This window comes from Limanda limanda, chromosome 19 (genome assembly GCF_963576545.1).
Source record: "Limanda limanda chromosome 19, fLimLim1.1, whole genome shotgun sequence".
Classification (NCBI taxonomy): Eukaryota; Metazoa; Chordata; class Actinopteri; order Pleuronectiformes; family Pleuronectidae; genus Limanda; species Limanda limanda.
The window spans coordinates 15332509-15395460 of NC_083654.1; the positions used below are offsets into that span (position 1 = coordinate 15332509).

The following is a 62952-nucleotide window of genomic DNA, read 5'->3' on the forward strand; positions in this document are numbered from 1 at the left end:
TGACGATTGAGGGATTTTATTCAGGAACTAATGCACATTTCAGTTTATTGATCCCATGGTAAAGGAAACAGTACAGTACTTTTAAGACAAAGGGATTTATACATAGAAAAACAAAACAAGCAAATTCAAGAAACAATCAGGAAGCTAAACAAACAGTATTGAGGATACAGTTGATGTTAAATAGAATTGATGTGAAGTCATTAATAATAAAATAGCACAATCTCTTTAGCTCGCCATAATAAATCATAAGACTTTATAGAGAGCAGTTTATGTACGTCCTGTTGACAGATTGTTCTGGATGACGTGCTATAGTCAATATCTCCAAAATGATTATTAATGTTTGAATGCTTTTATTTCAAACAGAGAAAAAAATGATGCATAAAAAGTGACAAAACCTGTGAACTACTAAACTTCTGCAGTCGCCTCAGTTGTCGTTATGTCCAGGGGAGTTTTAAGAAGCTTTTGGAGCCACTGTGAAAAAGGAACCTGAGGGGGCCCAAATCAAACCCCCCAACCCAGGGTCCCCAACTAGACCTAAACTCAAGGAAGATGTGTGTGTGTGTGTGTGTGCTCTTGTACAGCTATCTTAGTGGGGACCAGTTTGAGTCTACAACCAACGAGGTGAGGACATTTTCGTAAAGTGAGGACATTTTGTGCGGCCATCATTTTGTGACCCGCCCTTTAATGGGCTGTCAGAGGCCAGAGGGATGCAAAGGTGAAAACAAGGAGAGATAGAGGGATGACAAAGGGTGGACGGGTGCCCCAACTGAAGTGTTGTTTTGTTCATCATAAAGATAAATTTGTGTTTGAGTTTTTGTTCCACTGTCTCTCTGGACTCGTCAATCAACAGGTATCGGGAGGGGGGGTTACCCACCGGTCTAATCAGACTGGTCCACGCTGGCTGCAGAAAGGGGCCTGCTGGCGAGGGTGAGAGTGGCCACACTGTGAGCCATCGCCAGCACCGCACCTGAACATTTATTCATTGGGTTCCTCTCCCCTTCTCCCCCGCCACCACTGGTCTGCCCGGCCTCCCCCTCTGTCCCTCCCCTCCTCCTCGTCCTCCACACTCTCTTGAAGCTGTCCGTCACAAAGCAGTAAACCACTGGATCCAGGCAGCTGTTGAGGCTGCTCAGGGTCACCGTGATGTGATAGGCCAGCACATGCCCTGCCCCCTGGCCCAGCCCCTTCCCACCATCTCTGACCCAGAAGTAAACCAGCACCTGGCGGACGTGGAAGGGCGTGAAGCACACGGTGAAGACCACGAGGACCGCGGCCAGAAGCCTGACGGCACGGGCCCTCCTCACCCTGCTCTGCTGCGGCATCAGGCCGTGGCTGGAGGTGAGGAAACAGGCGACGCGCAGGGTGAAGACCACCACAGCGAGAAGGGGGAGGGCGAACTCCAGGACGGTGAGGTAGAAGAGGGCGGGGAGGAGCACGCAGGAGGAGCTGAACCCAACCGCTGTGGTCTGGAGAGAGGAGGAGAGAGGACCACATATGAAGTTTAAGAGAGTTTCTTCTGCTTTTCTTGTCGGCCGACTGTGTATATACATGTATTTGAAAAATTAAAACTGTTTTCAGACATGACCTTAGTAGAACGTCCACAGAAAGTCCAGTACATGTCTGAAAGCAGCCCCAGTGTGTTGTGTTGGTCATCACCTGGAAGGAGTAGGTGACCACCACTGCAATGAACCACACTGCGGCGCTGACACACTTGGCCGCCCCTGGGGTTCTCCATCGATGGAGGGTGCCTGACGCGTGGACCACAGCGAGGTATCGATCTATACAGATACTGAGAAAAAATAAAGGACGTGCAGTCACAGAGAAAGAAGAAGGTGGAGATGGTTTCAAAGCTGCGTAGCGACGTGACCCACCCACCTGGTCAGAAACAGGATGCTGCAGTACATGTTGACGAAGTAGCTGAAGGTGTGGACGTAGGAGCAAGCCAAGCAGCCCCCCATGCTGTGATACAGGGCAATGCGAGCGGGCAGTGACAGCGCCACCAGCAGGTCAGCTACTGCCAAGTTCATAGTGTAAACCACAGAGGCTGAGGAGTGGGTGGAGGCCCCACAGAAGACGTAGAGAGCCAAGGAGTTGAGCGTAACACCGACCACCAGCATGAGGCAGTTACACACCTGCAGCAGAGGGATGAACTCTCAGTGCTTCAACACTAAAGTCATGTGAGTATGTGAAGGTATGGTGCCTTGCTCAAGAGCAGTTTGAGGTCATTCAACGCATTTCTTTCGCCTTTCTATATGTTGATATTCACTCAAATAAAGGTTCATCCAAAACCAATCCCAATCAATGAATCCAAAAAGGTTCTTGCAGAATAAATGTGGTGTTGTTGTATCTCACCATAAGAGAGACCCACACGGCGTAGAAGTCTTGGTACAGCTGCACATTCAGGTGCCCTAACCTGTGCAAGTGTGGCGCCCCCCAGCGCTGCTTCCAGGCGCTGCAGTTAGTCAGCTCTGGAGTCAGGAGGAGCTCGGGGGAGCTGATGTTGTCAGGAAGACTCTCCATTGGTTAAAGAGGATGAATGTCAAGGTTCTGAGAAGCGAAGAAGATAAATATGCATCATCAATGATATTTTTCGTTTAGTGCAAAACTATTTGAAGTTAGACATGAAAATTAAAGTAAAGTACTACATATACACAGTATATGAGAGTATTATTCTATATGGCTGTGGTGGAAACATACAGACATGTCAAGTAGCTTTTGTACTGGGAGCTTACATTTTGCATAACTGCTTCTGTTGGTCACACTCACTGCAGAAATTTGAACTCATAATATTTGCTGGAGTCAGCCGTTGATATTCAATTATAAACTGCTAAACTGCTAAAATCCAAAGTGATGGGGAAAGCTCTGTTGGGTTTAAAACAACCCAAGGCTCTGAGCTAAGGGAGAAGAAACACACACACACACACACACAATCACATTAAAAACTCCTCTGGATGAAAGTGCTTAACACCCAGAGAAGTTACTCTGGAGACTCGTCCTATAAACAAAGTTTTGTCGCACTGCAGCGACGACTGAATCCATCTTCATATGCTCTTAAAGGATGTGACAGTTTCCACAAAGTTAAGTGCACGACCTTGTGTGTTACTTTAAACAGAGAGTTTGTTATTAATACGAACCATGTCAGTGTTTGCCCTTTTTAACACGTAGCTGTTACATTTTGTGTTGAAAACAAGACGTACATACATTCATACATTCGTCTTGTATGAAACACAAGTCTTGTATGAAACACAAGAATTTGATGTATGGTTAACGTCCAGCTTAGATAAATAGAGCCTTTAAAATCCTAAAACTTTTCTGACCTGGAGTCTTATGTGTAATCTTTTTTCTCACTGAAAGCCAGAGTAATATCACCTGAATCATTGTAAAGAATGACTTGTCAGAATTCCTGGTTATAGCCACAGATCTCTGTTCTTTCCTTATAAATACCAAAGACAGATGACTTCCTATTTGAACGTCCTGCTGAGGAAGATGTTTTCCACATAAAACTTGACCAAGGGCCTGAATTAAAGAAAGATAATTACCTGCACTCTGCAAACTTACCAAGTATGGTTTTATTCTAGTGTTTTAATCATATACAAAATAGATAAAGGGCAGTTTATAGATGTTGTTCTGTCTTTTTGTGAAGATTATTCTTTCCCACCTTAGAGCTGGTTTTCAGGAATTAATTAATTACATTATTTAATGTCCAGGCTGTTGGCAATTTATGGCAGAAGCTAACAGGGATTCAATAAAATAAACAAACCTGCAAAGAATTTGAGTATATAATGTTCCTCTGTAAAATTGCCTGGATTTATTTACATTGGGATCATAATAACCATCAAACTAAAGTTTCCTTCCAGATCAACTTTTTCTCAGTACATAACAACACAGTGGGCAAAAGAGTGAAATTCTCTCAATTTTAAAAGAACGAAAAGTCCTGTTTTCCTGTATCTTCGCATAGAAATATGTATGGTTATTATATACGAGATACGATTTATGATATTATGATCTAAGCTTGTCTGAAAACATTTACCGACAACACAAAGCTGAAACGGGGAACTAAACATGTTGAAAATGTCTCTGTAACATACCTGGGTGAAGACGGGTGGAAGGTGAAAAAGTCCACACTGGATGTCTTAAAGTTGTGATGTTTATGTCCAGATATTAAAGTTTGAATCTGAGGTGTTTCCCTTTTGTTTCTTCTTCTCTTCCCGTGTCTTCGTTCTGTTGTCGGTCAGTAGACGGACAGGACAGCGAGGACAGAGTTAGGATGTGAACCAATCATGGAAAAGACCATTTCTCCAGCAGTAAAGCAGCTGAACCTCCTCCTCTTTATCCTCATGTCACATGTTGTGTAGAATTTTTTCAGTTTTTCCTATTTTTCATCTCTCCTCTGCTTTTATTTTTCAACCTTGATTGTCTCTTCCTCATCCCTAGTTACTGCTGAGTTGTTTGATATATGAAATAGTGCACATTAAAAATGGTGGAAAGGGATCAGAAACAAAACAGGGTAGGGACTAGAACACTTGAGTGTCTCAAAAAAAGACAGAAAATAACCAAATTAACAAGCTTATGAGGGTTTGACTAACCACTGGAGGCAGCGACTAATTGGATTGGGAGTGAGTAGCTGTTACTGGAAAGCAAAATATAGAAAACAAATGCTGAGACACAGAAACAAGGGACCATTTTATTTGAGGGTTTGTTTAAGAAAGTTTGTTTTAAAGCTGCCTCTGGGGTGGTCCAACACTGACTGGGACTGAGGGGACATTTTATCTACGTTTCTGTTTAAATACCTAACTCAGTGAGTGAAGAAGAGTGTTTTTCTCTTCTGCCGAGCCTGAGATAAAGAGAAAGAAGAAGAGCGGGTAGAAAAAGAGATAGAGAGGAAAATACAGACATTTATTTGAACACAGATATTAGGTGGAGAGAAGTAGCACCTCATAAACCTCAGTAACGTAAACAGCCTGAGAGTGGTCGCCACTCTGCAGCGTGTGTGTGTGTGTGTGTGTGTGTGTGTGTGTGTGTGTGTGTGTGTGTGTGTGTGTGTGTGTGTGTGTGTGTGTGTGTGTGTGTGTGTGTGTGTGTGTGTGTGTGTGTGTGTGTGTGTGTGTGTGTGTGTGTGTGTGTGTGTTTGTGTGTGTGTGTGCGTGTGTGTGTTTTTCTGACATAAGCCACATTTGAGGACAGAATTCAGACTAATGACCTTTTAACTGGGGACCAAATGTGATCTTTGGGTCAGTGACTGTAATGTTAGGTTAGACAAGTAGTATGATATCAATGTAAGTGAATGTAACCCTAACCCTGAAGCCATGGAGACACAACTCAGTGTGTGTGTGTGTGTCTATGTGTTTGTGTCTGTGTACAGTACCTGCACATGTTACTATGTCAAACAATTCAAGTAATAGGCTTGTGGACTTCTGATTTATTCCCCCCTCTGTTTGCGATACCGGCGCTAAAGTGCCTGGTGAATGTTTGATGGACTGTTTCTCATGCTTGTTCAAATATTTGAAACAACTGTCAGACCTTTCCTGGACCGGCTTGTTGAAAGTGCTGCAGACCGAGAGGAAGGATGTCCCACTTGATACTTTAGTGGGGTTTAGAGGGGCAAGTGCAGACATATAGACGTGTGTGGGTCGTCTATTTTTAGAAACTGGCTGTCATTGGATTCGGGGAATTTAAAGGGCAGTCCAACAATTGTAGGCAGTTCATCCTGTGAAGCACAACAGGTGCTTACACAGCCTGTTGAATCAGTTTTATTGTAGAAGCTTTTTAGTGTCTGAGGAGATATAGCTTCAGTAACAGTATCTTGGCATAGACATTAAACATTGAGCCTGTGACGCAAGATTTGGGGGAAGTTATCAAGTAGCTTCAAGAGACGGGATTTAGAGTGGGGATATTTGTGCCTCCGCTTCATCAGTTTTTTTTAATTTATGTATTTGTGTCTCCATAACTTAACTGAATACATCTTCCCTATATAAATAGAATTAAACTAACTACCCCTGGGTGGTGTGTATGTCTTCCTTGGGTCCTCAGAGGCCCAAGAGATATGGGAGTTTGAGGGTTTGTAGGTTTTGTGCAGGATCTTCTGTGCACACAACTACACTCTTCTGACTGTACCTGGAATCTGCTCCTAGTGTGTGAGGTCACAGTCACAAGTGCTCCTCTTACCAAGGGGACCATGTGAGTCTCTACCTTCCACATCTGGGCCAATTGTTCTCTTCGGTCCTTCCTTCTTCCTCATATTGCTTTTCAAACACCTGATGTGTTTCTCTAAAGGCTGTGATGAAACTACTGTTGCAGCCTGCTGCACTTATTCATATATATGTTTGCATACATACACATGTAGGCTACACAACTATGTATTTACATGTGTAGATAGATAGATAGATAGATAGATAGAGTACTTTATTCATCCCCGAAGGGAAATTAAGTCGTCATAGCAGCCGGTATATTTTAATACAATAAAATACAATACAATACAATAAAATAAAAAATATTGAGGTAGAAATAATAAAAAATAGAAACACAAGATAAATAGGTAGATAAGGTGCAGTGGCAAGATGATGGTAATAGTACTGATGATATGATGGTAATGTTATTGTTAGACAGTATATATAGTATATAATATAACATAATATATATTTATATATGATAGTAATTATACCAATATAATAGCAGTATATAGTAATAATGGCAGCAACAGTATATATAATAATAATAATAGTAGTAATATAATAATAATAATAATAATAATTATTATAACATGTACACATGTATAAATATGTGTATATAGACTTATATATCCAAAGAATATACAGAGAGTAAGATATAATATATGATATATAGTAGAGGTATAGATATAAGTATTTGACTATACAATAGATAATATACTATGAGTGTAAGAATATATAGACAGAGTGTGCAAAAGACAATATTATTGTATAGAATGATATATAATATCAATATGGTTTATATTAACACATATCACATACATTTTTATCAATTTGAAATTAATGTAGGCTAAATTAATGTAGGCTATATTTAATATATTTCTGTATCTATCTATCTATCTATCTATCTATCTATCTATCTATCTATCTATCTATCTATCTATCTATCTATCTATCTATCTATCTATCTATCTATCTGAACAAGTATTTTTATTTAACTGTATTCTACCTCCAAGTTTAAATGCTAATGTTTAATACTAAAACTAATAAGTAGTAATTCAGGTTTCAATTCATCAACGTATTTATGAACGTATTAATTCTTCTCTCTCTCAACTTGTTGAATGCGGCTCACGTTTCCAGCATTATGTTGCTAAGGCAACCGGGGTGTGTCACGGTTTTAAAGTCGACGTGAAAACGAGACCGAGCGATTCTGTTCCTTAGCAACAGTCAAATAACGGAGCGGGGCTTTCACTTCACACCTGCGGGAACGGAACCGTGTGACCGACCCGAACTGAACTGACTCCGACGGTTCTTGTGCTATTTTCTATTGAGCCGGAACTTCTGTGAATCTTCTGCAGCGGAACTGATTATTTAGTTCTCCACGGAGACGGTAGCGTTGGGAACGGAAACCCAGACTGTAAACATCAGGAGTTAGCATAGCAACAGTGGTGGTGGATCGAACCACGAACACAGAACCATGTTTAAAAACACGTTCCAGAGCGGGTTCCTCTCCATCTTGTACAGCATCGGCAGCAAACCTCTGCAGATCTGGGACAAAAAGGTGAGTGACACCCCGGAGCCGACCAACGACTTCCGTAGCATTACGTGCTAATGCTAACTAGCTGTTCGTGCTCTTAAGATTGATCATGTATGTTTACAGCTCAGCATCATCTGTGGTGTAATACACGTCATGGATCAAGTGTCCCTGTGTTATTGTCACGTTAATGTTACGTGAGTGATGTTATTCTGCTCCAGTAAAGGACGAAACTTACATATATTTCATATTTTAGAATAAATAGTGAATCATGCTTTTTGTTTCAATTAAAACACTTGACAGGTTCAAAATGGATTCACATTAACTTCATCATCCTGTCAACATCTAATACAGGATTTTAGCGACTGGTATAATATGATCAGCTGATTTTCACATTAAAACACAACAATTAATCATAAAAATATAGTTGTTATAGGCAATGACTGAGCAAGATCTATTGAGGTGAAAACAGTTTAGTATTTTATTGATAAGAATCCAGTTGAACGATGGTGTGAGGGCTCTTTAACCAGAGAGAAACGCATGATGTCTGCTTATAAAAATCATTAAATAACAATTATTTCTCTGTTCTCAGGTGAGGAATGGGCACATCAAACGAATCACTGACAATGATATTCACTCCCTGGTGTTGGAAGTTGAAGGGACAAACGTCAGGTGAGTTTGAGTTAAACCAGGGGTGGGCAAACTTTTTGACTGCGGGCCACATTGGGTTCTAAAATTTGACAGAGGGGCCGGGCCAGGAACAGATGGATGGAGTGTTTTTGTGAACTAATATAAATGACATGGAAAAATCATTACATGAAAGGATTTGGCCTTTACCAAGTAGCAAAGCACTTATTTGCAAGGCCATTTAACAAAAACCCGCCTTCAGAGAAAGGCTTGCTAGCCTTTGCTATTTCGACTGCCCCCCAAAAAACATGCCTTGGTAGATGACTCTTTAATCGCAGTTTGTCTGTGAAATTTTTTTTGCTGAGTCTGTAAATTAGTCGCCAATCTCTGAGCTGCAGCCACCCAATCTTGTATTTTGTTGTCGACTCTGTGTTAAACACTCGGCACTCATTGTCCACTTTTCGTTTCGTTGATCCTCTCATTTTACAGAAGGGCTCACAGTGCAAAGGGAAAAAGTGGGAGATCATGTGCCTTTTCAAGCCCTATACACCACACTGCCGGGCAAATTTGATTTAGCTGACTCTTTTATCCAAAGCGACTTACAATAAGTGCATTCAACCCCGAGGGTTCAAATCCAGAACAACCAGAATCAAGAAAGTACGATTTCTTCCTGAATAAAGCAAAACTACAAAGTGCTATAAGTACGTGCCATTTAAAGGGACTCTTACCTTTGTTGCATTTTTACACTTTTTTTGGATAAGGTTAAATTGGTATTAATAAGGTAATGACACTCTAAAATGCAAGACAGACCCACCAGGAGTAAAAACAAACAATTATTTCACTCTCATAATATTAAGTGAAAACTTTAACCAATAAAATTCTTCGGACCGAAGGACCTTATTGGCCGACAGACCTGTCTGTTTGCTGCATGGACATGCAGGTTTTCCGTCTGCTTCTTGTGGCGCATTCGGGCCCGCGTCATCAATGTATATAACTTACCGGTGCTTCTGAATCCGAATCCATTGCTTTGGTAAACAAAACCTCACGTGCGTGCGCGGAGGCAGTAGGTTGAAAGTCTGCTTGTAAATAAAGTTTCTTCAAAAAGACACCGCGGATGGGAACGAGGGGGTGGGGCATTGGAGGAAGGCGGGATGATTTGAATGTGCTGTAATTCTCAAATGCAACAAAGGTAAGAGTCCCTTTACGTGCTACTAAATTGATGGTTTAAAAAAAAAAAAAATTTATTTATTTATTTATTTTTTATTTGGACAAGTTCGGCGGGCCGGATTAAAAAGCCCAACGGGCCGTATATGGCCCGCGGGCCGTACTTTGCCCATGTCTGAGTTAAACTCATCCCTCAGGTCAGCTTGTGTTTACTGGATTGATCTTCCCCTGTCTCACCCTCTTACCTCTCTGACCCCTACAGCACCACCTACATCACATGTCCCGCAGACCCAAAGAAGACACTGGGCATCAAGCTTCCTTTTCTGGTCATGATCATAAAGAACCTCAAAAAGTATTTCACTTTTGAGGTCCAGGTGGGGAAATCACACAAAGTATTCCTGAAACCCAGGAATGATTTATATTCTGAGTTTTGTTCCTCGTAGTGTTGGGATTCGTGGTCACTCATTCTTTCTCCCCCATCTTTGCAACTCTCAGGTGTTGGATGACAAAAATGTCCGACGACGTTTTCGGGCGAGTAACTACCAGAGCACAACACGAGTGAAGCCCTTCATCTGCACCATGCCCATGAGGCTGGATGACGGGTGGAATCAGATTCAGTTCAACCTGTCGGACTTCACCAGGAGGGCGTATGGAACGAATTATATCGAGACGCTGCGTGTACAGGTCAGTGCAGAGACGGAGGAGGACGAGCGAGCTGTCTTCAGATGCTACTTCCATTGATGAGCCTTTTCTGTTGCTAATGTCTAATGTGTTTTTCTCTCAGATCCACGCAAACTGTCGCATTAGGAGGGTGTATTTCTCCGACAGACTGTACTCTGAGGACGAGCTCCCGGCAGAGTTTAAACTTTATCTGCCTGTCCAGAATCCGAAGGCCAAGGTGAGACATGCCCCTCCACACGCAGTCAAATATCTCTACATGTGGTACAATGATCATATTTGATATTTGTCTAACACTCGTCTGTTATTGTGTGTCCTGCAGCAATAGACCTTCTCCACCTGCATTGCTCCGTGTTTGATGAAATTTGTAATATAGTATATTTGGAGCTTGAGTTCTGAGTGATGTCTTTTGTTCTCTGCTCAATAAAGTTTTTTAAATTAATTGTTGTCAATTCATCCTTCTCCTAGTTTCTTGTGCAGTTCTCGCACTTTTAAGCCCCATGAAGATGAACATTTTCTAACACATCAATTGTATTGTTTCCATCTCCATCATCAGCAGAGAGCCAAGGAACTTGAGATAAAACATAATTTATCATAATGGAAAACAATTTTGGTCTAATGATACTGCCCTGAGGAGTATCATGTCCCACCAAAAACTTCCTGATGAAGCTGTCCCAACTCTTACTTGAATAAACCTATCAAATAAAAACTATAATCAGTTATAAATGTCCCACCTGTTATTCCTGCCATGTTAAATTTAGTCATAAATCCCTCCTTCCAAAGCATTTCATAAGAATTTTCTATGTCCAAAAACACTGCCATTGCAGACTATTCATTAACCAAGCATATGACCGGTCATGGTCCATGGTCCCTCATCCCCTCCTAAATACACTCTGATGGTCAGATTCCTCTGCTTTCCATAATGCTAATTTTCCCGTAATCATTTATTCTTCCATAATATGTACCATGTATGATGTCATTCCTATTGGCCTATAATTAATTGGATTGTTTTTAGTTCACTCTTCTTCTTCTTCTTGCTCCAGACAAAGTAAAAGTCCTGGAAGACAGATTATCCTTTGATCTGCTACCTATAATCTGACCTTTTACCTTTGATGATGCAAATACAGTTTTGCAACTGATTATTTAGTTCTCCACGGAGGCGGTAGCGTTGGGAACGGAAACCCAGACTGGTAAACATCAGCAGTAAGCATAGCAACAGTGGTGGTGGATCGAACCACGAACACAGAACCATGTTTAAAAACACGTTCCAGAGCGGGTTCCTCTCCATCTTGTACAGCATCGGCAGCAAACCTCTGCAGTTCTGGGACAAAAAGGTGAGTGACACCCCGGAGCCGACCACCGACTTCCGTAGCATCCCGTGCTAATGCTAACTAGTTGTTCGTGCTTTAAAGATTGATCATGTTTGTGTTATTGTCACGTTAATGTTACGTGAGTGAAGTTATTCTGCTCCAGTAAAGGAAGAAACTTATATATATTTCATATTTTAGAATAAATAGTGAATCATGCTTTTTGTTTCAATTAAAACACTTGACAGGTTCAAAATGGATTCACATTAACTTCATTAAATTCATCCTGTCAACATCTAATACTGGATTTTAGCGACTGGTATAATATGATCAGCTGATTTTCACATTAAAACACAACAATTAATCATAAAAATATAGTTGTTATAGGCAATGACTGAGCAAGATCTATTGAGGTGAAAACAGTTTAGTATTTTATTGATAAGAATCCAGTTGAAAGATGGTGTGAGGGCTCTTTAACCAGAGAGAAACGCATGATGTCTGCTTATAAAAATCATTAAATATCAATTATTTCTCTGTTCTCAGGTGAGCAATGGGCACATCAAACGAATCACTGACAATGATATTGACTCCCTGGTGTTGGAAGTTAAAGGGACAAACGTCAGGTGAGTTTGTGTGTTTGAGTTAAACTCATCCCTCAGCTCAGGTCAGCTTGTGTTTACTCGATTGATCTTCCCCTGTCTCACCCTGTGACCTCTCTGACCCCTACAGCACCACCTACATCACATGTCCCGCAGACCCAAAGAAGACACTTGGCATCAAGCTTCCTTTTCTGGTAATTTTCATGAAGAACCTCAAAAAGTATTTCACTTTTGAGGTCCAGGTGGGGAAATCACACGTGTATTCCTGAAGCCCAGGAATGATTTATATTCTGAGTTTTGTTCCTCGTAGTGTTGGGATTCGTGGTCACTCATTCTTTCTCCCCCATCTTTGCAACTCTCAGGTGTTGGATGACAAAAATGTCCGACGACGTTATCGGGCGAGTAACTACCAGAGCACAACACGAGTGAAGCGGTTCATCTGCACCATGCCCTTGACGCTGGCTGACGGGTGGAATCAGATTCAGTTCAACCTGTCGGACTTCACCAGGAGGGCGTATGGAACGAATTATATCGAGACGCTGCGTGTACAGGTCAGTGCAGAGACGGAGGAGGACGAGCGAGCTGTCTTCAGAAGCTACTTCCAATGATGAGCCTGTTCTTTTGCTAATGTCTATTGTGTTCTTCTCTCAGATCCACGCAAACTGTCGCATTAGGAGGGTGTTTTTCTCTGACAGACTGTACTCTAAGGACGAGCTCTCGGCAGAGTTTAAATTTTATCCGCCTGTCCAGAATCCGGAGGCCAAGGTGAGACATGCCCCTCCACACGCAGTCAAATATCTCTATATGTGGTACAATGATCATATTTGATATTTGTCTAACACTCGTCTGTTATTGTGTGTCCTGCAGCAATAGACCTTCTCCACCTGCATTGCTCCGTGTTTGAAATTTGTAATATAGTAATTTTGGAGCTTGAGTTCTCAGTGATGTCTTTTGTTCTCTGCTCAATAAAGTTTTTCTAAATTAATTGTTGTCAATTCATCCTTCTCCTAGTTTCTGGTGCAGTTCTCGCACTTTTAAGCCCCATGAATGAACATCTTCTAACAGATCAATTGTATTGTTTCCATCTCCATCATCAGCAGAGAGCCAAGGAACTTGAGATAAAACATAATTTATCATAATGGAAAACAATTTTGGTCTAATGACACTGCCCTGAGGAATATCATGTCCCACCAATAACTTCCTGATGAAGCTGTCCCAACTCTTACTTGAATAAACCTATCAAATAAAAAGTGTAATCAGTTACAAATGTCCCACCTGTTATTCCTGCCATGTTAAATTTAGTCATAAATCCCTCCTTCCAAACCATTTCATAAGAATTTTCTATGTCCAAAAACACTGCCATTGCAGACTATTCATTAACCAAGCGTCATGGTCCATGGTCCCTCATCCCCTCCTAAATACACTCTGATGGTCAGATTCCTCTGCTTTCCATAATGCTAATTTTCCCGTAATCATTTATTCTTCCATAATATGTACCATGTATGATGTCATTCCTATTGGCCTATAATTAATTGGATTGTTTTTAGTTCACTCTTCTTCTTCTTCTTGCTCCACACAAAGTAAAAGTCCTGGAAGACAGATTATCCTTTGATCTATAACCTATAATCTGACCTTTTAACTTTGATGATGCAAATACAGTTTTGCACCTTGACTTTTTTATTTTTGCTTTTTACTGAACTGAACGGGAACTTCTTATAATTTTTGGGCATGGAACGGATTAAGTCGCTCAGAATAGCGATAGCGCAAGGAATGGAAGTTTGATCTATAATCAACATTTAGCAATAGTAGTTTTCCAAACACAAACACAGAAGATGTTTAAAAACACATATCAGAGCGGATTCCTCTCCATCCTTTACAGCCTCGGCAGCAAACCTCTGAGTCTCTGGGAGAAACAGGTGACCGAGCCCTGAGCCGACCACTGGCTTACTTAGCATGACGTGCTAATGCTAACAAGCCATTTGTGTTTGAGTCTTAATTTTTGATGTTTGATTAGCATTTTCTGTGGTGTAAAATGTAATGAAGTCCACTGATTCATTCAGGCAGCTGACTGAGGTTGAAGTTGTAAAGTTTAACGCAATTGTCAGATGTATGTGAGTCAAGCTATCTGCCTCAGCAACAGACAAAAATAAAAAGTATTTGGTTTAAACTATATAACTTCAAACTTCTGTTTGAGAACAGAACTTTAACAAAATGTTACAGCCGTTGACATATGAGCGTTGACAAACTGTGTAACTGTGACACTAAATATCCTCAAAATGTCCTGTGCACATCTGTGCTGCTGTTTCTTGTTATACACATATAGGGCTCTTTTACAAAAGAGAAACAGGTGAGTTATCTATATAAAACCATAAAATGTTATATATTTCTATGTTCATAGGTGAAAAATGGCCACATTGAGAGAATGACTGACGACGATATTCACTCCTTAGTGTTGGAAGTTCAAGGGGTAAACGTCAGGTGAGTTTGTGTGTGTATAACTCATCCCTCAGCTCAGGTCAACTTGTGTTGAAAAACTCATCCTCCTCCTCTTGTCTAACCCTGTGACCTCTCTGACCCCTAAAGCACCACATTCATCACGTGTCCCGCGGACCCAAAGAGCACACTGGGCATCAACCTTCCTTTTCTGGTCATGATCATAAAGAACCTCAAAAAGTATTTCACTTTTGAGATCCAGGTGGGGAAATCACACGTGTATGTTCAGTGTGCGATTTATGTGAAAGGAAGCTATCGGCAGAAATTGAATCCTAATAATGTTTTCACTGGTGTGTGATCTTCTATATTGTACAATTTTTTTTTCTTGACTCTAAAATGGGCCCTTTGTATTTACATACTTTATACACTGCTCAAAAAAATTAAAGGAACACTTTGAAAACACATCAGATCTCATTGTGAAAAAAAAATTATGTTGGATATTTATACTGATATGGACAGTTTAATGTCTTAGGAACAAAAGGATGCCACATCTTTGATGGAAATAAAAGTTTTCAGCCTACAGAGGGCTCAATTGTATAGACGCCCCGAAAATCATAGTGAAAAAGTGATGTGGCAGGCTTGTCCATTTTGCCAAAAATTCAATTTCTGCAACTCAAAATGCTTCTCAATATCATGTGTAGCCCCCACGTGCTTGTATACATGCTTGACAACGTCGCGGCATGCTCCTAATGAGACAACGGATGGTGTCTTATGGGATGTCCTCCCAGATCTGTCTAAGGGCATCAGTGAGCTCCTGTAAAGTCTGAGGAGCAACCTGGCGGCGTCTGATGGACCGAAACATAATGTCCCAGAGGTGTTCTATCGGGTTTAGGTCAGGTGATCGTGAGAGCCATTCAATTACATCAATTTCTTCATCCTCCAGGTACTGCCTGCATACCCTTGCCACATGAGGCCGGGCATTAACGTGCATCAGGAGGACCCCAGGACCTACTGCACCAGCATATGGTCTGACCATGGGTTCAAGGGTTTCATCCCGATACCTAATGGCAGTAAGACTGCCGTTCTCTAGCCTGTAGAGGTCTGTGCGTCCCTCCATGGATATGCCTCCCCAGACCATCACTGACCCACCACCAAACCGGTCATGCTGAACGATGTTGCAGGCAATATCATGTGTAGCCCCCACGTGCTTGTATACATGCTTGACAACGTCGCGGCATGCTCCTAATGAGACAACGGATGGTGTCTTATGGGATGTCCTCCCAGATCTGTCTAAGGGCATCAGTGAGCTCCTGTAAAGTCTGAGGAGCAACCTGGCGGCGTCTGATGGACCGAAACATAATGTCCCAGAGGTGTTCTATCGGGTTTAGGTCAGGTGATCGTGAGAGCCATTCAATTACATCAATTTCTTCATCCTCCAGGTACTGCCTGCATACCCTTGCCACATGAGGCCGGGCATTAACGTGCATCAGGAGGAACCCAGGACCTACTGCACCAGCATATGGTCTGACCATGGGTTCAAGGGTTTCATCCCGATACCTAATGGCAGTAAGACTGCCGTTCTCTAGCCTGTAGAGGTCTGTGCGTCCCTCCATGGATATGCCTCCCCAGACCATCACTGACCCACCACCAAACCGGTCATGCTGAACGATGTTGCAGGCAGCATAGCGTTCTCCTTGGCTTCTCAAGACCCTTTCACGTCTATCACAGGTGCTCAGGGTGAACTTGCTCTCATCTGTGAAAAGCACAGGGCGCCAGTGGCGGACATGCCAATTCTGGTGTTCTATAGCAAATGCCAATCGAGCTCCACGGTGCTGGGCAGTGAGCACAGGGCACACTACAGGACGTTGCCACCCTCATGAAGTCTGTTTCTGACTGTTTGGGCAGAGACATTCACACCAGCGGCCTGCTGGAGGTCATTTTGTAGAGCTCGGGCAGTGCTCAACCTGTTCCTCCTTGCACAAAGCAGCAGAAATCGGTCCTGCTGATGGCTTGAGGACCTTCTACGGCCCTGTCCAGCTCTCCTAGAGTAACTGCCTGTCTCCTGGAATCTCCTCCATGTTCTGGAGATTATGCTGGGAGACTCATCAAATCTCCTTGCAACGGCACGCATGGATGTGCCATCCTGGAGGAGTTGGACAATCTGTGCAACTTCTGTAGGGTTAAGAAATCGCCTCATGCTCCCAGTAGAGATAATGACTCTAGCTAAAGCCAACACTAATGGAAAACCAGTCGAAGTGATTAAGAGGGAGAAACTTGAAATGGCCTCCACATGCAAAACCACTCCTATTTTGGGGGTCGTCTCATTGTTGCCCCTCTAGTGCACCTGTTGTTAATTCCATCAACACCAATGCAGCTGAAACTGATTAACAACCCCCTCTGCTACTTAACTGACCAGATAATTATCAAAAAAGTGCAATTGAATTCATGCCATACCCTGATAAAAAAGTGTTCCTTTAATTTTTTTGAGCAGTGTATTTACATCGGGAGAGGGTGAGGTGAGGGGTATTCAGCTGCAATATGCAACTTCACCACTAGATGTCCCTTTATTCTACACACTGAACCTTATGATGTTTTACCCTGGGTTTGGTTCTTTATGGTGTCAGGAGTCCTGCCTCATTCATGCTTTCTTCCCCATATTTGCAACTCTCAGGTGTTGGATGATCAGAATATCCGGCGGCGTTTTCGGGCGAGTAACTATCGGACCAAAACACATGTGGGGGCGTTTATCTGCACTATTCCGTTGAACCTTGATGACGGGTGGAATCAGATTCAGTTCAACCTTTCGGACTTCACCTCGAGGGCGTATGGAACGAATTATGTTGAGACCCAGCGTGTACTGGTCAGTGCAGAGACAGAGGAACGAGCTGTCTTCAGATGCTACTTCAACTGATGAGCCTGTAATATCTTCCTATCACTTATTTATGACTGTATTGTCCTTATGTTGCTAATGTCTAATGTATTTTTCTCTCAGATCCATGCAAACTGTCGCATTAGGAGGGTGTATTTTTCTGACAGATTGTACTCCGAGAAAGAACTCCCGGCAGAGTACAAACTTAATGTCAAAAATAAGAATGTCAAGGTGAGACATGAACCTCCACGCAGACAAATGTCTCTACGGTCGTTACACATGCAGATATTTGTTGTTTGTCTAATACCTGTCTGTTTGTGTGTTTCCTTCTTCCAGCGGTAAACCTTCTCCACCTCTCGTTACCTCTGGTCTTCTTCTACCTGCTCCATTCTCCTCCTTCTGATGAAGTTCAACACTATGAGTTTTGAGTGCTGTCTTGTGTTGCTCTCTGCACAAACAAGTATTTTCTGGACTCACACTGCGTTACAGTTTTCAATGCATTGTTGATAAATGATTATAGCACCTGATATTTTTGGCAATCGAAACAAAGAAAGCAAGGCAGAGTTATAAGTAAAGAATCTAAAATATATACACTTGTACTGCCTCACTGGGTTTGTCTCAGTGTTTGTGCCGTAACTGCCTGGTCCAACCTTACAGTGTCATATCGAACTTAAAAAGTCTAGTTTCGTCCATTTCCAACTTCAACTGATGGTACTGTAAAATCTTTATACTGACTGTTTAATGTTTAAGGTCTCTGCACAATGTTATGTGACTCAAATTGCAGAAATACCCAGAATGTGTAAATTTCTGACTGTGAAATGAGTGCTTTTCCATATTTAAAAAAATGTCAAAATAAATATATCTGACCCTTTGTAATATTGTAATTTAGGAGCTACGAATTTTGGTTGAGCAGGGTGTGCTTCCGGTCACTTTACCTCAGTACCAGCAGGGGGTCCCACACATTTTCAGGAAGTTTGGACCATCGGTTTGTAGGGACACTGGCAGTGACAGAGTGTTTTCAGTGGCATGAGAGTACACATCTTTATCGTTTTTGTTTTTGATCTCTGAGCTGTGTGTGTATGTCACAAAATCCTTACACATATTATCCTAATTACCATCTTATTGTTTAATATTTAGTAGCATGCAACCAACTCACAGCCAGTGTTAGCAAGGCTTGTGAAAAACTCTGCACAGCGGGTTGGTTGGATCATGGTCTTACAAATAAGCCACTGTCTTGACGATATATTTAGATTTGTGGCTATACTCAAATAAAAGACCTATATATACATCTTTCACTTCATCCATGCTATAAATAGAAAGATATATCCAGATAGATAATAAATAATAGATATTGAGACATATATATTTAGTCATTAAGATATCCCTTTTAGTTATTCTTTTTGCCTGAAATCCACCCAGTTATTGTCTTTGAATGTATTGTTTTTTTGTTGATAATTTTAACTGAAATCCAAAGTGAAACAAAGAATATATGTTTTGGGAATTGAAGTAAGTGAATGCCTTTTTATATCAAATTATTTATGTTGTGTTGCAGATTAAGTTTCCGTTGCCATATAATATGCTAATTTGCTAAACTTCCCCGATATGTGATGTCATTGATATTGGCCTATAGTTCATTGCCTGTAGTTTATTGCCTATAGTTCATTCCCTTTAGTTCAATTTCCTATAGTTCATTGGATTTGTATGTCTTAATCTTTTTCTTCTCTGCTCTAAACATAGAAAAAGCTAAAGAAGATGGGTTATCCTTTGATGTAGAACCTATGATCGGACCTTTTACCTTTATGAATGAAGATGCGGTTATACACTTTAATGTTGGTTGCCACCCGCGAATAAACCTGGCATCAATCAGACGCAGATTTAGAACCCCAGAGAAGCGATAGCGCTAGGAACGGAAATTTGATCTATAAATGACAGTTAGCAATAGTAGTTTTCCAAACACATACACAGAAGATGTTTAAAAGCACGTTTCAGAGCGGATTCCTCTCCATCCTTTACAGCATCGGCAGCAAACCTCTGAAGATCTGGGACAAACAGGTGATTGAAAGCCCTGAGCCGACCACTGGCTGCCCTTCTATAACATGCTAACTAGCTGTTCATGTTTGGGTCTTAATTTTTTGACGTGTGATCAGCATTTTCTGTGGTGTAAAATGTAATGAAGTCAGAGTTCAGGCAGCTTACTGAGGTGGAAGTTGTAAAGTTTAAAGCAATTGTCAGATGTATGTGAGTGAAGCTCTTCTGCCTCAGTAACAGACAAAAATAAAAAGTATTTGATTTAAACTTTATAACTTAAACCTGAGTTTGAGAACAAAACATTGAAAAAATGTTTTAGCCAGAAGTCCCCTGTAAATATAGTATGGTACACTGAGGGCCAGAAGGCCCAGGTGTAAAGCCACTTATATTATTATTAATAATAATATTAATACAAATAAAGATTATGAAAATGTAATTTTTTTTTGACAATTTGCAATCAAATGACAAAACTTTAAAGATTTAAAATGCAATGACAATATCTTTATCATATTACTGACTCCACCCACATCAGCATATGAACTGTAGCCCGATAATTAACATAATACAACAAATTGTAAATATTTTAATAGATTATTATTTGAACTATGAAAGTTGTTAGTTCTCTGTGAAACTGTGACACTAAAGATCCTCAAATATGTCCTGTGCACATCTGTCCTGCTGTTTATTGTTGTTATTCAGATAAAATCTGTTGCAAACTAATATTTGTTGAAGGATGGAGATAGGGCTCTTTTATGAGAGAAACAGGTGAGTTCTCTGTATTAAACCATAAAATGTCGTCTATTTGTTCATAGGTGAAAAATGGCCACGTTGAGAGAATCACGGACGAGGACATTAACTCTTCGGTGTTGGAGGTTGAAGGGCTAAACGTCAGGTGAGTTTGTGTGTGTTGAACTCATCCCTCAGCTCAGGCCAACTTGTGAAGCCACACTTATTGTATCTTCCCCTGTCTCACCCTGTGACCTCTTTGACCCCTACAGCACCACATTCATCACGTGTCCCGCAGAACCAAAAAACACACTTGGCATCAAGCTTCCTTTTCTGGTCATGATCATAAAGAGCCTCAAAAAGTATTTCACTTTTGAGGTCCAGGTGCGGAAATCACACGTATATTCTTTAAAGGTTCAAAGTGTACAATTTTTGTGGAAGGGATCTATCGGCAGAAATTGAATCTAAAATAATCCTAATGAGGTTTTCACTGGTGTGTGATCTTCTATATTGAACAAATTGTTGTTTTCTTGACTCTAGAATGGGCCCTTTGTATTTAAATACTTTATATTTACATTGGGAGTGGGTCCTCTCTGTGGAGGACGCCATGTTTTTTACAGTAGCCCAGACTAGCGGTTGAGGTGAGGGGTATTCAGCTGCAACATGCAACTTCACCACTAGATGTCACTAGATTCTACAACCTGAACCTTTAATCCAGGAATTATGTTTTAGCCTGTTTTTTTTTCTTCATGGTGTCAGAATTCTTGACTTATTCATTCTTTCTCCCCAACATTTGCAACTCTCAGGTGTTGGATGATCATAATATCCGGCGGCGGTTTCGGGCGAGTAACTATCGGACCTCAACAAACGTGGCACCGTTCATCTGCACCATGCCCTTGAATCTGGATGATGGGTGGAATCAGATTCAGTTCAACCTTTTGGACTTCACCTCGAGGGCGTATGGAACGAATTATGTCGAGACGCAGCGTGTACAGGTCAGTGCAGAGACAGAGGAACGATCTGTCTTCAGATGCTACTTTTACTGCCTGTAAAATCTTCCAATTATATATTTATGAATATGATGTCTTTCTGTTGCTTATGTCTAATGTATTTTTCTCTCAGATCCACGCAAACTGTCGAATTAGGAGGGTGTATTTCTCTGACAGACTGTACGCTGAGGACGAACTCCCGGCAGAGTTCAAACTTAATGTCAAAAATGCGAGGGCCAAGGTGAGACATGCACCTCCACGCACAATCAAATGTGTCTACGGTCGTTACACATGCAGATATTTGATGTTTGTCTAATACCCGTCTGTTTGTGTGTTTGCTTCTTGCAGCAGTAAACCTTCTCCACCTCTTGTTACCTCTCGTCTTCTACTACCTGCTCCATTTTCCTCCTTCTGATGAAATTCAACACTTTGCAGTGCTATGAATTTCGAGCAACACTAGACGGGTTGCTCTTGGTACATAGAAGTATTTTATGGACTTCTGCTACAGTTTTCAATGCATTGTTGATAAATTATAATAACACCTGCTATTTTTGGGATTAGAAACAAAGACAAATAGACAAGTTCATTCATCAAATATAAACGATCTTTATCCAATAACACAAATAATTTAAAATAAACAGCCGTGGAAATTATTTTCATTCCCAAAACATATAATCTCTGTTTCACTTTGGATTTCAGTTAATGGTATCAAGAAATAAACAATACATTCCAAGACAAGAACTGGGTTAATTTCAGGCAAATAAAATAACACAAAAAGGCAATCTTGCTAGAATGTTGATAACTGCACCTCAAAGGACATTTCCTATGTTAAACTCAGCTCAGCATCCGGTCGCTTTGTATTTCCATTGACAAGAAATCTCATGAAAAACTAAAAGCAAGGCAGAGTTGAAAATGGACCCTCAGGAAATACATTTTCCATATGAGGGTCATGCAAAAAAAACAAATCCTGTATTCCATATTGCTTTTGTAAATTTGATTCTGTTTACCAAATAATGTCAATTTAACTGAGATGGAAAATGTCTAGTAAAGTCAGTCATTTTCCAACGTGTGTTTCACTTTTCATTGTTTCTTTCCTCCCAATTAACAAGAACGCACTGAGCCATGTGATTTGCATTATGTGGAAAAGTCTCCCAGACAGCAGCTTGTTAATACAGAATTTAAAAGACTGAATAAATCTCCTGTGCTTACTGCTGCTCACAGAATATACACAAAATCACATTTTGCTCCGACTTAGAAGATATTAAAGCTGCCATTTGTGCACTGAAATACCAATAATCGCATTTATAGATTTATACAACTCTTTAAAAAAACAAACTCCATCAGAATAACATCTAGTCGAAAATCAAGATTTTAAAAAGGCTCGTATTGCTTAAGGGTTAGAATAAACATGGAGCAGCATTTGAAGTAAGGACAGGAAGCTTTAAGTAGTTTACCAAATACTTCAACACTCCATACATACAAATGCATTGTGATCTGCTACAGAGAAAAAAAATCTTTCCTTTTGAAGTATTTGGCTTCTTCGTTGTTTCTACAATAAACTGTTGGTCAATATATTTTTTTCGATCTGGTTCTAAAGCGACAGGCACTTATAATTTTCAACAAGGAATGTGAAAAGTGTTTTTTCAACGAGGGAAAAACCTGGGAAACATTTTCAGAAAATTAAAAGTCTGATTTTAAAATGTTCACCAAGATCTCACTTAGTATTTAACAGATTAAAATGTTAAATAAAATAACACTACACCTTTATCAACCTTTATGTGGCGATATTCAGATTGGCAACGATGTCAGGCTCTAGTATCTTCAGCTCTAACATTAACTCAAGAAAGAAAATCAACTATATACGTTTACTTTCAAACAAATTGAATTAATAAAAAACAAAAACTCATCTAGGATGGTACAGAACGTACAAATATATTAAAACAACACATTTTCCTCAGACAAACCAATAACATGTATAGAAATCTATTGCTTTGACAGCATGCATCTCTTTAAGTGCAAAAAAGCATCCATTGGTTCAGAACAGTAAAATCAAAACTGCATAAATCACATTTAACAAAAGACAAATAATAAGTTGAAGATGACACAATACAACTGCAGTCGCATCAACAAATAAAATCATACAAAGTATAAAATAAAATATTTGGCACATAAAATCCGATCATGCCAAGGTGTATAACACATGTAGCATGTTACACAAAAACCTTTTATAAACCTTTTTTTTGGTGATGGGTCCTTTCTTCACATTTTCTTGCAAATCTTTTCAATATAAATATCTGTGATAATTGACGACTGCTTTGGATCGAAGAGCGGGATGTTTGTGTGTGTGTGTGTGTGTGTATGTGTGTATATATATACATATTTGCACATATATATACACAGATTTTATGTAAAAACTCTGACTGTAGTCATTGTTAAAAGCCAAGGCAGGACAGGTTCATTCCACTAACCTGCATCGTCGACCACCAATATCTGCCACTTGGGGAAAACGTAGAAAAACACATTTGCTTCTGTTTTGAAAAAATCATAGGTGGGATCAATTCCAATAACAGAAATACAAATGTTTCTTCACTTTAAGTTCAAAGTTTGAACATCCTGATGAGAGCTTGTCGTGATGGTGGGTTTATTAACACTGGAGGCTGACCACCACGTTGTCGCACCAAAGCTTAGCAGAGCATGTGTGCATGGATCCAGTACTATGTGCTGCTGCCGTAATGAATGACGTAGTAGTCATGGACATACATCAGCACAGCGACAGGCTGGCCAATGATGAGGGAGATCCACACGGCCGCGTTTCCATAGATCCCATTTAGGAAGCGACTCACAAACCAAGCCAGAGGAACCTGCAGAGGTCAAAGCTGAGAGGTCAAAATGAGCTCGTGTACAGGTTTGTGTAAAAGTGTGCGGGAGCTTAAGGGATGGAGTGCAGAGGAGAGAAGGTGAACAACATATATGGGACAGTTCAATGTGTCTCACCTGAGCCATCATTCCCATAAAGGCCCAGAGTCTGAACATCTTCAGAGGAACACTCATCAGGTACTGAAGAGGAAAGACAGAACATAACGAGGATTTTTATCATTACAAGTGATTTGCAAATGTATTAAAATGTATGATCAAGGGTATTTATTTTTAACGCTTAAGGAGTAAATAGATGTATTTCTTTCAAGAGGAAGGAACTTTAAGGAAGTCAGTTACATATTAATTTACGTATCACTCATGTTAAATTAAATTAACAACATTTTCCCAGTTGCTACTGATTTAAACAATTCTGCACAACAGACACTTTCATTTTAAGATATTAAGTACAGTATACATGAAAATCTAACTGTTCCAAAAGAAGGAATGTTCTTAATGTTGTTGTGTATTTACCTCGTGGAAGAAGGCTGATACCAGGAAGACTGCGGCTTGAGCCATAAACTTGTTGACCCCCTTCCTCAACATTGGCTTATAGAAGTGTCTGGAACACACAAAGACACATAGACCAGTTCATAAATCAAGCTGATCATTATCGCTTCAATCTTGATGGCCTGCCACCCCTGTGTGTATCCACTGTCTGGCTTTTTACTTCAAAGATAAGGTGCTGCAGAAAATCTATTGACAACTTTAACCCCGGAGGATAAAAGCCAAAACATTGATCAAGGTGTCAGTGTTGAAAAATAAAACTGTGCTCACCTGAGACACCACTTGTGTACTGGGATGTTCCAGTTGGACCAGAAGTATGTGACAGTCTCCGAGTTCCTAAAATGAACAAGAATTGCACAGATTGAGAGGGAGCTACCTTTATTTAATATATGAGTGACACATGGTTTGTGCACAAAAATAAATATACCAAATTACTGACAAACGGAGCATGTGTGCCTCTTTTCATGTCTTGTATCTTAAAATGTATGAAAAGTGTTTGTGTGTGAACAAATACTTCTTCTGTAAGGAGTCTGTACTCACCACCAGTCCCTGTAGAACTCTCTGTCTCCAAACTGCATCAGCTCTGCCACAAAGTTCATAGATGAGTGGAAAAACCAGTAGAAGAATATTAACCATATCAGATGGTTAGGGACCTGGGAGAGGAGGAGGAGAGGGGGAGGAGAGGAGGAAAAGGAAGAGGGAGAAGAGAGTTGGAGGAATCAGGGAAAGATGTGTGGGTGTGTTTCCATTTTGCATTCCTATCAGATATATACATTTACTTTCCATTTTGACAGGTCAAGCGATCAAATAATAAACTGACTTTACGGTGCTCTCTTTTAGTCTTAACCACCATTTTAATCGCTTTACACTACAAATCACTTTTACAAATTCACACAGCGTCTCTCTATAACTCGTATACTCCACACACATGTTCATTAGAAGACGCTCAACCTCCTGAGCCACAGGTGTGAAGGGCTGTATCTTTATTTACCTCAACACATGTCTCTTGTTTTTTAAAGTTACGAAAGTTCATTGATGTTTTTCCCTTTCGACCCTGTGATGATACTCACTGCTAATTTCAGCAGGCGCTCCACCATCCGAGAAAAGTCCATCTCCTGAGAGACACAAGAATATAACGCTTTATCTTTAAGAAATTGCAGTTGCAGTGTTTAGCGTCTTTATGTTTTATTGTAGATACTGAGAAAATTTCAGATTTCAATTTAGGCCAGAGATTGTTACCAGGGCTGCAGTAAAGGCGAATATATTGTCAACATATAAGGGTTAAGGGTGTGTTTATACAGTACTCACCTGGAATGGCTTCATTGAGTTCTGTATAGTGGGAACCATCCACTGAAAGACACACAATTCAATGAATTAAAGTTGTTTAAATCTGAAAAGACTGTGATTCAAGTAGTTTGTATCATTTTTATATGATGATGATATGATTTTCTATCTCCACAATTATATTTCAATTTGTGAAGCATCTTGTTCCTCTGGTTTGGAAAGTTGTTTCAGGATTAAAGTTTGTTATTCTTTATTATTAAATCTTTATTGTGTGTGTGTGTGTGTGTGTGTGTGTGTGTGTGTGTTTGGTGTACATTGTGAATGATTGTCTGTGTTGTGTGTCATATAAATATTGTGCATACCTGCTGTATCAATCCCACCAACAGCTGCATGAAGAAAAGCTGCAAGAAAGAGCGAGTTATGATTGAAACAAAACATGCATGCAAGTTCGTATCGTATCGCTAACTGTGATGGTGATGGTGTGTGTGTGTGTGTGTGTGTGAGTGGATGCGTGTGTTTTTCCTCTCACCATTTCAAAAAGTCTCCTCAACAGGAACCTCTTACGTATTCGTGGTGACCGTGGGAAGTTGAGCTGGTAGCAGAGAGTCGGGGCAAACACAAAGTAGTACATGTCTGTAGACAAACAAAGAAAGAGTTTTAATAATGTTCCCTATTGAAATGTTTCATTATAAACTGTGCACTTCGTGTGAGTGCAGGCGTCATGGCGTCACCTCTGTGGGTGAGGTTGCCTGGGTAGGAGACATGGGTGTGAACGGCTGAACCATTGGACTGAGCCACAGACGGACCTGAGAAACACACAAATACAGACTGTTACAAACTGCACTCTCATGAGCTAATTCTCTATTGACTCTCATTCCGATATTTTTCTACAGTTGTTCCTGAAAAATTAAAAATGGAATTTTGAGGGTAATTCATGCGATGTCTAGACAGGAAGTCGTCATGTCTCAATCAGTATCTGTTTGTTTGAAACTGTGTGTGTTTTGGCCTAAAACCTGAAGTTTACCACTAGGTGGTAGTAACAGTACAAAAAAGTAAAACTCAAAATAAGCATCCTGGTCAGTGTGAATCCTTTCTTTGATTTATTCACAGCATCATGAGCAGTTTCTAGGCCTCAGTCCACATGATTCAACATTTTCTGTGTGTGTGTGTGTGTGTGTGTGTGTGTGTGTGTGTACTTACATGAGTAGGATCGGGTCATTCTTTTGGCTTTGGCTTGTCTGATTTCTCTACACCACCTGTTGGTGTCTTGGTAGGAGTACAGCTTGAGTAACAGCGTTGTGTAAACACCTAGGGACAGGACGCCACCCACTGACATGTACACACACACACAGACAGACACACACAGACACACACACACACACACACACACAGGGCTATTGACTAAGAGCAATAAAATATAGATGAAAGGGCATCACTTTATATCTCTTATCATTTGATTGTCATTTCTGAAGCAACTGACACATATTTTTGACAGAGCATCAAAACATGCACATTATCACTCTTATTGAAGATGCCTTACATGTATATGTCATATAAGAAGTCTCCTGTATTTATTTATATGTACCTGGGGTGATGGAGGTCAAGGAGAGCACTGTGGCTGAAGGGACGATCAACAAAGAACTCAGGTTAATAACGTGAAAGATCAGTCCTGTTGTTTTGGAGATGGTGCCCTGCAGAGATGAATGAAGGAGGTGATAGAGGAGTGAAAATCAAAGTTTATTCCCCTAGACAACACGAGGAATGATACTTCTTTCAAATAAAATCTGTTTTATAATCTAATCTGGATCAGCAGCGTTGTTCTTATCAAGGTTAATAGCAGGTATAAAAAGGCCAGGTGCCGGAACATGGAATTTAAATTGTTGACTTAAGGAAAGTGTTAAGATCCGGTTTCTAACAGGGAGATACACGACTGACGGAGTGAAAAACAAGCCTACACATTCTCTTACAGCTTGTCTGACAGAGTAGACGTAGTTTTGAGCAAATCCCTGAACAAATATTATTAAAATGCCAATGTTTGATCTTTTGGAGACAAACAAAGATGGAGTCCAGGTTTACAGCATTTTAATCATCAGAGTTCAAAAAGAAGAAACATGTTTGTAAATTGGAGAAATAGGTCAACTTTGCCCTGTCCATAATGGTTAGAATTTGATCACAGTATGCAAATAAAGTATGAAAATCCCTGTGGAGACTCACCACAGCCAGACGTCTCTCTGTGTACAGGGTGGCTAGGATGAACACATTTGATGCTGAAACACACAACATAGAATCTTTTTTATTTTGATACTACAGCAACACAAACTGATGACGGTAAGTTAAGAGGAAATAATGTCAGTGGTCAACCTTCTGTGAGCAGGTAAAAGGTCAAATAATCGGTTCTATCGTACACAGGGAACAAAGTTAATCTGATTAACTAGATGTAAGTAAAAGTGATAAGGCCACAGCACTGAACAGGCTCAAAGTCATTCACAACATGTTTACATAATATTAATGTAGTAAAATATAAGGTATGTACCAATGATCAGGCAAGCTGCTGGCCAGCTATAGGGGTCCTTTAAGAAGAGAGACACCACCTGGATAGGGTCGACCAAGATGCCATACCTGGATGAGGAGAGGGTTAGGGTTAGAGAAGTTAACTAATGGATCCCACAAGGCATCATTTTAAAAATAGCACTGTCCGAATAAGTCTTCAAGGGTTTAGATAAATGTATATTATTAAATTGTTATGTTGTGTGTCAGTATGAATTTGGTGGAGTTGGGTAATGGTTCAGCTGTGTACTCACTTTATAATGTTCTCCAAGAAGAGACGTGCATTACTCAGTATCTGGAAGGGACGACACGAGAGCCACAAGAGAATCAATCACAGTCACAACTACAATCATACGAGATCAATTTTAAATATAATACATCCCCCCGCCCCCCTGCCAACCGGTGCAGTTGCAGACTAGAGATCAAAAAACCTTTTTGTGAGGCCAGCGCTACATTTACCTTTGACCTCCCCGATCTAATCAGTTAATCTGTGAGTCTAAGCCAAAATGTGTGTAAAATTTGAAAGGACTCACATGACGAGTTCACATGAGTTGCCTTTAAATTTGTAGCCGTCTATATTAGGTATATAACATGCTTGAGTGTAAGGTTGTCATGTAAGTGGCCATTCACTGAATCTGGCCTTTGTTTACAGTTTAAAAATGCTTAGTGATAAATCTGGCTAATCATTTACTTTGCACACAGCTCAGCTCCTGATTAATCTGCAGATTTAAATGTCTTGAACAGGAATAGGAACAGTCTGGTGCCTTTTAAACATTTAAAACATGGAAGAAAACATCTGGAGAGAGGGACACTTGCAGTACAAATTTACATAATGAGCTGTGTCTGTTTGTTTCTGATATCAAGATCAGATGAGCTTCCTGTCTAAACTTAGCCACACGTTCCTGTTACCATCAAACCTCGATTCCTGTTCCAGCCTGCTGCTGCTCGCTCTACTGAAAAGTTTATTATTATATTATGTTTTATAGTTCAAGGTCCCGGCTCCAGCTTTATCGCAGCCATCAATTATCTGAGCTCACGCCGATCTGCACTCAACATACAGAGGCAACATGCATGTGTATAGTATATACACATTTCTTAGATAATTTTTATGGCAGTAAAGTTTATGAGTGAAAGACACAGTCCAGATAATGACGACAGTGATACATGAGAAGGTTGTTGTTACACACTCGTCTGCCAAGACTCCGCAGCGATGTGATTTTGAATCCAACTATGAATGTCGCCTGAACCACTGAGTGTAACCTTCAGCCTGGACACGAGAGCAGCGTCACGTATAACATTGCAAGGTCTAACTGTGCAACATTCAAAATGGCAAAATTGGGCCTGTTCTTTCATCCCCGTTCACGGGAAGGTCAGAGTTCAAAGTTCAGAGCAGCACACAGGGAGCTGGCAGGACTTCAGTTTCTTGCTCAAAGACACGTCTGCAGGGGGTGAAGGGAACCCAGGCTGTGTGGCTGAAGAAGCATTTCTGTCCAGTGCTAAACTATTAGCTGCAGTTAAGAAAGCTGTATGACATTATTTAAAAGCCAGTACTCTCCATTGTATTTATAAAACTGTTGTTTGTGCAGGTTCCTTTGTGTTAAGAAATATGAACGTAACTTGCACAGAGACAACTGTGACCTGCGTGCTTAGTTTTAGGTCAAATCTCAATCTATGAATTATTTCAGATATTACATTTTCTTTTCTTTCTTGTCATTTTTTACAGCATTACGATTAGGATAACTATAACTTGAGTTCAACATCTCTTAACATATAAATCTCTTTAATTTTATTTTAACAATATTTCCTGTACTAAAAATTCAACATGTATGCACATGCCATACATATCATCTGTGAATATGCAACCGCACTGATATGATTGTGTCAATCAAAAGTTTCACATTTTGTTAAAGGTTTTCATAACAAATCGGTCATTTAGACCCATGATCTAAAAAATATTGCAAAAAGACCAAGAAACAAACAATTCATTTTCACATCGTCTGCTTTAAGTGTCTTGTTTCATGGGCTGAAACTGAATTGCAGCTGGCTGTGTGAAGTTTTTGCTGAGGTCATATCAGCTCAACACTTGGTCCATTTGGCCGAACACCAGGAGGATCAGTGATATGAAGCTGCAGAAGCACCAGTGGTTTGCATCCTGGGATGATTTATTTCTTACCGAGGATCAACACCGACCTTCGTATTCCAAATATCTGCTTATCTAGGTCAAACTGAATCATGTGCAGCTCTTGTAGATATGAAGGGATCATTCTAAGCAGATGAAAATACAATGCTTCTCAATTTCAATGATTATACACTAATGAAAAGATAATGATGGATATTATAAATTCAATTTCTGCCGCGGGATCCCTCAGATCAGGTTTAAATCACTTATAAATTCCCTCGTTAACACGTGGAAAAATCCCAGAGGCACAAAGCCGGAGTTTCTATTTCTTACACTCTAAGGTTATGTATTAATTGTAACCATGAGTAATATCTGTCTCAGGCTGTACAGAAGAAGGTTTTTAAATATCACGAATAATCTCTTATCTCGAGAGACATGCACTTGCTTATCAAGGACAAATTGCACATGCAAGCTTTAGTCGTGTCCACACACTCAGACCCCCACACAGACCCAGAGACACAAGACCCAGCGGTTCCACCTCAAGCTCTTGCGTCTATTCCCAAAACTGTCTGACCCGGGCCCCTAGTGACCACAGAGGGGAAAATGTGGTCATCACAGAGATATAAACTTTCAAAGCTGAGATTAATCCTGTCAGAAAGATGCAAAATGAGGCTTGATTCAAATCAAATCAGCCAAAAATATATTACAACACATGTTCACAAACCTGCATGGGCACTTGCATTTATTGTACGTCCACAAGTTCAAAACATGCAGACAGAATAGTGCTCTATTTATAGTTGGATCCATTTCAATTTCAGTAGGATTGCGGCTAACAGGATATTTGGACCTATTAAAATAACTGGCACACATACATGACATGCACACATGCACGTCTCTCTAAAGTTGTGAGGACACTCATTAACATAATGCATTCCCTGACCCCTAACCTAGTTCTAACCCTCAACCTAAAACCAGTCTTAACCCTCAAACAGCCCATTGAATTTGGGAGGACCAGCTGAAATGTCGTCACAATGATGGTATGAACCAAATTGGCCCTCAAAACGACAGATAGACACAGACACACACAGCCACTGGAACAGGGCAGACAGTCTATATCTCTGAGGAAGGCCTTATTGTCCTTAAGTGACCTCAGCCCCGAACCCGAGTGTTGCAACTTCATCTGAGACAGTGGGTTCTGCATCTGATGCCAGATTGAAGCAGCCAAAATCACTATCTCACTTCTCATGGAGTCTACAGTAAATCCTGAAGCTCACCTATTCCCCTTTGCATCTGAAACAGCGTGGCTGCATATGTAAAGGAGCTATTTTCGGTTTATTTTTTTGTCATTTGGAGTGAGCAGCTTTTTTCTCCTTCTCTGATGCTGCTTGTGAGAGATTCCTCTGAGCTTGTCACAGCAAATATTTGTGAGCATGATCTGTTGTGGAATATAATTCACCCTTGATACACACGCAGGAGACAAAATGTCTACTCCTGAGTGGAGGGAAAGTTCATCTCACAAAGCAAACTGTAACCTGAGATCATGCTGAAGCTCATCAACCCCATTGATCTGAATTGTGGAAATGAAAATTAACTGCCCTGACCACCAAAGTGCTTTTGCAGCATTTCCAAGAGGGAAATTTCCAGGTAAGCCAAACTGACCCCGAAGCTGGAATATAGAGCAATATGTTAAGCAACTATCCCTTTGCATTTCAATATGGGAAATGTCAAACAAGGACAAAACCAAACCAACTGCTGACTTACACATGTGGTTATGTGCTGGTGTGAACTGTGACAACACAATTAAAGCAACTTAAACACACAGAGACACGCCTAAAGTTTTCTGTGTCACAGAAAGTCACTGTAACAGGTTCAACTAATCCCGAGTCCCGGGAGGAAGTGGAGTTATACTGTCACTTTTTTGGCTAAAGCAGCTGCCCAAAGACGTCCTGCAAGTTCAAGTGTTCTGTTGTGCTAAGTGGTGTTATATCCTGTGTGTTTTATTTGTGTCTCTGTCAGCAGGTTGATCAAAAACTACTGACCTGTTTTACATGAAGTTTTATGGAGGGGTGTGGCATGACCCAAAGAGGATCCAGGAATTCTTTCACTGTGCTCTAGCAGAGATTTAGATGTCATTATTATTATTCCTTTCAAGTTCAGACTTGGTTTTGGCTCTTGTGTGAAAGTTGAAGAACCCAGAGAGTTAATTGGGGATTTAAACTTCTCTTGGGGTTTTTTAAGATATATTTTTTGGGGCATTTTACCTCTGATGATATGACAGCAGAAGCATGAATTGGAGAGGACAAGCAGCAGAGGGTCTGAGATGGGACGGGACGGAAAACAGCTGCAGGAGGAGTCAAGCCTCATTATGATTAATTACAGCATAATCTCACGGAAAAAATAGTTTTCCTGATGACTTCTGGGTAGTTCCAGCTCTTTATCAACCTTCCTGCCTTTCGCATAGTGATGATCTCTGGGATTAAATAACTATGCAAACTGGAAACTGTTTAAAATCTGAGGTATATGTGAACAGATGGATGTAAGAATCAATACAGATGTACGAGTCATTTCTAGTCTCTAAACACATAAACAATATTCTGCCTTGTCAGCGTTTACATTGCTGGTGGTGTGCAGTTTTGGAATTCACAGTCCAGAATATTTTCCCGACTAAATGCACATTTTACTCACCAGCATGACCACACACCAGTTGAGGATTCCCCTGTAGTTGCTGTAGCCACTGGCCGAGCTCAAGAGAGACTCCTGCAGGACGTGACAGCTGCAGGAAAACACAGAGCAGAGAGTTTTTACTGAAGACCTCTGTGTTCCTGACCTTTGCATAATCACGACCTCAGGGATTAGATCTCTGTGCAAATTAGCAACTTTCAACCTCAGTTAAGACACACTGGACTGTTTGTTGAAATCACAAATACTTAGAAATAGCACTGTGAAGAAACCAGACGGATTGATTTAAAATTTAAGTGGTTTGATTTTGAGGAGGCTGTATAATTAATATTTTATACAAAACATTGATTCAGCCAGAGAAGGTCAACTTAAATAATACAAATTCAACAGTTTACATAATTTTATACATGACCTCACCTGACCGTCAAAGGGTCAATGAAGAAACCCCAAAGCTGGATAATTAAGCAACTTGTGAAGCAACTTTGTCTATAACATTTTATTTGAAATGAATGAATCACATGCTATTGCACTAGACAATGACAAATTTTGAAAATTTAGGTGAAAGGTATTTTACATTGGTAAAACTGAGGTTAGGCAATAACGTTTACCTAACCATACGTGACAGAGAAGAAACAGAGAGAAGACTAACGATAAAGGAGAGGAGAGCAGGAAGGAAAGAATGTTATAGTAAGAAGGAGGGAGAATTCGAAAAGAAGTAAAAAGACAGAAATAATAGAAAGTCAGAGGGAAGAGCTGACGGGTTCATTGAGCAAGACCTGGCAGCAGAACGTGCAAATATATACTCCCATTATTGCAAAAGCACATGCCACTGTTGCTTGTCAGTAACTGTATAATTCAGGAAGTGATGCTACTCATCCAGAAGGGAAAAGTCCAGTAAAATTACTACAACTGTTCAATTTCAGCTTCTTGGCTGCAAGGAAAATCTTGGGCCAGATCTTGCTCCAAAGTTATGACAACAAAGAATAACATAATAATGTAACAATAAGCAAAGCATAAAAATATCAAGTTTAATGAGGAGTAAGAGAATCAGTGCCTTTATATATATATAACAATATAGGTAAGTTAAGTTACAAAAACAGAAAAATATGGAGGAAAAACTACTATAAATAGATAAAAAAAAATAAGAAAAGATGAAGTAGTATTGGAAATGACAAATAAGAAGCAAATATTGCAAATGATAATGACTCTGATATTGCACATTAATATAATACTGTACATGATAATAGTGGAGGTGATATCGCACATGAAATAATACAACTAACATAGCTAATTATATTAATATAACATAGTACATGATAATGGATATATCAATACACATGAAGTGCTATTGACGTGATGTATGACATGAAGTGATATTACACATTCAGGGATATTGAAGTGATATTAGAAATGAAATGGTATTGAAGTGATATTAGAGATGAATAGTTGATATTGCACATTAGCTAACAGCTCTTCCTTCTCTTTCCACGACATAGTAACCCTAAATCCAAAGCCACCACGGCTGCACTTGTCATCTCTGGACCATTTAATCCCAGAGAAGCTAATTGGGGACAGATCCGTGAAACCTGAGAAATGGAGGATTAACTTGGTGATGTTTTCAAATCACTGTTTACCTGAGTCTCTGGTTGATGTCTTCCACTGCACTCGTCTCTTTCCTCGGACTGTGCTGCCCGGACACGTCTCTGCTGTCCCCCGCATGTCCCTGCACCTCGTCCCTTGGTTCAGATCTAGCCGGATGCTGTGGAGGTTTGTCCCCCGCGTCGTGCACCTGGCTGCCGCCGGCTTGCCTCCCCGTCGCCCCCGCTCCTCCGCCGGCAGCAGCAGCAGCAGCAGCAGCAGCCCCGGAGATGGTGGTCCTCCTCCGGCGGGACACGGGCCCTCTCGCATCGGATCTGTCGCTCATTCCTGCGGCTGCTGTCTCACATCTGCCCGCCTCTCATCGCTGCTCAGCCTGATATGAAGCGTGTGCTGCTCGGGGAGGACCGGTGAGTCAGCGGTGACAGAGCTGGAGGAGCCTCATCCGCTCAAGGTGCACTTTGACAGCAGGGTTGCCAGGTTTGCACAAGTTTCCGGATCAGCTTCACAACACCGGGATTTCCTGCTCATATCTGGTTGTTGGTGCATAAAATGAACATAAAAACACAATAAATACAACACACATAAGAGAAAAACAAACCAAAAACAAACAATATATAAAATAGAAATATATAAAAGACAAAAGATATAAAAAGTAAAGTAAAAATTGAAATGTAAAATGCAAAACAAACAAAATGCAAAACAGGAGACCATTGTAAAATCCGCACCTCAGACACTAACCCCTACTTCACTAAACATATATTTGTTAAATATATATAATACAGTTTTTTCCTATCGTTTTCGGTCATGTACCCATACTATGGTCACTTTTCCCTATCACAGTGGGCTTTAGAGACACACACCTCTGCATATCTGTTAACCTTTGGTGCAAAATGCACTACAACAACCACACCACAAACAATGCTGCCATAACTTAACACATGTTTCCTCTCAGAACACTATGACCTAAAAAACACTAACATCTTGAAGCATTGCCAATTGCATATATAAAATGTTGCTGTGTCCTCCAGTTTGGCATAGATTTCCTGTAGTGTTGCATTGAAAAAAAGAGAAAAAACACAGACAAACACTTCTTTGGACTACAGTAATAAAGTTTGTAATATTACAGTATGACAATCCAAGCCAAGTATCTGCTGACAGTGTTCATATGTCGGTTTACCTCCCACAAAAGATGTCACAATTAAGTGTGGTAAATGTACTGTAATTGTAAATACAGTAAATACTGTAAGTGTTTTATGAGAAACTGAGAATAACAATTTTCAGTTTTTGTAATGCAAATCACATACAGTAAGTACGTAATATATGATCCAGAAACAAATCACAAACACAACAGTTTTTTTCACTGTGCTTTACTTTTTGGAGATTTTGTCACAGTGCAAGTGTTACACAAAACAGAAAATACATTACAAAGTCAAAAAATGTGTTCTAACAAAAAATGCAATGCACAAAACCTGCACATACTGTATATTACAGTAGCCCAACAGTGGCGCAGAATTGGGCTAATCCCTCCTATCCTCCGCATTTGGCCACAAATTTTCATCTACGTCGCAACGTATGGTTTCTCTTGCCATACAACGTGGATAAAATCTTTTGGAATGCCTTATCCAGGCCTGGATATCTTCTGGGGCTATGTCCATACACCCAGCAGCCATTGCCTGTAATAGGGACATCTGGTCCTGAGGGCGGTGGTCATAGACCTTCCATCTCCACGCCGAAAAGAATTCCTCGATGGGGTTGAGGAAAGGAGAGTAAGGCGGAAGGAAAAGTGACATCATCCTAGGATGCGCCGCAAACCACCCTGTGACTTGCCGGGAGTGGTGAAAGGCCACATTGTCCCATACAATTACTTACGTTGGTAGATTCTGCCTGTCTACCTCTCTTGCTGTGAGCCTTTCGTAAAGCTCATCTATGAAGGCAATTAGGCATTCGGTGTTGTATGGGCCTATGCCGGCCTTCTGCAGCTGCAGTCCATCGTTCGAAATTGCTGCGCACATGGTGATGTTCGCACCCCTCTGGCCTGGAACATCTATCGTGGCCCTTTTCCCAATCAGGTTCCTTCCACGGCGACGTGTTATTGCCAGGTTGAAGCCAGCCTCATCCACAAAGATGAACGCATGTTCATTCTCACTGGCTTCAAGTTCCATGGCTCTCTTCAGGAAATTAGAGAATACACAAGATACCATAAGACAAAAATGGCATAGCTTACAGTTTTGTGCAAAATCACAATCAACATGACAGTGTGTCTTGTGTTCAGTCTTACCTGGACGTATTGGTACCGGAGTTCCTTTATCTGCTCAGAGTTCCTCTCGAAGGGGACAGTGTAAAGCTGCTTCATTCGAATTTGGTGCTTTTTCAGCACTCTGGCGATGGTCGTGGTGCCAACATTCGCAATGTTGCCAAATACACCAATGTCTGCGATGATGTTTGCACAAATTTCTCTTAGCCTTATACTATTGTTAGCAATAACCATTTGCACTATTGCATTTTCTTGTGGCAAAGTGAATTTTCTTCCCCTTCCACCTGAGTGGGGCAACCGTTGGGTCCTACAATAGTGAGTCAGACACAAATGCACTGATATGTCAGGAGAGTTTTGGAGACTTCTCACATCACATTACTACTGTTACAAACACATCAGTCAGAATGCTGTAAATACTGTATAGTACCTAGTATTAGTTTGTGTGAAAACCCTCACGATTGATGCCACCGTTGATCTTGGCAAGTTCGGCTGAACCCTCAGACCAGCTTCCCTCATGGACAGACCATGATTGATTACATGGTCGATGACAGTTGCTCTGATTTCATCAGATACAACTGTCCTTGCTGCTGCTGCTCCTCTCCCTCTCCCTCTTCCTCTCCCTCTCCCTCTTCCTCTACCTCTTCCTCTTCCTCTACCTCTTCCTCTTCCTCCTACTCCACCTTCACCTCCACCTCCACCTCCACCTTCACCTTCACCTTCACCTCCACCTCTTCCTCTTCCTCTACCTCTTCCTCTTCCTCCTACTCCACCTTCACCTCCACCTTCACCTTCACCTTCACCTTCACCTCCACCTCCACCTCCACCTCTTCCTCTTCCTCTTCCTCTACCTCTTCCTCTTCCTCCAACTCCACCTTCACCTCCACCTCCACCTTCACCTTCACCTTCACCTTCACCTTCACCTCCACCTCCACCTCCACCTCCACCTCCACCTTCACCTTCACCTCCACCTCCACCTCCACCTCCACCTTCACCTTCACCTTCACCTCCACCTCCACCTTCACCTTCACCTCCACCTCTTCCTCTTCCTCTGCCTCTTCCTCTGCCTCTGCCTCTTGCTCTTGCTCTTGCTGCATCCATTTTCCTATACCAACTACGTAAAGAAGTCCAAAGCAAATGCCAAAGAAGGCCCTTTTTCAACGAGGCACAAATTACATGTAAAACACCTGAGTAGGTCTTTAGCTGAGTAGGTCATTAGCTGAAATGACCACCAGGTGTTTTGCATTGCAAAACTTATCCTCTGTGTTTTGTACAGATCATTGTATGTAGTGTTGCTTTTACGTAAAAAAAGTAATTCCATGCCAATTCACCAAGAACTATGGTGCACAGGGGGAAAAAAATCTAAATTACTGTAAAATAAAATAAATAAACTATAAACTAAATATTTTTTCTTATTCAAACATGTAACTTCATTTGTCTGTCCAAATGCAGCATCTTACCATCTACAGTGATCTAAATTACTGATAAGTTAGGTTTTGAACAGAAAGTTCACTGTTTTGAACAGAGTATCTAAACATTGGTAAAATATGCTGTAGTTCCACAGCGTTTTGCCGGTAGTGAACATTGACTGGGGCAGGTATCCATGAAATTTGGAAGAAGGCGTCATTGCCAGCATTTGTATCTTTGCATAGGGGCAAGTAACCACAGTTTGGTTCACATGGTCTACTGGTATGCTCACTGTGTGAAGTGTTTAGGGAATGTGAACATGGTTTAGGTAAATTGCCTAAAACGATAGGAAAAAACTGTAAATGTATATATTGAGCTCAGGGGCACAAGAAAAGTCACTTTCAGATACTCATTATGGTGTATTTTCTTTACACTGGCAATGACGTCATTGTTGCAGGACTATGACGTTACAACAACAATCTTGCCGGTGGAAAATCCCACAAGTAATTTTAAATCTTTATTTTAACATTTAGTATTAACACTCTTAAAGGGATAGTTCACCCAAAAATGAAAAATCACTCTTTATCTACCCACCACTATGGAGGGGTGTGGTTGAAGTGGTTGAGACCTTCATACTGCTCCTGTGGTGTCATCCAAGGAGCCACCATATTCAAATCTGACTTGAAACGGCATCATTTACACCATGTGTATAGCCTAAATGTCCGTTATTAGCATCTTGAGTATTGGAAGAACTCGCAGTAGTAGGAAGAGGAAAACAGTCTGGTTATAATAATAATAATATTAATAGAAAAAGTGGAAAACTGGACTTTATGAGTTGCATTGTCGCCATTGCAGAGATTCAAACTGGTACAAAGGATCAGCAACAATCTACGGCGAGGGCATGAGACAAAATAATGCTGAGTCATAAGGATAATTTCAGAGACATCAGTGTTTAATTTTTTTTATATATAACACATCTATAAACCATGTCAATTTCCTTCTGGTTTCCATACAAGGATAATGTATATGATAAAGGTCACTAAACACATATTAGAAACATAAACTGGATCGCATGACAGCTCAATAAAGTGAAGCCAAAGTGTTTTTTATTATTGTTTTATCCTCTTTTGAAGCCCTCTGTAACTTTGTTGACATAAGTGCTAATAAATACGTATTATTTTTAATAATAAGCAGCTGTAGACGTGTATGAACAGTTGGCAGCTCGAGTCAGACGAAAGCCAATAGCAGGCGTGCGCTGCGTCACGTGTTATTCTTGACCAATTGCAGCGCGCCGGTCTGATGACACTTCCATCTGCTTCCGGTATCAGACAGCTGGGCTCAGTCTGGTGTGTTTGTGGTGTTTATATCTGTTAAATAACACGTTTCTCATTCTTCGTCCATGACGCGACACGAACTCACTTCTCCGGTCGTCGGTTTTTGAAAAGGGATGAAAAGGCTGGGGAGGAAGAAACAGAACGCAGTGAATGGTAATGGATCTGCCACAAGAGGTGAGTCCAACTCAAGTAAAGCTGCTAAGTAGTTCATTATGTTGAATTCAGACTAGTTACACAAACCAAACTCTCTCGTTATAACCTGCCTGTGTATTTAAAAATCTCCACATTGGTCTGCACCGACAGAAACTGGGTCAGAGTGTAAACCATTTGTTTAAAATGTCAGTGAACTTAATACTATAAGAGTATAAGTGCAGCCTGCTGACACCAGCGAAACCAATCACCTGCTTGCAGGGTTCTAACCTAAAGCTAATCTCTAGTGTTTGTGAGAGGAAACTGTCACCACATATCCACAGGTGGTGCCTGTGTGGGGACAGCCTGTGTGGGGACAGCCTGTGTGGGGACAGCCTCTGTGGGGACAGCCTCTGTGGGAACAGCCTCTGTGGGGACAGCCTGTGTGTGTGAAGAGATGGAAACTATCCATCTTCTCTTTCAGCCAAGAGACAACTGTTGATCACTGATTTCATCTTTAGACACTGGGTTTTTGTTTGGACGTTCAAACTCTTTAACACTTGCTTTTAAATCTCATCCAAACTTCTTTATTAAACAGTTCAACTAGTTAGATTTTTCCAGATCTGGACACTATGCACTTCTGAATAGAGCTGAGAGGACTTGTCCGTTCGACAAACAATGATTAAGAAATAGTGTTAATTAATGCTTTGATGAAATGGCCAAAAATGTTGGTTGCAGCATTTTAACATCCAAATATATGATTCTTTTTTTTAATTACCCATATGATCCTTCCTGAATGTAGGTTGTGGTTTCTGTTTCTGTATATACCCTTTATATTTTAATATATATATAATAACAACCTTGGTTGTATTTTTATTGATTCAATTTATGGTACTATAGTTGCTGATATCATTACATTGCCCCGCCCTAATGCCAAATAATGAATTTATTAACCAAGATAATAATAAGCAAAACATTTGGGCATTAAAATAAGCCTGCAGGCTTACTAATGAGTGCATTTGTCTTAACTTATTTAATTCAGAAAATTCCTAGAGTCACTGTTACTTCTTCTCTTTCATCGTTACCCTTCCTGTGCCTCATCCTCTCTTCTTTTCCCCCCTCTTCTGTCTCCCGTCCCTCTGTCTCTCTTTCTTTCTTTCATCCCTCCATTGTTTTCTTCCCCCTTAATCATCCGTCCTCTTTCTCACCCTATTGGATATCCGTCATCCTCTCATCCTCTCCTCTTTGTCCCTTCTTTACAGAAGCAGATTGTGGGAGGAAACAGAAGTTGGCTGAGATCCATCAGGCTCTACTCAGGTTATAATCATATTTTCCTTTACAGCTTGACCATTAAGCACACGGATTCTTTGTTCTACTCTGTAGGGCATGTGAGAGGTCATTTTATTTTAAACCATTTTAAAGCTAATTTTATTTTCTCATTTAGAACTGCTCTAGTTACACGTTATTGAGCTATTTTAAAGGTAATTGAGGTCATCTGATTTTGATGAAGAAAGACTCTTTAATATATACAAATTTAATACGGTGTTCTAGCGCTGAAATACAACAGCCTTTTGAACACATATTCAGTGTACACAACACATTGGGTGTTACGATTTAACCAGTTAATATAATGTTGTCATCAATCAATAGATTTCCCCCCAAAATGTCCTTAAATCACCAGTTTTTAGAATACAAATAGGTTTTTATGTTTCCATTAGTACCAGAGCAACAGGCCTCATCGTGTTTTTCCAAACTGGAAATGCTTCTCCCTCCGCTCGTCCAACTTGCTGTTCCACAATTAGCTGGCATGCATTTTCTCCGCTGCACAGTGACCTTCATCGCTCCCTGCTAAGCTAATTTCACACATGAAGATTACTCACACGTGCCCAGAGGAATAGTGTGATGGGGATCATGAGGAGAAGGCACGTGAGATGATATGTGAAATGGTGCAGGAAAGCTCACAAAGAGGAGAACAAGATCATGCAGTCACATAACACACATGTCCAACAATCAGCTGAACAATATAAAAACAATAGTTTTGTCTGTCGATTCACATTAAACAAGTGTACACATGATATATTGGAGGTTCAGGACAGATGCTCCAGTGTCAGAACAATTTTGAGGTTAAAAAGCAACTGAATTTGACTAAAGCAAGTCAAGGTTTAAGTCTTTTTGCTTAACGTCCAGACTTTAAGGTTGTGCAATATTTTCCAATCTTGCGTTTTCATTGTGCAGTGATCCAGTCGACATTGAGACCCTGAGGAGAACAGCAGGAAGTAAAGGTGGACTCCTCACTGATGAGCTCAGGAGGAAAGTTTGGCCCAAACTACTGAACATCAACGTCTATGATCTACCACACAAACCTGGTTAGTGGTTGATTGATATAACTATACACTGGTTGTCAGAATACTCCAAGATGCTATTGTTTCTGCAGGTAGTCGCTACAGTTATAATAACAGCGTTTCTTCTGTTGCAGGTCGTGATGTCAGGGAAAATCACAAAGACTACAACCAGGTGCTCCTGGATGTCAGGAGATCCATGAAGCGGTTCCCTAAAGGTGTGTGTCTCTGTGTCCCTGTGTGTGTGCTTTCTCTAAAGATAGCAGCATAGCGCACAGTGCCATTTATCACACTGTACCCCCTGTACTCTCAGCAATATGCAGATATCTGGCAAAGGTTAATAATTAATCAGCCGAGAGCTCCACCAGGGCTTGACTTTTGTGTCTGAAGATAGCCTGTGGTGTCAGTAAGAGAAGCAACAGAGAGAAGTATCTTAAGTAAATGTGAAGGAGTCGATTTAATCAGTTAGTTTTGGATTTTTTGATGAATTGGTTGAGATAAAGAAAAACAGCAGGAAATGAAGGAGAGCTTGATTCAAGATATTTAATCCTTAATTTTGTTGATTTCAAGTTCCTCAACAAATCTGAATATGAAAAATATATTTACAATGGATATTTATACACATGATAGCTATACACATACACATGCCTGTATAAAGCCCTGGATGGGAGCAGCCAGATTGTGATCAATAATGTGTGCTGAACTTTTCACAATGCTGCCAACTGTGATGAACATAAATGTTTTTCAGGTTTTTTGTTAGAATGTGTTGTAATTGCACAAAATACTTAGAAAATACAGGAAAAAGGGTGATGGTCATAAAGAAGATGAATTGAAAAACACTGTTATGAAAAAGTTACGTAGTGTTTTCATGAAGTTGTTCCCTTGTGTGGCTGCCCAGGCTTTATCCGTCTCTGAGAGAACCATGTTTAACTAGATTGTCTGTGGTTGAACCTGCTGATCCTCAGGAATGCCGGCCGCAGAGAGAGCCGTGCTTCAGGAGCAGCTGATCGACATCATACTGAAGGTTTTGAAACGTAACCCTCAGCTCCATTACTACCAGGGCTACCATGACGTGGCCGTCACACTCCTGCTGGTTGTTGGGGAGCGAATGGCCTTTGCCATGTTGGACACACTCTCCAATTATCACCTCAGGTTGTACAATTTCCCAGAATCTCGAATTTTAGATTTTTTATTACATGCCAATTATTTTATTCATGTAACTTCCGTTTCTCTTTTCTGTGTGCAGGGATTTCATGGATCCTACCATGGACAGTACTAAACACATTCTAAACTACCTGATGCCTATACTGGAGCAAGTCGATGCAGAGCTGCATGACTTCATGATCAGGTACACAAAAGACATCATTTAGTAAAATGTACAGCACTTGCATACATCGAATTTCTTAAAATACTAAGCACATTTTTAGTTGTTCTTTTAAGAGATGCACCTTTTTTTCCCTGTCTATTCTGAAACGTATTCGAAGTCACTTTGGATGAACCTGTCTGCTAAAAGGAAGGTGTTGTAATGGAAAAACCACTAGAGGGAAGCAAAGTGCTGATTTTCCTCTGCTTGTTTCACAGAACGCTCATCACTGTGTTGTGTGGCTGAATTGCAAAAAATCAACAAAATAATCTACATTGTTTTGAGTAAAGATGAGATATAAAGGAAACCCAGGACAACATTTAAAAACAAACATGTAAGGGTTTCTATAAGAATATCCTGTCAGACTGTCTTTAAACATCAGTGGCCTCTGTGTTCTTTGCCTATTCTTGTAGATCGGAGGTGGGAACCATCTTTGCGCTGTCCTGGCTCATCACATGGTACGGCCACGTCCTGTCCGAGTTCAAACACACACTCAGACTCTACGACTTCTTCCTGGCATCACACCCTCTGATGCCCATCTACCTGGCTGCCACGGTGAGATGACGAGCTGACCGGAAATGAGCATGAGCCAGGGGCTTTGTTTTGACAGAAATCCTGAAACTCGCACACACAGACACACTCTCTCTCTCTCATATTCACAGAGTGAGGCAGAGAACTGTGAAGTCACTGGACTAGTTAATTAGATACCTCATAATGAACAGATGAGTGAAAGAAGGATACAGAAAGATGGAGGGAGGGATGGAGGGAGGGATAGAAAGAGGAAAAAGGAGGAAGCAGAATGATGAGGAGAGCTGACTGATATTTGATGGAGAAGGAGGAGAAACGGATGACAAAGTTTTTTTTATGTTTCTGTCCTTGTCGCACTCTGGAGTAGAGTCTTCAGTCTGACACTCGTTCATAATTACAGCTTGGTGCAGTCGTATGTGAATCAGACTCTGTAAATAAAGATGGACGGCATGACAGCTCCCCAAAAGGGAAACCCTGTCTCCTTCATGTTAGTGAATAGGATATGGACCAAAATAAATGAAATACACTTTTCTCATCTATCTTTACATACAGTCCGTGTGCACATTTGCTCGTGAAAATAATGTATTTATTGTGTGTACATGTCTTTTTAGTTGTTTCTGCTGTTTATTTTGTGTGTGATGAGGCCCCTTTAATTACATGAAGGGTTTTGAGTATGTTTAGTATTGTGTACATTTTGTTTGTTTGCAAGTGTGTTTGTGTTTGTGTGTGTGTGTGTGTATAGAGGCTGGGCAGAGGGAGAGCTCTGTTTGAAGTGTGTGAAACAACAAAGCAGAATGTAGTTCATGTTTCCTCCAAGGCTGAGTACAGCTCACAGCATGGGGGTTTGTTAACTCTTCATCTGCCTGTTTCACCGCCGTGCACTTGCTCTGCCTCACAAGTGGAACTGAAAACAGCCAAGTACAACATGTAGACTGCAATTCATATTCTACCACAGTCTCGTACCTCAGGGTGAAAACGTTTAACTCCTCATCCTCTCCTCCTCAGATTGTGTTGCACAGAGAGAAGGAGGTGAAGCAGACTGAGTGCGACATGGCCATGGTCCACCACCTCCTGTCACGCATCCCTCAGGACCTCCCATATGAGCTTCTGATCCCGCGGTCGCAGGAACTTTTCAGCCAGTACCCGCCATCATTACTGGCCAAGCGGGCAGCCCTGCAATCTCGCAAGAGGTGAGGAGGCAATTACTGAAATGAAAATGGTTAATATAAATGATAATACTGCCACACAGGGCGTCAAGGGTTAGATTAAAATAACATCTATATTTATTTATCATATTCATCACATCACCTTTAAACACTTTGCAATAATAATTGCCCCTTTACTTTCATTTGTGAACAATAATTTAAACTAAAAGTATGTTGGCCTAAGCCGTTGTAATGTAATGTCCTGAGTAACCAAGAGGGGGTGCTAGAAATACACATCGATCAAGATTTTGTAGCGCTGTTACAGACTCAAACCTCAGTGTGTATGTGTAAAGCAAAAATAGAGACACAACTACTCTCTCTCTCTTCCCATAGTCTCTCATTATCTCTCTCTCCCTGTCAGTGCCCTTCAGTGCTACTTACAGTCATTGTTCAGGGCAGGAAGTGACATCACTGACGAGGGGCTGTAACTGAAAGATACCGATGTCCAATACACAAGAGCTACTGCGTTAGCATTTTCTCAAATCGCCTCTAACTCTCTTCCTCACCTGTCTTGATCCGTCACTTTACCAGACGTTCATCACCTCATTTAATTCCCTCTGTTAGTGCTTCGCCTTAGACATTTTCCATTCTTCCTCTCTTTCATCCTCCCCCCTTCTTGTCTCTCCCTCTCTAGTCGGTCCATCAGCACCTTCCAAGCGTTTCAGCTCTCGACTCTGCACCAGAGGCCAGACTCTGTTCTCCAACGCCTCACCAGGGCCCAGGGCTCCTCCACCTCCAGACAAGGTAAAAATAACTGTAATCCTATTACTGACTCCGAAGAAGGAATCCCCACACACTTCAGCAGATGAGTGTTGAAAAGCGTGATTTCTTCTCAGGTTCTCTATTAAATTGGGGAAAAAGATGAATATTTATTGTGAGATTTTTAGCAAGCAAACATTTCCACCTAATCAAAATCTTTCGATGGATCCGCACGTCTTTGCTTTTCGTTGCTCTACATGGGAGAACAATTCTTCCCAACCAGGCAACAGTAAATATGTCATCCCTCCACAAACGCTGCCTTTGGGCCAATCAATAACAAGTAAACAAATGTTGTAGCACCCCCATCAGACCAATCAAGTGCACATTAAAATATGCCAGAAGAGAACACAGAGATGCATCATTCCCATATAGGTTTTGGGGAAATCTGATTAGCGGCACCTGACACGTTGTCTGTGATGTACGAGTAATCAAAAGTGTGTCGTGGAATTTCCCTCAGGCCAAACGGTGGTAATATTAAAACTGATGCACGCCGTTCTTTGCAGTTTCATCAAAATTCAATTAGCAGCATCTAAGACGAAACACAAAACGGAAAGACAGAGGGTGAATCTATGGCATTTCCTGATTTCACTGTGGCAGACGATGAATTGTGAGTCAACAAACCTGACAGACAAGGTGGCATTTACATCTTCAGACTCTCACAGATACTGTTTGTAGTTTGCATTTCAATCTCATGTGTATATTGTAGTATAGCAGCAGAATAATAGCTTTTTAAAATACTCTCGGCTCTGAGATGCACTCAAAACATCAAAATAAATGTAATTGTCAAAGATAGATTCTTTCACTTTTCAGGATTTAAGTTGCGTATACTCGCATGGAATTTGCCCGTGTGGCTAAATCTGATAATGTTAATTAACTTTCATTGTCCCTTTTTAACTAAGCAGAAGGGAATCACCGAATACACAGTATGCACACACCGCACATGATGCAGAAGACAAAAGCTCTCACGTACTGTTAAGAACAATATTCGATCATGTGTTCACTGTGACAGATAACACAATGTCTTTTTTTTATTTTTTATTCTACCTAATTAAAGAGCTTCTCTGCTCCAGGGACTTTTCAATCTGTATTTGATCTTTTTAGTTTTAAGTAATTTAGTTTAATAAAACGGCTCTGAAATGAATCCAACTTTCATTAAGATTATAATATTCAGTTTGTGTGTTTTAGAACTGTGTTGATTTAACTGTCATTTATTTCTTTATACTTATTTGTGAATCCAATATTTGATCTAATATCATTCATATAAGTCGGTGGGCAAAATAACAGAAACACTTCTCAGTACGAAACTGCAGCCTCAAACCTCTTCAACAAACGCTGATCTTTACAAACTCAATGAAGCCATAATTTATTGCAGGACCTAATAAGCTGGTTGCTGAGTATAACTCGAAGTAAAGTCGTTAACCGTTTGGCTTCCAGGTTAATTAAGTGCTGCTGTTATTAGTTAAAGTGGTTCAGAATTGGTTGTTGTTATATTGAATGGATTGTGATATTTTGACCCCTCTTTGTCTCTACTCCAATTGTTTTTCGACTTTCCTTGACCCCTGGTTTGTTTCCAGTCCCATTAACAAAATGCAGCCTCGAGCCTCCTTTGGTTTAGCTACGAGCGATCTGAAACCTCTTGACCCCTCCATGTCTCTTCCCCTCGTTGTCTGACCCTCCCCTCCTCCTCCTTGTTTTGGGCTCGCAGCCTATCAACACTCAGGCATGGAAGCAGCTTTACCCCGGGACCGAGGCCAGCTGTGGGGGAACGGGAACAGGATGGTGAAGATGGCCGTGTGGGGGCTGTCTGCCGGGCTCGGGGCGGCTGTGTTCGCTGTGGCTCAGACGGCCATGGACTGGGGACCTGAGGTGTTGCTGCAGCTGTTCTGACTGTTAGACGCACACAGAGTGACACGTGGTGACAGCGGACACATGCTGCTCTCATGATGGATCGACAGCATCCATACATACACAGAAGACTGTAGGCTGCTCAGAGGGGACGGTAGAGAGAAGCAGGAGGAGGTCAGTTATCTTGGTGCTGAACAGGTTGTTGCTTCTCCACCACAATGAACATATGCTAACCACTAGTCCGCCTCAGGCTGTGTGTGCATGTGTGTGAGCGGGTGAATGCTTTAATGTGTTTCTGTGCATCATGTCAGACCTCGTGCCAAACGTCGGCCCGGCACACGCGAAGGGGCCAGAGGAGTAAGGAAGTGACTGTTAACGTCCCTTTGTGGAAGGTCACTAAAACAACGATAAAGAACTTTGGAGAAAAATGCAAAAGTACCAAAACAAATACAAATACAAAATGACTATCAGGGACAGAAGACAAATACATACCGCAAAAAGATGCAAAAAAAGGACCTCAAAGATGCAAAATGTCTACAAAAAGAAGCAATACAACCTCAAAGAGTCGCAAAACGACTTAAACGATGCAAAAAAAAATCACAAAAAGATATATAACGACTACAAAAAGATGCAACATGTCCTTAAAGAGATAGATATGAGAAAAAAGGGGTTCAAAAGAACTACAAAGAGATACGACTTCAAAAAGACATGACATGATACCAAATGAAATGACCACAGACACAGAACAAAAATCAGACATGCTGGTGTTTCTTCGACGTAGGAATCGTAGGAGTTCTTTTACGTGATTGTGCCCATGGGCCCGTTGTCTCATAATCCCTCCATGCACATGTGACACTAACGCGTCTCGCTCTTTCACGCTGTTGCTCACATGCCAACACTATTGCAACATTTCACACGCGTCTGTGTATTTCCTGTTTGCTGATTATCTATCTGATAACTCATTTTTAGACCATCACTCTTGTTTGGTTGCGTTTCTGTTGAAAGTGTTTTAGCAACGCCTGTGTGAATAGAGCTGCTAGCACAATGACACACGACTGCAAATAATTAAGAGCAGCGTTTTTTCCGCCCAAAGCTTCCAGTTATGAACAAAGCGGGAGATATTTTTTTTTTGCCTGTGAGCTTCTTAGTAATTTGTTAACTCCAGGTGTCATTGAGTTACATTAACAATAATTTTTGACACACAAAACGAGCTGTTGTTGCCCGAAACACGAAAACCACCCACAGTTTAGCCTGAAGCGCTAAGCACAAGCACTGGGTCTTTAACAAATCCATTTTCTTGGGAGGAAAACCATATTTTTAAAGTGATTTTTATGTATTCTCCGAAGCAGTTTTTCTGCTGTCTGGCCCACCACTGCTGAAAGAATACTGGGGGAAGACACTTCTACTTTTATATCTTTAAAATATTTAGTAGGTTTGCTCCGACATCCACCCTGAACAGCCGGCAACAGAGCTACACTACACAGACTCAGTCCTTCCTCAACATCATGTTTCTCTTCCAAATTCAACTTCTTTGCTCTAAAATTAGTTTATGGCTACAATTTGAGGAGAGTACAAGGAATTATTTTAACATTATTTTTTTAGTAGTGGAAGAAGTTCAATACGTGCATTTCTTTGAAAAACACCACCCACACACTCACTGTCGATATTGTTGGACCAGATGTAATCACGGAGTCATAACCTAAAAAGTGAATATTAATAATACAGGTGAGGTACATACATACGTGCAGAACACTGGGGCTCCTCCGAAAGGCAACGCATGCTCTGGTTGTTGACTTATGCTCTGAAATATTTAGCAGCTTTTAGTAGCATGTAGCCGAGCGGCTGCATTTGTTAACACAGTTTCACTGGAGTCACAACACTCGGCTTCCTGCACTTCCTCTGTTGTCAGAGATAAAAGTGTCCGATCTTTACACCGTCTGTCCTGTTAACTTCACTTGCTTCCGAGAAACTGTAGAGTCGGGTGTGTTCAAAATGACAGTGGACGGAGGAGGAGAAAATCAAGAGAAAACAAAAGGAGAAAATTAAGACTAGGAAATCAATTGGAAATAAATTTTAGCGATATGAATCTTGAGTGTCATCTTATTAGATAGTCAAAAATGATTAACAGTGGTTGTTGTTTAAGCCAGTAATTCAAATCACAGTTATAACTCAGACTGTGAGGTCCTGGTTTTAGTCACATTACAGTGACTGAAACAAGGTCCCCATAACGTACATTATTAAAAATGTAAAGTTGAAGGTTAGGGTTGTAGTTATGGTAAGAGCAAGTCTCAGGGTAATGAATGTAGGTCAACGTATTATCATGAAGACGAGACTGTGTGGGTGTGTGTGTGTGTGTTAGCTTTATTACAATTCTTCATTAGCTTTCTGGGCATATTCTGTATTTTTATTTGTTCATGGTTTTGATTCACCCTTTGCCTCTTTATTATCCATCAAAAGTCTAAATATTTATTTCAAGAGCAACAATCTAATCAGCTATTTATTTGATGGATACACATTTATTTAATTGTATTAATGAAATCTGAGGGTTTTTGACTTTAAAAGTGAAATTATTTTGCATGTATGAATCAAACTAGACTTAAAGGAATAATTGCCAAACTGTTCCCTTTAATGTTTTGCTTGTGTGCCAGTTATTTTTGTAGATTCATATTGTAAACAAATGACTTTGCAAAGGGAACATGTTCAGTTCTTATGGTGAATGGTTTGTTGTGAAGTGCAGTTCATTCTGTCACCACGCATCTGTAATAATGCGTCATATAACATTGCTTTATCGATCGGAGGCATTTAGCATGTTTTCTATTAGTGGCCTAAGTCATAAATGTGCAGGAATAAAACCCTGTTGATCAGGTTGTGTGATCTTCAACTCAGCCCTAGATGCTACTGTGTAGTCATATCTGTACCATGTACGCACACGTACACACACAAACGTACACACACAACACACACGCACTGGGAGAGAGAGGTGGAGCCAGATCCTAATGAGGGTTTAATTTCTGCCTCCGGCTCTTGGCGTGCTTAAGACACTTTCTCCTCATCTTTTTTTCTTCACATTCACATTCAAACACCTATAGAACAGCACCTGCACTGGCCTCAGCCTGGCAGATGCCTTCCATGAAAAATTATTCAAGCGTGTTTCTCAGTTTGAGTGAAACCAAAATGCAAAATGTAAAAGTTACTCCAGGTGTCGAATCTCTCTCCAAAGTGTATATATATATATATTGATGCAAGTTTCAGGGCCATAAAATCAGTGTGAGCTGTATTTTTAGGAGAAGTTAACAGAACATTTTATCTGACTATTGTAAGAAAGTAACATAGGGGGTTTATTGTATGCAATTTGACCAGATCGCCTCAGTTTTGTGTTGATTATAAAAGAAGAGACGCCTGGAGTCACATAAAGATCTGACTTTTCAATGCAAGTGTGTGTAATGTATGAAACCCCGGAGAACCTATGTGTTGATTCCCTGATGACTTTTTCCTCCCCTCAGGTCCCAAATTTCCCAAAAGACTCGATCACACCAAATGTTTTTTACAAATACAGAATGCAAATTTCAAGCTGTTAGCTGTGTGTGTATATATGATTGCTTTGGGCATTTTCTTGCATGTTTTGATGATGGTTACAAAGAGATACACATCGTATCTTTGAACATGTCGGGTTCTCTGCACCTTAATGTATTGAAATGTGTGTTTTACATGTAAGTGAAGCCTCTTTCTGTTTATGAAGTAGAACGGTGAATAAATGGCAAAGGAAACACTTCATTCATCACAGTGTGAAAGTTCATTCTTGACTTGTCTAACAGAAGTTTGATTTGACAATTTTATACAGAACAAACGTGGTCTTAATGTCCCCTAAAGTGAACCATAACTGGCCATGTTTGCATGTGTGTGTGTCTGTGTATGTGTGTGTGTCTATGTGCGTGTTTTCGCTCAGTTCAAGGCTGCGCATCTGTCCGTCTCACCCCCCAGGGACACCAGAGAGCAAATCAGAGCAGAGACATGAGGTGAGGCAGAAAGGCAACGGTTAAAGATGAGCGAGGGATGAGGAGGAAAGATTGATACCGTAGAAAAAGACATCTGGTGGACGTGTCAGAGGTAGCCGCGGTCTGGGAGAACGTGTGTTTAAAACCAGTCCCCCGAGGATTTCTAATGAGCCGGACTGGAAGTGAGCGTGGGTCTGATCAGAGTTGAGAGCAGATGTGGAGAGGGATGGTCTGAATTTATACTCGAGGCCGTCTGAAGGTGTAACGGCCCTAATTTCACCAGCAAATGATGACCGGGATCCCTCAACACACACACACAGACTCACAATGTCTGATTTTAGGTGCTCACCCTGAACAACTCTTGGTATTCTGTGAGGTTGCATAAGCTTGGCGTGTGTGCGTGCGTATGAGTGTGTGTACTATAGCGCTTGGAGCACACAAATGAAAAACACAAAGGAACAGATTGGAGGTTAGTGAAGAAAGTAGGTAGTGTATGTTTGAGCGAAGACAGAAAAAAAGTGTGTGTGTGTGTGTGAAACATTGGGCATGCTGGGGACAACAGCTGCTCCAGGGGACTGTCTGATATCTTTTTCCCCCCTGGTGACACAACACACACACATACACACACACACACACACACACACACACACACATTCTCACAGCCTCAGTGCCACCAATAACAGGAGCAGCAGCACACCGACTTTCACTGCTGAGCCATAACAGAAATACTTTGTTTTATTTTATTCTTTCACTGGATTCAGTTTGCAGAGACGGGATGAGTTCCACGTTGCTCGACTAATTTGTGCCTTTTTGGAATTGATTGAGTCGATCGTGTCCCTCGGGTTTGTAACCCTGGAACCGTGCCAAGCCTTTAATTAAATGGTGTCATGGTAGTGTTTAAAAAAAAAAAAAATGCATGAAAGTCAACTGTAATTATCTTGGGATGAATGAAGATTGGGAAAACCACAGAATGTACCGAAGCTCTACTTGTTCATGTGAGCTAACAAACCTTCAACATAAATCAGCCCTAATTTAATTTGGACATTTATAATTTTAAGCAGGCTGCAATCTGTATTTAGTTGTTATGGTGATTGTGTTAATTACCTTGTATTTGAAATCATGTCACCTGATAAATCGATGTAATATTCAGTCTTCCTATCAGCTCGGTTTGTGATCTCTACTCAAACTTTGCTGATAAATGTTGGTCAATGTTCACCGGCGAGTTACTAACTTTTCCTGTGGGTTGTTTGGTGCTGGAAAGCGGCAAACAGTGGGGGTGTTATTGTGAAACAGCTGCCTGATCAGAACTGTGAGAGCAGGTCAACATAGTTAGGTCTTTAGCCGCAAAACCAAAATAACAGATAACTCCCTGTAGGCCTTTCACTATGAACAGTAACTTTTTCATTACAAGCTGTCATTTTTTATTCATTATTGATTAAAGCAGCTTCAAGTATTTTGAAAAGATCTAACAAAGGTTGTTTTTTAGTCTGAAGGAATTTGAGAAAGTTTTTAGCTTTATCGATCACAAACGCTTATGAGGCTGGATTTCCCCACGTGAAGCCATGGTCGCCCACACACACACACGCACACACACACACACACACACAGGCAGGTGTCACACAAACTCTGTGTCTACAGCTTCTTTTCCTGCTCCATCCGCCCCTTGATCCCACTTGCAGCCCTTCACTCTGTCATGGATGAGAGAACATGTCCCAAAGTGTTTTACAGGCAACACACGTGCAGCATATCCCTGCTCGCTCATGTAACTTTACAGCCCCGACCACAGGACTGTATGTGTGGTGTGTGTTTGTGTGTGTGTGGTCCTGTTACCTTGAAACAACTTAGAAATTTAGATAGGTAAACCAATAATTTTACATGTAGATCACATAATAAAAAGGTTGCTTTGGGAATTAAATTATAGTGATTTATTGGCTTGGCAGTTGCAGACGGCCGCAATGAAAGTTTCTACATCACTTGTAAGTTATAGTCATTGTACATGTGACCTATTTATCTGGAGGCTCATTTAATGATGAATGAATTTGACCAGATTTCAGTCATTGGCTTTTCAAGAGATTCTTTTTTAGTAACTGTTGAACATTGCAGCGGTTTTCTCCAAACGAGTCCAGTGTCATTAAAAGATAAGTGAATTGCTAAATCAAACTAAACAAACAAGAAAGGCCATTAGATAAAAGAAAATCCCATTAAGATAGTGAAATCATCAAAATACTGTGGTAGATAAATACACAGAGTTGTGAAATAACAGGACGGACCAGCAGCTCAGTGCGGCTGCATTTGGTCACAGCAGGACACTGAAGGGATCACCAACATGAAATGTTAATCCATCCAATAGCTGCTGAGTTATTTTAGTCTGGAGCAATGTGGCGGATTAACACTGACATCCCCAAAGCAATGCCACTAGCATGGCTAAAATTAACAATATTAACGTTATTAGGAAGTGGCGATATATAACATTATATTTAACAAGAAAGAAGGACATTAAATTAAAGCAAGTAGTCTTGATGAGAATATAAATATAACCATACTGTAGCAGATACATATTGAGGACAAAACTAGGACCAAAGTTGAAAACATCTATCAGGTGTGATTCAGCGAAATGTGAAACTTTGAAAGTGGAATGTGTTTTTCTGCTTTCACGCTCAAACACAGTCATATCACTGTGAATCTCTGATAACCCTCGGGCCTCATTAGCTTAAACCAGGCCCGGTCCTTACAGCTCTATTAATACCTGATACTCATTACGCCGTGTGAGCGTCTGCGTGGACACTTGGGACTGACCTCCTGTGCCTTTCACACATGACCTCTTGTCCTCCTGGTTGCCTCGTCCCATTGGACCCAACCTCTGCTGACCTCACTCCTGTTTCTATGGACACCAGAGGATTTAGGGAAGGGGTCAAAATGAGTCTCGGGTCTCACCTTTTACGTGCTCCTCTTACGGACTGGAGATGGTGAAAGATCCTTATCATGTGTGTGATAGTTTTATTTGTCTTTTCAAAACCAAAAACATGACAGTCGTGCACACAGCGATCAGAGGCACACATGGGAACATGTGCTTATGCTTTACATCGACGTGGTGACATGGTTATAGCAACAGGTGAACAGTTAGTGGACAAGCCTAAGAAGGGAGGTGAGCGATAACATGATCAGATTATTACCAGTCTTTCACATCTGCCAAGTTTTCGGCCGTTTTTGAAAGACTAGAAATACTCTGAATTCAACAAGCCCTCATACCGTGTAGTTTTATATAGTATCGTCAATTGGAATGTTTTCTTTAAGTTGAGGCACAAAATCTACTGGGTTCACTCTGGGGAAGATTATTATTTAGGTTAAAAAAAATTACTTCCCTAAATTGACTTAGGAAATGGAAAGCGGTCCGATATATGGATGTTATGTTTTGTTGACCCATCCATCCCAGCCCAACCCACGACACCTGACTTCCTTCTTTTGATTCCATCAGGTTTTCTACACCCACCGTAGGTCACAGACATTACACTCCTGATGGGAAGCACAGGTGATGAGTAGGTGCTTGGAGTTTGAGATGGGGGACGACTGCTGAGTGGTGAGGAAAGGACCGGAAATGTGAGTGCAAGTACACATGGTTGAGCTTACCACTTTAAAAGAGAGTGCACAACTTCGCCTTTTCCAATGTGATGGATGACTCGATGTCCAGCCTCGCTCTGAAGGTTCGTAGAATCACCTTTGGCTGACGAGAGACAGAAATGGCAGCGTTACCGCAACCAAATTACGCACAAGACAAATGACACTCAAAGAACATAAGAAGAGGTGGATTGGAATTTAAAGAATCTATATATAATGTTATCTGTTATGACTTGAGTTACCTAAATGCTTTTATGGGCCTGGATAGTCATCCTATGAAAGAAACAGATTTCCCTGTTTAATATTCATCTGATCCGTGAGAAAGAAACACTTTGGTATCTCCTTGTCCTCAGGGTTCAAAAGGCTGTTGTGTAAAAGTTATTTTGCCTTGTGGTTTCAGCTGATCCTTTGCTGGCTGTTTACACAGTTTGGCATTTTGCGCAAAGTTTACTCCCCCCTTCTCTCCGCTGACTAATTTAAGATGTGTCATAACTAAATCGTGATGTCTGGTTAATCTTTCAGACTAGCTCTCAGCAGTTCAGGCCCGCTCAGCCCCCATCCATTATACCGACCTCACATAATCTAATTTACGCACACAAACTCTGTAGAGAAGAGGCTAACAAGAGACGGCGAGTAAATTTTCCGCTCGAATTGGATCTGTCTGTGTCGAGTGTGTGCAGCGCCGCAGAGGAGCACATCTTCGCAGGCTGTGAAACAAGTTTTATGGTGGGAACGGATCAATCTGTCTTAAGTCACAGGGCTCTATCTCATGTCCTTCATTTGAAAAGGCCTGGCAGAAAAAAATGTGTAGAGCTGGCAAAATGTCAACAAGCGTTCAGTGTGTGTCGGGTGTGTGTGAGAGCACGTCTACCACTGTGAGGACCAACAGGGTGACTGAGTGAGTGCCTTCTCCATGTGTGTGTTTGTGTGTTTGAGCGCGTGTGCACACAAGTGTGTGTGTGAGAAATATGAATTTGTTGGTAAATGTCAAGAAGTTGGCAGTCTAATGGCTGCACTGACAGATGAGCCATAAAGCCATAAAGTGATTGGTTCAGAGATTCTCATTCATTCTAATGCAACTGTCATAGCGGGGAAGTGTGTGTGTGTTTGTGTGTGTAGTTTGCGTAATAGAATATAGAGCAAAACGGTGCTGTAGTGTTGTACCAGTTTAACCTCATTCAAAGTTGCATGTTGTGTTTTCTACTTTTCAGCTCTTCGAGAAGAAACAAACTTGTTTGGAAAATTTCGGGAGTTTGTCGCTCTAATAAAACACACACTTGTTTTAATTCTTGAAATATCGGACTACAGAGGAAAAATCCTGGACACCACTTGTGCAATAGACCGGGTGAATGTATCTGTTGTCTTCTACTTCATTTTCTTACAACAATTCTATAAGACTTACATACCAAGAACTTTTAATTCAGTTGACGAGTCTCAGATAAGAGGCAATGAGTTCTGATTCAATCGATCTGTGTTCTTCCACTTCTCTACGAGCACACATGCAACAACTGGGTCCAAAAGGAAAGGTCATTAATTTACTACTATCCACTGACATGGGATGAATGCAGTCACGTATAATTTATCAAAGATTGCACAGTGGAACAAATGAACAATCCTGACTAAGGGCGATGAAATGAGTGGTGAGGTGTACTTGGCATCCGTTAAATTTTGGTGGTCTCTCCCAGAAGCATCATTGGTTGCCTAGTGATGGAGGATTTTCCAGCAGAGTCTCCCTTCAGTGGTGAAGAGTTCTTATTCAGGTGGTGGGAGTGGGGGTGCAGTCTGCATGGTGGTTGCTGGCGAAAATCAAAATGGGAAGATCTAATTTTTTGTCATAATTATTTGATTATTTGAATGTACATGTACCTCTTCTTATGTTATGTGAAGCTTGTCATTATATCATCTGCTGGTGGATTTTCTATGTTTAAAGTCTTACATATTCTAAGTTTCATAATTCACCCAAAACACGGAGCTACTTGTATAATCCTTGACTTTAACACACATCACACAGCGTAATGGGTCACAGTTAACTAACAAGTGTCCTACATTGAGTAAGTAAATATGTGGTCGCAGATAAACTCGGAATCAGTCATTACAGAGAGTAAAGCTCTAAACGTTTTAAATGAGAACCACACTCTATTAGAAATCAAATGGACGACCACGGTGGAGCACTTAAGGACAGAAGGGCTCAAAATTAATCTGCCAAAAGATGCCTGAGCAGGAAATAATGTCATGGTTACCAAGCAAAGGGTAATAGTCATTTATACATGGCCCAGAAAAGCCTTTGGCTGCATCCAGTTTCAATGCATTTACTTCCTTACAAACCACATTCAGCTCGACCGCAAAATAAATAATGTGTTTTGTGAGAGAGTAATCTAATCTCCTGGTTCAGTAGTTACGCTACGCCGGCTGTGTGCTGTAAGTGTGTGACACACGGATGTGCCGTGTCTGGTCCTTTTCCTCCCGTCTGCACCAGCGGGGCTGGCAGAACAGAAATAATGCTGCAAGGAGCAATTTAAGGCTCCAGTTTTTGGTGTCAGTGCTGTCAACACAACAGAGATGCTGACAGGAGATGGTGGAGGATAAAAGGACATTAAAACGCCGGGAGAGGGGAAGAGGCAGGGATAAGGATCTATCAAGGATTGGTGTTTTTACTCGCAGCAGGATGGTCACCAGAAGCAGAAAATGCAAATTATCTTCCACATGCAAACGCATCACTGTTATTATTACTAATAGGATTTTAAGTGTGTGTGTTTGTGTGTTTGTGTGTGAGAGCGATCCAAAGCCATAAACCCATATCCATGACCACAGATTATGATATAAATAAATACATCTGAGCATGTGCATGTCGATGTTTGATTACGCTGTCACAAGTTTGGAGGTGACATTACTTGAAATCCTGTTTCAATCTCATTCCGCCACCAATCCTCATCCTCTCCGAGTTGGAATTGACTATCAGCTTAAGTTGCCGTCCACCATAAATTTAAATGTTTCTGTTTACGGCTGTTTGGAAATGGAAACTGACAAATATCCTCCTCGTGTTGGAAGGCAGGAACTCAAGGACACACACACACACACACACACACACACACACACACACACACACACACACACACACACACACACACACACACACACACACACACACACACAGTTAATTCCCTACTTCCTTCCTCTTATAGAAAGGGGTGGTTCCACTGTATCTGACTCTTACATGAACTTCTTTTCTCCTTCGTGTTTTCTCTCTTTAATCAAACAAATGCACTTTTAATCACCATACAAAGAACCTTTAATTATTATTTTTCTCATGTGAAACAAGCAGCCATGTGATATTTAACTTTTCTCCAAACACAGTTTTAAGTTTATTGAAGTTTATAAGAGAAAACAGGGTTCAAAGTAATGTTTATTACCATTTATTACTATGACTAAAATCTGATTTTATGTCTGGAGAACTTTAAATTGTTTTTAATTCAAGTTAAACAAAGGTTATATAAACATAGACACAGGCAGGAGTAAGTGACACTACCAGTAATGAGTAATAATACATTAAAGCAGGATTTTGGTGCTTTAGCAAAAAAATCTTCACAAGTATTATGATCACTTTCAGTTGCCATGGTTGGGTTTCTTTTGATGTCGTTTCTCAATTATACGTATTCACAATCCCACTCACTCACACCTCCTCTCCGTCTCATTCCCTTTCATCTGGATCTCAGCTCTTCGTCTCAGACCCTCCTCTCACTCCTCCATCACACAGCAGAGAGACCTGGAGTCGTTTGCTCCATGCCCGATTCCAACAGGATGCTTCACCAGGTAGACACGTGAAGATCTCAGTGAACCAATGCTTTTGCATGAAAGGAAGCAGATTCCTCCTGACCGCCGCTGCTCTCCGGCTTCACCTGCCGGCCACCTCGCATTGGACATTCATTCATCAGATAGCATCAGTGTCCCGTACAAAGGAGGCAGGATTCAGCTGATGTTAGTTTAGTCCCTGGAATCATCAAACAGCACTGAGAGATCAATTCACTCTGAGTGTAATGACTATTGATTCTGTAGAGCAGAAGAGACAGGGAGGGAGTTGAATGTATTCAGATAAAATAATGCTTTGCCCTCTCGCGTTACACTGAGCTTCTCCTCTGCTGTCGCCGGGTGAACTGGAGAAGGGCTGGGCGTGCATCCCAAGTGCACCAGTGCACGCTCCCAGTCACACTTGACATGCATACAGGTGTACAAGGGACAACTGCTAACACAGGAGCTGCGTCTCAATTCAGCAGCCGCATCCTTCGGAGGACTCGGACTATGAATCCAGCGTCTGTTGCATGCTCCAATGGTCGTGTAGGTGACTTCTGGTGTTTGATTGCGTCTTGTTGTCGTCCGGCCCTTACAGCCATCGCCTGGCAATCCAGCAACAGATGAAAATGTCCTGCAGTTGATTAAAACGTTGAAAATTTGTTTTTTTCAGTCATATGTTTTGTTGTCTTTGAGTGATCAGGGACAGAGTTCAAGATCGTAGACTTCTAGGTTTCTCATTGCAGAAAAAATTGGACATTATATTCTTACATTATGACGTTACCTTGTCCAAAGCACGTGTATTATCACCAAAATGTCTTCATGTCATAGTGTTTGAGTGCTGCTATAGGAAGATAACTCCACATGTGACTCTCTCTGAAGGTTGTTGAAAGACTTCGATATTGCTGATAGTCAGTTTTCCAGAATTTGATATGCAATCAACCCAGAGTTGACCAGCTGAAGACACCATTGAGTCGTGATTAAAAAGGTGATTCATTCTTTTCTGCCTCTGTGCTTCCGTCGTCCTTCTCCTCTGTTTATTTCATCTGATGTGTCATCCCAGCCAAGAAATCCCTTGTGCACTAAATGGCTGAAAGACCTTTCTGCTTCATGAGCCGCCTTTATCTCCTCCTCCTCCTCCTCCTCCTCCTCCTCCTCCTCCTCCTCCTCCTCCTCCTCCTCCTCCTCCTCCTCCTCCTCCTCCTCCTCCTCCTCCTCCTCCTCCTCCTCCTCCTCCTCCTCCTCCTCTTCCTCTTCCTCTTCCTATCCCCCTCCTCCTTTTTGTTTACCCAGGTCAGTCTCCATTTTTCTCGTGCTCACGAGTCTTTTTTAACATTTTCCCCTTCTAACATTTTCTTTAAGCCTCTCCCTCCATTTGTCTCTCCCCGAGAGGAAAATCTGCCGACTCACCTGGTCTCAAAAATTGAGTGAATGTGTGTATATATATGCATGTGTGTGTGTGTGTGTGTGTGCGTGTGTGTGTGTGTGTTTGTGTGTGTGTGTGTGTGTGTGTGCGTGTGGCCCTGACAAGCTTTACAAGCTTTGTTGGGTCATGAATCTTTTACCCTTACCAGTCAGCACAAATCCCCCCTCTGACAGACACACACATGCATGCACACGTACACACCTGGCAAGAAAAACAACTCCTCGCTGTGTTTTTTTTTTCTTTCTCTGTTGATCCTATATCTTAACTTGGTTAGAGAGGGCTTGTTAAAAAAGACAAGATAAAATACCAGGAAAGAGACAGGAGAAGAAAGGCAGAGACGGGTTAGAGAGTGAAAAAAATTAAACAAAAAATGCTGAGGAGCCTGAAATCTTGCAGGCTGATGGAAAGGTAGGAAGGAGGGAAGGAAGGAGTTAGCGGGAGAGCTGGACAGGAGAGAAAGGTGTGAGCTTATCTCGCTGGCCAGGCTTCAGCGAGGTCACTGCAGACTGACGGAGGATGGAGGATGTACAGAGGGAGGAGGTATATTCACTCGACAGAATGACTCAGAGGAGACAGCGAGTATTAAAACATGTCCTGAAAATGGACCCAAAAAAGAGAAGAAGAAGTGATGTAAACATGGCGTGAAAAAGACTGAGGTGGAAGTTCTGCAACAAAGTTGGGAGACATTCAGTTTGATGCTAATTTACAGTTTAAAGTTCTGATCAATACGTTTTCATTTCAACATAAAGAGACTGTGTTTAACAGAGAAGACGGCATCTGTTTACTCATTTAACAATCTCTGGCAGCACTTCATAATACAGTCTACAATGTAAAGTGTAATTAAAAGTATAAGTCAGGTACCAGTAAAACACTTATTGGTTCCTACTGGTACTAATGTGTAGATGCAGTGGATGAAAACACGCCAATGAGAAACAAGGGAGTAACAATGAGGCATTTGGAAGAAAAGAGAATAAAAATAAAGAGGTGTTAACAACCTTCTTCTTACTGTTGAATTAAAAGAATCAATTATTACAAGAATCCTCATTAAACATTAAAGACCAGCCACGTGTGATCCACCTATATGTATCATTGTTTTGATTAAGTAAAACAAATTGGATGTGTATCACCAAAGTATAAACTGTACACTGACAGTAAGACAAGTATTTTGTGTTTACTCTTCTTGTTTTAGAGCAACAAGTCTGTATGTCAAGAGGCTTCGAGTATTTCCAGAAAACCTCGAAACAACCTAAACTGATTTATGTGTGTTAGTGGAGAGAAGGTTGAACAAGAGGCTGCAGCTCAAATCAACAAAGAAAGACTTTTTGTTTGGAGCTGAGAAAAGAACGAGAGTTGAGGACGAGGTCCCTGGTCGCACAAATTACTTTACGGAAACGCTGTCACGTTGTGCTGGTCCTCAAATGCTAAAAAGGCGACACAGATATAAGCTGCTGCATTATTCTCTCTCTCAGGCAAACTGTTGTTGGTGAAAGTTGTATTCCTGTAATTGGTCTTAAAACCTGATGTTTACCGATTACACAGTAAATATGTAAACTTTATTTTGACCATTAAAATCTTTGTTGCCGTGCTGGAGGTGTCCCCATGTTGCGTTGCTTCATCCGATTCAGCTGGCTGTCCACGGAAAGCAGAAAAACACCCAGGTAACAAACTGGATGAACAGATACGAGACTCACTGAGCAGAGGCTGCTCGTCTTTTGTCTTCGCCAATTAGGTGATGTTTTCACCCCTGTCTGTTTGTTTGTTTATCAGCAGGATTACGCAGAAACTACAGATCTGATTTGCATGAACGTTGGTTGACGGACGGGCCAGGAAAGAACCCATTAAATTGTCCGTGCAGCTCAGGATCAGAGAGCGGATCCAGGAATTATTTTTCACTTTCTTTAACATTGCAAGGAATTGTGATTTTCAACGTCTTCAGATTTCCCAGGGAATTCTTCATGGATCTATGTTGATGAGACCATTTGTAAAAAGGCTCGGAGGATTGGAGGATGATGGGAAATTTGCAACAGAAATAATTACATGTCATTGTCTGCACATCACGGGTCGGCCAATGTTGGTGGACTGCAATTCTGGCAAAAAGTCAAAGCATCAGAGTTGCCATCTGTGACTTCCAGATGGAATTAATTGAAATTAAGCTAATATAAATATTATTTTGTTCTGTAGTCAACAATCACATGATTCTA

General features: G+C 40.9%; 7 protein-coding genes across 7 annotated transcripts; 5 read left to right on the forward strand and 2 right to left on the reverse strand.

Annotated features, from left to right (window-relative positions):
• Positions 1-878: 878 nt before the first annotated feature.
• Positions 879-2520, reverse strand: LOC133026470 (G-protein coupled receptor 20). The gene is made up of 4 exons (XM_061093365.1): positions 2353-2520; positions 1876-2132; positions 1657-1789; positions 879-1466 (listed from the first exon to the last, which is right to left on the reverse strand). The coding sequence occupies exons 1-4, from the start codon at positions 2518-2520 to the stop codon at positions 879-881; spliced, it is 1146 nt and encodes a 381-aa protein (XP_060949348.1).
• Positions 2521-7508: 4988 nt separating this feature from the next.
• On the forward strand, positions 7509-10612 carry LOC133026170 (cilia- and flagella-associated protein 20). Its single transcript, XM_061093032.1, has 6 exons — positions 7509-7728; positions 8294-8373; positions 9755-9866; positions 9988-10176; positions 10277-10390; positions 10493-10612. Exons 1-6 carry the CDS (start codon positions 7645-7647, stop codon positions 10496-10498), a joined length of 585 nt encoding a protein of 194 aa, XP_060949015.1. The 5' UTR covers positions 7509-7644; the 3' UTR covers positions 10499-10612.
• Positions 10613-11392: 780 nt separating this feature from the next.
• Positions 11393-12949, forward strand: LOC133026472 (cilia- and flagella-associated protein 20-like). Its single transcript, XM_061093366.1, has 6 exons — positions 11393-11504; positions 12021-12100; positions 12207-12318; positions 12439-12627; positions 12728-12841; positions 12944-12949. The coding sequence occupies exons 1-6, from the start codon at positions 11421-11423 to the stop codon at positions 12947-12949; spliced, it is 585 nt and encodes a 194-aa protein (XP_060949349.1). The 5' UTR covers positions 11393-11420.
• Positions 12950-13890: 941 nt separating this feature from the next.
• Positions 13891-17720, forward strand: LOC133026473 (cilia- and flagella-associated protein 20-like). Its single transcript, XM_061093367.1, has 6 exons — positions 13891-13992; positions 14475-14554; positions 14660-14771; positions 17181-17369; positions 17502-17609; positions 17715-17720. Exons 1-6 carry the CDS (start codon positions 13909-13911, stop codon positions 17718-17720), a joined length of 579 nt encoding a protein of 192 aa, XP_060949350.1. The 5' UTR covers positions 13891-13908.
• A 1623-nt stretch (positions 17721-19343) lies between these two features.
• LOC133026474 (cilia- and flagella-associated protein 20-like) lies at positions 19344-21475 on the forward strand. Its single transcript, XM_061093368.1, has 6 exons — positions 19344-19430; positions 20219-20298; positions 20405-20516; positions 20939-21127; positions 21255-21362; positions 21470-21475. Exons 1-6 carry the CDS (start codon positions 19347-19349, stop codon positions 21473-21475), a joined length of 579 nt encoding a protein of 192 aa, XP_060949351.1. The 5' UTR covers positions 19344-19346.
• Positions 21476-21707: 232 nt separating this feature from the next.
• dgat1a (diacylglycerol O-acyltransferase 1a) lies at positions 21708-35163 on the reverse strand. Its single transcript, XM_061092581.1, has 17 exons — positions 34805-35163; positions 33177-33264; positions 28627-28667; positions 28359-28444; positions 28040-28092; positions 27411-27516; positions 27026-27154; positions 26557-26631; positions 26355-26458; positions 26188-26226; positions 25850-25891; positions 25612-25656; positions 25082-25194; positions 24812-24877; positions 24509-24596; positions 24116-24178; positions 21708-23982 (listed from the first exon to the last, which is right to left on the reverse strand). The coding sequence occupies exons 1-17, from the start codon at positions 35092-35094 to the stop codon at positions 23836-23838; spliced, it is 1575 nt and encodes a 524-aa protein (XP_060948564.1). The 5' UTR covers positions 35095-35163; the 3' UTR covers positions 21708-23835.
• Positions 35164-39758: 4595 nt separating this feature from the next.
• On the forward strand, positions 39759-51703 carry zgc:63863 (uncharacterized protein LOC393372 homolog). The gene is made up of 10 exons (XM_061093252.1): positions 39759-39935; positions 41153-41207; positions 42126-42256; positions 42367-42447; positions 43195-43381; positions 43476-43577; positions 44006-44147; positions 45126-45310; positions 45960-46069; positions 47790-51703. The coding sequence occupies exons 1-10, from the start codon at positions 39875-39877 to the stop codon at positions 47969-47971; spliced, it is 1236 nt and encodes a 411-aa protein (XP_060949235.1). The 5' UTR covers positions 39759-39874; the 3' UTR covers positions 47972-51703.
• Positions 51704-62952: the final 11249 nt, after the last annotated feature.

Coding starts and splice junctions, on each gene's coding strand:
- LOC133026474 (XM_061093368.1), top strand. CDS start 19,347: ATGTTTAAAAGCACGTTTCAGAGCGGATTCCTCTCCATCCTTTACAGC. Junction 19,431..20,218: donor TGAAGATCTGGGACAAACAG/GTGATTGAAAGC, acceptor ATTTGTTCATAG/GTGAAAAATGGCCACGTTGA. Junction 20,517..20,938: donor ATTTCACTTTTGAGGTCCAG/GTGCGGAAATCA, acceptor TGCAACTCTCAG/GTGTTGGATGATCATAATAT.
- dgat1a (XM_061092581.1), bottom strand. CDS start 35,094: ATGAGCGACAGATCCGATGCGAGAGGGCCCGTGTCCCGCCGGAGGAGG. Junction 28,445..28,626: donor TTCTTGGAGAACATTATAAA/GTGAGTACACAG, acceptor CTCCTCATCCAG/GTATGGCATCTTGGTCGACC. Junction 26,632..27,025: donor AATGACCCGATCCTACTCAT/GTAAGTACACAC, acceptor TGTGTTTCTCAG/GTCCGTCTGTGGCTCAGTCC.
- LOC133026170 (XM_061093032.1), top strand. CDS start 7,645: ATGTTTAAAAACACGTTCCAGAGCGGGTTCCTCTCCATCTTGTACAGC. Junction 8,374..9,754: donor GTTGAAGGGACAAACGTCAG/GTGAGTTTGAGT, acceptor TGACCCCTACAG/CACCACCTACATCACATGTC. Junction 9,867..9,987: donor ATTTCACTTTTGAGGTCCAG/GTGGGGAAATCA, acceptor TGCAACTCTCAG/GTGTTGGATGACAAAAATGT.
- zgc:63863 (XM_061093252.1), top strand. CDS start 39,875: ATGAAAAGGCTGGGGAGGAAGAAACAGAACGCAGTGAATGGTAATGGA. Junction 39,936..41,152: donor TAATGGATCTGCCACAAGAG/GTGAGTCCAACT, acceptor CCTTCTTTACAG/AAGCAGATTGTGGGAGGAAA. Junction 44,148..45,125: donor CCATCTACCTGGCTGCCACG/GTGAGATGACGA, acceptor TCTCCTCCTCAG/ATTGTGTTGCACAGAGAGAA.
- LOC133026472 (XM_061093366.1), top strand. CDS start 11,421: ATGTTTAAAAACACGTTCCAGAGCGGGTTCCTCTCCATCTTGTACAGC. Junction 11,505..12,020: donor TGCAGTTCTGGGACAAAAAG/GTGAGTGACACC, acceptor CTCTGTTCTCAG/GTGAGCAATGGGCACATCAA. Junction 12,628..12,727: donor TCGAGACGCTGCGTGTACAG/GTCAGTGCAGAG, acceptor TTCTTCTCTCAG/ATCCACGCAAACTGTCGCAT.
- LOC133026473 (XM_061093367.1), top strand. CDS start 13,909: ATGTTTAAAAACACATATCAGAGCGGATTCCTCTCCATCCTTTACAGC. Junction 13,993..14,474: donor TGAGTCTCTGGGAGAAACAG/GTGACCGAGCCC, acceptor CTATGTTCATAG/GTGAAAAATGGCCACATTGA. Junction 14,772..17,180: donor ATTTCACTTTTGAGATCCAG/GTGGGGAAATCA, acceptor TGCAACTCTCAG/GTGTTGGATGATCAGAATAT.
- LOC133026470 (XM_061093365.1), bottom strand. CDS start 2,520: ATGGAGAGTCTTCCTGACAACATCAGCTCCCCCGAGCTCCTCCTGACT. Junction 2,133..2,352: donor CCGTGTGGGTCTCTCTTATG/GTGAGATACAAC, acceptor CCTCTGCTGCAG/GTGTGTAACTGCCTCATGCT. Junction 1,790..1,875: donor AGCATCCTGTTTCTGACCAG/GTGGGTGGGTCA, acceptor ATTTTTTCTCAG/TATCTGTATAGATCGATACC.